At 37.1% G+C, this 72,089-nt stretch overlaps 2 protein-coding genes across 4 annotated transcripts; both read left to right on the top strand.

Annotated features, from left to right (window-relative positions):
• Positions 1–36,945: 36,945 nt before the first annotated feature.
• On the top strand, positions 36,946–50,417 carry LOC113291440 (chromatin modification-related protein EAF1 B-like). 3 transcript variants are annotated; one of them, XR_003331636.1, is made up of 23 exons: positions 36,946–37,240; positions 38,921–39,136; positions 39,224–39,278; positions 39,389–39,474; positions 39,571–40,990; positions 41,086–41,205; positions 41,424–41,699; positions 42,240–42,425; positions 42,899–42,979; positions 43,307–43,367; positions 43,448–44,013; positions 44,086–44,139; positions 44,722–44,776; positions 44,882–45,078; positions 45,643–45,696; positions 45,781–45,861; positions 46,028–46,165; positions 46,297–46,413; positions 46,881–46,981; positions 47,124–47,336; positions 47,431–47,806; positions 47,981–49,715; positions 49,923–50,417. XR_003331636.1 is itself a non-coding variant. In XM_026540979.1 (22 exons), the coding sequence occupies exons 2-22, from the start codon at positions 38,994–38,996 to the stop codon at positions 49,634–49,636; spliced, it is 6,024 nt and encodes a 2,007-aa protein (XP_026396764.1). In that variant the 5' UTR covers positions 36,946–37,240; positions 38,921–38,993; the 3' UTR covers positions 49,637–50,417. The 3 variants fall into 3 exon arrangements, 2 of the variants coding, with proteins under 2 accessions (XP_026396764.1, XP_026396761.1); XM_026540979.1 differs by having other exon boundaries at positions 46,893–46,981; positions 47,981–50,417; XM_026540976.1 differs by having other exon boundaries at positions 47,981–50,417.
• Positions 50,418–50,530: 113 nt separating this feature from the next.
• LOC113291453 lies at positions 50,531–54,301 on the top strand. Its single transcript, XM_026540989.1, has 7 exons — positions 50,531–51,068; positions 51,173–51,355; positions 51,747–51,818; positions 51,915–52,111; positions 52,463–52,878; positions 53,274–53,458; positions 53,769–54,301. Exons 1-7 carry the CDS (start codon positions 50,984–50,986, stop codon positions 54,140–54,142), a joined length of 1,512 nt encoding a protein of 503 aa, XP_026396774.1. The 5' UTR covers positions 50,531–50,983; the 3' UTR covers positions 54,143–54,301.
• Positions 54,302–72,089: the final 17,788 nt, after the last annotated feature.

Genomic DNA, 72,089 nt, shown 5'->3' with positions numbered 1-72,089 from the left:
ATAATGGTTACATGTTCTAAACCCTTATTTCAATCATTGAAACATTCTTGGAAGACGACAATAGCTGTCTCGCACAAACTATTAGCTTCAAAGCAATTTTCAAGTGATCGAATGATCAATACGAAACATTCCGAGTCTACATCAAATGACTGTCTCACACAAATCATGTAAGATGTTACAAGGCGATTTTCACATGATCATCTTTTGACTTTCGTCGATAATAAAAGATGAACTTGGTTAAAGTGAAAGCTTACCAACACATATTTCGAGAAATATATAAGCAAGATAAACTCGGCTCGAAATACCAAATGTGTATAATTGAAGTCTATATAGCAATACGACTTTTTGTCTCAAATAGGAGATAGAGTAGATAGAATTTTGAGTGATAGATGAGTTCAAGTCTCCACATATGTTTTGTTGATGAAGTTCCACAAGTTCCCTTGAGTAGTTCTTCGTCTTCATTCGATGAACGTTGTGAAGTCTAAAGCTCAACTACACTTACTATCATAATCTGAGACTTAGCAATAAGTATACTAGAAATCAAGACTTGTAGTTTTAGCAACTAAACTTGACAAACAAGCTTGAGATAGTAACGCTTGTGAGTTCGACCGAGCAGTGCTCTAACAATCTCCCCCTTTGTCAATTTTAGTGACAAAACTATCAATACATATGGATTACAAAATAAATAAACTTTGTAGCTTCTCATCCAAATGCTTGATCTCATTGGTTCTTCAACATTACTCGAATTATTCGTCACTTCCAAGTACTCCAATGATTCTAAATGTGTTCAATTCAGCATCATAGTTGTTGAAGATCCGTAGCTATAACAATGAGAAAACAATAGCTCTCAATCATTGTTATACATTGTCATAGTATTATTACACAACATCAAAGTTTAATTGTATCACAACTTTGACAACAATATTGTGGTGATATGTATCACTCTCCCTTAGTCAATACTTCATCTCACATGAAAACCACTCCCCCTTACATAATGATCCGTAAACCATGTATATTTGTAGTGTGAACTACACATTAATTCTCCCCCCTTTTGCCAATATAAATTGGCAAAGGTACGAAAACTAGTGGGATCCTAATAAAATTTCCATATAGATACTTCATGACCAAAAGAGAAAAACATATCAACTTTGTTTAGATGCAATCATATAGCCGAAGCTAAATGCATTCATCAAGGAGTTTATAAAGATACAAGATAAGCCCTATAATATTTCACATCCGCACTCCCCACAAAGATATGGCAATTAAGCACAAGTTCAAATAAGAACTCTCCCCCATAAAATGTCATTCCCGAAAGAACAACAAGAGCGACCTTACTTTCACAAGAAAAGAAGGATTTCTTTGGACATTAACAAATCACATGAAATATGAATTTGTATCCAAAATACTCAACTAAATTAACCACAAGGGAACCCATGATTAATTTAATCGGAAATGCACAACATAAGAAAACTTACGGAGCCGCACAGTATTTACACAAAGATGTGGATCAGGGAAGACCAATATTGTGGAATATTCAAAGATTCATTATATTTTTCATCAATATTTGCATAGAGACGTAATAGACTTAATCTTTGCAAACAAAAGTTCATCCTATCTCCATCAAAATTTGCATAATGACATAATAGGTTTAACTTTTGTTTGTCGAAAGTTCATTCAATCTTTTATCAATATTTGCATAATGACATATGAAATACTTAACTTTTGACCACGTATGGGACAATCACAAAGCCATTTTCCATAGGAAAACCTTAATTATAAGGATGACATCAAGCATCCAAAGATTGTTCCAAATTTTTATTTGTATATTACAAGTATTAATTTTTTGATGATTAACATCTCGTTAATTGTAAAGAGTCTTGATTGAGAAGTCAAAGACATTCTCGTTCTTATATGCATCAAAACAAACGTAAATATATTAGATTTTTCTTTACATAAGCATAGACCCCTACATAACGGTCTCACATGATTCGTTAAGTTATAAAATGCACCACCTAATTTTAAAATAAGGAAATTGTCCAATGACCTTTGTTTTGAGACGTGGTTTGAAGTTAGCTGTTAGATCTTTGGAAACCAATCAAATTAGTGTTAAATATAATAATCGTCTAACTCTAATGTTCTTTAAAAATTATGTTCCATATAATCCTAGACGAGAGATAAAATCAATGAAACCTAAATCTAAAAAATTCATTTTTTTTTGACTCCGCCTCTGTCAAATCCCCTCTGTCTCATATTTTCAAAAGATTTTTTCTAACTCGTTGTAATTCGAGTAAGTTGTTAAAGTTTTACTTCAATTATGTATTTTTCTATTATTTTAGGTTTGTTTCTTTCTATTGGTAACATTTAGCTGGTCGTAAAGAGTCTTGACTAAGAACTTAGAGCCCTTTGTTGGACTCCATTTTAGTTTATATTTTGTTGTTCCAATTATAAGGATTTTTTTGATGATTGGAACCATCTCATTAGATAAAAAATCTCTTAGTTTCGATATGTCTCAGCCGAGTTGTTTCTCCATTGAATATTTTACCTTAATATAGTAAGCAACATTTATTGCTCTTTCTGAAGTAGAGAGAGATAAAAGTTATCTTTTAATATAGTTATGAAGCCAAATATCAACATCGGAACCATTATTATTTCCTAAATCTCGTAGTTTCTTATGTTTTCAAAATCCTCAAAAATCTCTTACCATAACCAAGAGTCGGTAACTTTGGTTTTGAAATACGGATGAAGAATGTTTTTAGCTTGGCAATATTTCAACTTCAAAATATTTGTCGAAAAGGTATTCGAGAATATCATGTTTAGATTTGTAATTAACACTTTACTGTAATCTTTTGATCTTGACAATGACCAAATATACAATGATAATGTGTAGTGTGATAAACCAATATGTTAATTGTAGTTTTTTCCGTTGATCACGATTCGAGGTGTTAAAATACGCTCGTTCTTAATTTCTTGTTTTATTTTCCGTTGAAAGTGGTTTGAAATGTTACTTCTTTTTTTCTTTTCTTTTTTTAATAATTTTAGTCGTGTGTGTTATATTGATATTATTATATCCTCATAGAATTGTGTTATCTTGATTTCTTACTTGTTCTTGCATTTGAATTTTGCTTTTCATAATGAATATTTTGTTAATAAAAGTAACCGTTGAACTTTATATTTGTCCTTGTTGATGCGTAGGGCACTTTGATGATCAGATGGTTGATCATTCGAATTCAATTCTCCGATCTTGTACTCAAATAAGGTGATATACCTCTGTTTCTTAAGTTGCATCTATTTCTTTATTATCTGTCAGTTTAAGATTTTGGTCCATGAACAAACAATATGAAGTGGTAATTGTAAGAGTTGAATATTTTTTCCCATATTGCATTGATTGTTATTTGGTTATCTATCTAAGTTTGGGGTATTGCGAATTTATGTTAGTAGTGAAAGCAAAGAAGAACACCAAGGAGGTATAATTTTTAGTCATGATAAAGTATCTTGGACGTTAACAATGGATTGTATGTTTTGCATTTTCCCTTTTTTATTCCAGGAGTATTTTGTCCGTACTAGTTCATCATTCAGAGGATGATGCCGCTTCTGAAGGGTCATCATGTATTATGTTTTATTGATGTAGATGACTCAAGTCTCTATGATGTATTACTTTATCTACCAACTTAACTATTTATGTTTGTTCCCTTGCAAAGTATGCGAGATAAGCATGAATGCCATACCAATGGAAGTTTTTGATGATGATACGAAAGGTTTCGCATATATGTAGTGGAGACTGACGAGAAAGTTTCAACTTTGTGGTAGCGATGCAAAGTATAAGAGATTCTCTAAACTCACCAAGCATAAACTTGATATGCATTGACTATATAAGTAAACTTGTCTTCTCCTATGGTGTTTACATTAATAGTCATTGCTTTCAATTGTGTGCTTCAATAACAATCAATATATTAACGCGTCACTTTTAAACAAAAAAAATATTTACAATGTATATTATTTATTTAATAGTGTGATGCAATGGTAATCAAGATATTAACTTGTTGGTTTCTTTATCATGACTAATATATGCTATCAATTAAATTATTTCCTTGTCAATAATCAATGACCACAAATGTGATGCGGTGTATTTTAAATTTTATGTTACAGGGCCTACGGCTCATGGATGTGCAGTCCATCCAGTTACCCCTTTATATGTATATACTGTAACCTATGTAATTGTACTACTTATCTCTCTAATATGATGGTTCTTATTCTTGTCTATATATCTCCTTCCTTCACCCTTGATTCTCCTCAATCACGTTATCATGCACGAAGCTATGCCGCACGGCTAGATTGGATTGATTATTTTTTCTACACGGATTAACATCAAGTTAATGTTGCAATTTTTTATGGTTCAGCACCTTAACAAATATCAAAAGAACGAAACTAACAGGTGAATACAGATACGAGATGAGAAAAGGGAGCATTTAAGAGAGAGTTTAAGAGACAGAGAGTTGTAGAGAAGACTTAAAAGATTAATTATGATTGCTTAGTTTCAAAACTAACAGACTCAAGTATTTATAGCTGACATTACTTGGTAAGCAAGCCTGCGCAGCAGTTCTAATTGAATACCAACTTTAACTTAATAACTACCTTAACCAAACAAGCTAAATAAGGAAAGTCTAAATAAGGAAAACACTGTAATAGAGGTGTTGGTATCACAACATCCCACCCTGCTTGAAAAAATACTTGTCCTCAAGTCTGAAACTCTGGAAAACGAAGCAATATTTCATCAGCAACCTCCCATGTTGCTTCCTCAGTAGCACGACCTCTCCATTTGATGAGCCATTTTGTTCCAGCAACATTGCCCTTCTTATACATCTTTCGATCTAAGATTGATTCAGGCTCCCATTTTTCATAATCGACTGTAACAGGCAGTTCAGTCTGCATAATGTCAGATACACCAAGTTTGAGTTCAAGAGTGAAACATGAAACACATGATGAATTCTACTGGAGTGAGGTAACTCCAATCGATAAGCCACAGTTCCAATCTTTTCTAAGACCTTAAATGGTCCATAAAATTTAGGTGAAAGCTTTGAAAAAGATGAAGTTGTTGCAGTTGTCTGACGATATGGTTGGAGTCTGAGAAAAACCAAATCCCCAACTGAAATACTTTTTTCATTTCTATGTGCATCAACATAAACTTTCATTCTTGACTGAGCATCTTGTAAATTAGACTTCAGAATCATCAAAACTTGGTCACGAGCTTGTAAGACTACATCCACAGCATGGACAGTAGTAGAGTCAGAAATATACGTTGAAGCTGTTAGAGGAAGTTTGTTATACACAGCTTGGTAAGGACTCATTTTGATTGTTGTATGAAAGCTAGTATTACTCCACCACTCAGCCCAAGGTAGCCACTTCAGCCAATCACTAGGCTTAATCCCAGCAAAACAACGTAAGTAACAGTCTAATGTTTTATTTGTAACTTCAGTCAAGCCATCAGATTGAGGATGATACGCATAACTTCTACAAAGTTGAGTGTGCTGAAGTGAAAAGAAAGCTTCCCAAAATGACTCATGAAAGTTGAATCCCTTTCACTTGTGATACTCTTAGGCATTCCATGTAAGCGAACTATTTCACGAACAAAAACTTCAGCCACAGTATCAGCTGAATAAGGATGTATAAGAGCCACAAAATATGCATACCTGGACAAACGATCCACCACGAGTAGAATAGATGTTCTTCGATTAGATGGTGGAATACCATCTATGAAATCCATAGATATATCTAACCAAATATCAGTAGGTATGGATAAAGGATGCAGTAATCCTGGAGGAGAAATGGATTCAGCCTTGTTGCGTTGACAAGTATCACAAGAAGCTATATAATCCTTAATTGTCTTCTTCATGCCTGAACAATAAAATTTTTGTTGAAGGCGCTTATAAGTACGCATATACCCAACATGTCCACCAGTTGGAGTTGAATGAAATTCGTCCAGAAGCTTAGAGCACCATGAAGATGTGGATGCTACCACAATTCTGTTCTTATAACGAAGAACTCCATCTGTGTAAGTGTAATGTGGTAGACAATCTTGTTTCTCACGTAACTTTGCAATGATAAGACTCAAATTAGTGTCATTATGACATTCTTGGACAATGTCAATAATTCCAGAAAATATATGTGTAGTAATTGCCATTAGTTGACAATCATTAACACGAGATAATGCATCAACCGTCATATTTAAAGCTCCAGAGCGGTAAATGATTTCATAATCATAAACAAGTAGTTTGGACAACCACTTTTGTCGTTCCATTGAAGAGATACGTTGTTCCAAGAAGTATTTAAGGCTCATATGATCAGTGTATATCTTAAAATGTCGACCAAGCAGATAAGGTCGTTATTTATTGACTGCATTGAGTATAGCCAACATTTCCTTGTCATACACTGAAAGATTAAGATTCTTCCCTGAAAGTGATTTGTTGTAGTAAGCAATAGGCCTTTTATATTGTATTAACACTGCTCCAATACCATTACCAGATGCATCAAATTCCAAACTGAATTCTTTTGTGAAATCTGGTAGTGCTAGAAATGGTGTACTAGTTAAAGACTTTTTGAGTTTGTTAAAAGTTGTAGTCGCTTCAGGAGTCCATACAAAGGCATCCAACTTGAGTAATTGGGTAAGTGGAGCATTAATCTTACCATAATCCTTAACAAACTTACGATAATATCCATCCAATCCCAAAAATCCTCTCAAAGCTTTCACTGTAGTCGGAATAGGCCAATTTTTTATGCAAAATATCTTATCGGAGTCAACTGATACACCTTCAGAAGAAACCATATGACCCAAATAACTTATTGTCTCCTTAGAAAATTCACACTTTTGTTGTTTCAGAAATATTTGGTGTGCACGCAAAGCTTTAAACACCAACTTCACATGTTGAATATGTTCGGATTCAGATTTTGTTGTAGATAAGTATATCATCGAAAAATACCAATACAAACTTTCGAAGATAAGGACGAAGAATTTCATTCATCAAACTTTGAAAAGTTGCAGGAGCATTGGACAATCCAAATGGCATTACCAAAAATTCGTAATGGCCATCATGTGTGCGAAAAGCTGTCTTATGAATATCATCTGGATGCACACGAATCTGATGATAACCAGATCGCATATCAATTTTAGAAAATATTAACGCACCATGTAATTCACTAAGAAGTTCATCCATAATTGGAATTGGAAATCTATCTTTGATAGTAACCTTATTAAGTGCTCTGTAATCCACACACATACACCAAGAGCCATCTTTCTTGCGAACTAAGAGTACAAAGGATGAAAAGGGACTAGAACTAGTTCTAGTTAATCCTGCGTCTTTGAGTTATGAAACAATTTTTTCAATCTCCTCTTTCTGAAAATAAGGATATCTATATGGTCGAACATTCACTGGTGCTGAGTTAGGCAGTAAGGGAATACGATGATCATGCTCTCTTTGAGGTGGTAAATCAGTTGGTGAAGCAAACAAATCAGAAAAACGTAAGAGTAAATCTAAAACTTCAGTGTTTACCTGAGAGTTATCCTCTGAAGCAGTTGAGTGCGTGACTAATTGAAATAGAAATCCATGTTGAGTGTTTTGAAAGACCTTCTACATTGGAATACTATCAAGTAGGAAAATTGAAGCTGACTTGTTACCCACCAAGGTATATTCTTGATCATTGGAAGTAAACTTCATGTGTAATTTCTCAAAATCCCAAGAGATACTACCCAGAGTTCTTAACCATTCCACTCCAAGCACTGCCTCACAACCACTTAATTCTAATAAGAAAAACTCAGTAGTGAACTGATGATCTTGTAATTTCATAGAAATATCATAACAAAGTCCTTGAGTTTTTAGAATTCCTCCATTACCAACCAGAACATTCATAGTATCATTAACTGACTTAGTTGAAATGCCACATCTCCTAGCTATTGTAGGGTGTAAGAAATTGTGAGTTGAACCAGAATCAATAAAATTGTAAGTGGCTGACCTGCAATGTAACCTGTGACACGCATAGTGTTAGGGAATGAAGAGCCAGTAAGAGCATGAAGCGAAATTATGGGTTCATGATGCATATGATTTGCAGCTGCAGGAGTAATCATCTCTTCTGTGTCAGATGCTGTTGTTTCTTCTTTACCTTCAGAGTTGATTTCAAGAGCCATCTCTAGAATTAATAATCTAGAAGTTAATGGTTTTGCACAAATATGACCAGCCTTATACTGTTCATCACAATTGAAACAAAGACATTGTTCACGTCTGTGTCGTTGCTCTTCTAAAGATAGACGCTTAACTCCAGAGGGAATTGTAGTCTTCTTAAAAGGTGCATTCGTTGTATTTTCAGATGAAGTTCCAGATGAATGAGATGATTGTCTGTATGGATTTGATCTCGCAACAGATTTGTAAAAAGAAGAGTGTGAAAGTAACACATCTTCTTGTTTTATAGCTTTCATAAAAGCTGCAGCTAATGTTGGTGGTACAAATACCTCAACAACAGACCGAATTTCCTTTTTAAGAGATCTGATAAAGAGATCAATGATATAATCGTCTGGCAAGTCGGTAACAAAATTAAGAAGTTGTTCAAATTCTCGAATATGATCACGTACTGAACCTTGCTGAGAAATTGTTGACAGCGCCAAACGTGGATTAGAAAATTTCTTATCAGCAAAACGTTCACGAACAAGTGAACAAAAGTGTAGCCATGTAGGATTAGTTAGCTTGTTCTGAACCCATCTATACCAAGCATTGGCGTCTCCCTTGAAATAAGAAGTAGCAATATCAATCTTTAAGCCTTCAGTTGTATGCTGAAGACGAAAATACTGATCGGATTGGAATATCCAACCAGCTGGGTCTGTCCCTTCAAAAGTAGGAAACTTCAAATTATTAGGTATAAGATAACCTAAAATACCATTGCTGCCACCTGAACCACTACTTACAGGCATACTATTGTTACCATTGGTGCCATTACTGCCATTCGAACCACCAAATACAGGAGGTGTATTGAGAGGAAAACGCGCAAGGAGGAGTGATGCCATATCGCGAGTATTATTAGCAGCAATAGTGTTGATATTCTGCGTGTTCTGCTGCATCACAGCAGTCATCTCTTGCTTATGATTATCTAAGATAGTTTGCAAACTTGCGTTATGTAAAGTTTGCATTCTTTTCATCAGTGCATCTAAAACAACAGCTCTTGATTGATCTCATTGTCTGAAGTATCAATAACAGTTTGCATAAAGTTTGTAACTTTTGTGTTAAAAGTGTTAATCATAGCTGTAAGCTGGTAAACTTCTTCAGTGAGTGTCATGATCGCAAGCGGAAGCTGAAAAAAATTTAGGTTTTTTTTAGAATAATCTAACCTGCTATGATGACAGATGTTATGGTTCAGTACCTTAACAAATATCAAAAGAACGAAACTAACAGGTGAATACAGATATGAGATGAGAAAAGGGAGAATTTAAGAGAGATTTTGAGAGATTTTGAGAGACGGAGAGCTGTAGAGAAGACTTGAAAGAGTAATTATGATTCCTTAGTTTCAAAACTAACAGACTCAAGTATTTATAGCTGACATTACTTGGTAAACAAGCCTGCGCAGCAGTTATAATTGAATACTAACTTTAACTTAATAACTACCTTAACCAAACAGACTAAATAAGGAAAGTCTAAATAAGGAAAACACTGTAATAGAGGTGTTGGTATCACAACACAATTGCTGGAATCAAACCAGATAATATAAGTTGGTTCTGTTTTGTCATATATATTTTATTAATTTATTTTATTATAAAGTTTTCTTTTCTCCCCATCTTTTGATCTGGGCATACTAAAAAAATTGATTGAAATCTGTTCTATACCATGATTGAGGGAGTGATTATATTTTTGTTTATAGTTTATTCTATTCGTATTCCTATGCTATAAATGAAATTAAAATAATATATTCATATTCATATGTGTTTGGACATAAAGCTTGATTCGACCCTTCGGATCACAATTTCCTATGTGTCGGTTGATGATCTCCGTCCGTGTTATTCTCTGGGAAAGGATATGTGTCGGTTGATAATCCCCGTCCGTGTTATTCTCTGGGAAAGGAGCAGAAGAAGGAAAGCCAACCCCAACCAGGTCGGCTATGATAAACAGAGAAAGATGAAAATTAGGTCGGCTGTGAAAATCCATTCATGGGAAAAGTGAAACCGTCTGTAATCCAGAGAGGTGAAGAGGTGAAGTGAAATCCGGGTCCGTCCGTTCTGGTTCCTGCCCAATCCGGGTCCGTCCGTTCTGGTTCCTGCCTGATCCGTGTCCGTCCGTTCTGGTTCCTGCTGCTGTCATGGTCGACTGGTTCCTGTCCTGTTTTGTTCTGGATTCGGGCGGTGCGCGCCCAAGCATGTTCTGGTCCTGCCTATGTACAAGGGGAACCAAAACTCAAGGTATGTAACTACTGGGCTTAGTTATTTTTTTTCTTTTTAGAACATGTGTAGTTATGTTTTTTTTATTGTCTTAAGATAAGCCCATATCATATACACGATGAACTTAAAATATGAGAATTTTGGTCTTAGTGTTATTTTATTCTCTTTAGTATGATATCGGCTATAGTTCAATTGTGTCTTTTGTCCAATTGGTTGTACCAACTCAATTCAAATATATTTATTTGGGGTTTAGAAGTACTTGAACACCATTATTGCGTACTTGATATTTTCTTCCCAAAATTTGAATGTTCCGTAGAATTTAATCCACTTGCTCGACTATTAATCTGTCAGTAGTTTCAATACATACATTCAAATAAAATCACATGTATTCCAATTTTTGTGGAAGAACTCACAAAAGATGATATGAGTCAGAAAATTTATATGGGTTATTTGGTGTTTGATACTTACATTTTGTCCAGTATTAGTGTTTGGTCTAACATTTGACCAAGTTAGGGTTTGGTACCTAGAAATAACGTTGACTGTCTTTGACCGTTTATAGCCAAACTTTAATTATTTTTATGTTATATATATATATATATTACCGACTTTACAAATATACCCTCAAGTGGGCTTAAGATCAAACGGTATTGATGAAACCATTTAACTAACGGTGAGAGATCTAATGTTCATTAACCATTTATCCCTAATTCTCTTGGCTTCTCCCCCTCTGATGATGCGGACAGAGAACGAGAGTTGTAAGGTTTGGTTTTCTCAAACTCGAGTATGAATCAGAAAATACAGGGAAGAAATGGATACTTGCTGTGTGATTAAGTGAAGTGTTAGAGTTTTAGGTAGACTACTAAGTTGAAAAACAATTTATGAGCTGCTCCTACTGCCGTTGAAAGCTGGTGACGGATGCACCCATATCCTCAGATCCATAAAAATCTCTAATCTTTTATATTGTTCTTCAACATCAACAATCATAATCCCCTTCTCCACATTTTCTTTTAGATCTCAAAATCAATCAAATTTTTCCACCCAAAACTTCAGATCCTCAAATTTTTTGTGTGACAATATATGATATGATCCATATAAATCAGAGAGAAAAGGTTTAATTATCAAGGGAAATGAAAACTTATAAAGCAACAAGGAACAGGATAGAGGTATGTTCGAGTTGATACAAGGATTAGGATTGGGTTTGCATCTATGACCGAGAAATTAGTTGTGAAAGTGTTTACTGTCGTTGGTTTACGGTCATGAATAGTCTGGATTGAGAACTATCTCGGTGTTTTTATGATTGAGGAAACATAGGCTTGTTTTAGATTCTCAGAGAACTCACAATTTGGAGCAAGCCAGTCGACCAAATGGACAGAACAAGACCAACATTGGAGATACACATCAAGTGCTCGACAAAAATTCTCAACGAATTCGGCCCAAGCTTTATAAATGGTTCAAAATTATAGTTCAAGATTTTATCTTTTATAGTTCATCAGTTGATAAATTAGGTGTGGCAGTGGTGGTATGGGGTAACTGATGGGAGGACTTTATGTTCTAAGTGACGATGGTTCATGGTAATGGTGGTGACATGGGGTTGACGGTTGCCGTGGTAGTGGTGATGTAATGTTTAACTAATGAAGGGTAGAATGATAAATGGATAATTATATTTGATTTTAAATTAATTGAAATTTGACTAAACACAGTCAACAAAAGTCAACGTCATTTCCAAGTACCAACCCCTAAGTTGGACAAATATTAAACCAAACACTAACTCTGGACAAAATGTAAGTATCAAACACCAATTAACCCAATTTATATTTCTCTACTTCATCCATGATACTAACGAACAAGTATATGTTGAAGTATGACAACAAGAGAACAGTCTTTAGTAATATATTCAACCTAAAGTAAGTGGTTGACATGTGTAGTGAGATTCTCTTGGCCTGTTGAGATAAAGAAATTTCTCAAATTAAGCTAAATGTAGCAAAATTAAAAATGGAATGAACCCCGAAGTAATGAGGGTTCAACGTACCGACTCATATAAAACATGTGAAAAGGGACATATATATCATGAAAAAAAATGTATTTTTCTTCCCAGCAGTAATGACACCAAAGTATAGGTATCAATTGAACATGGGATCAGCTAAAATGTAAGTCTAGCCCCCATCATAAATGACAGAGTTGGAAATACATCTGGTCATAGATGTTGGTATATACAATGTAATGTGTGTATCATAGTAACAACCAATTTTTAGAGGAGGTCATACTTTAGACATCAACTTTAATGACAAGAACTTTGCTTGGCCAATTGACTATTTAATTGAACTAGATCAAATATCTGCGCTTATGGAATGAAAAGTACATCATTTCCAAGAGACATAAATTCTCTAAAGCACTTGATATACATCTGGATGAGACATAACATTTATTCACTCTAAAGGAATTGAGTTGAATCCGACTTTTGTTACGTAATAAGGCCACACCACTTATTAAATCTCTCAAGACTCAATGTCTAAGCTATGTATGTACTAAGGGATAATTACATGTTGTTAAGTGCAAAGGGTGTTCATGCGTGAACTATTACATACCTTTTTGGAAACTTACAGTGAGAATGAAGTTGATTGCATCTATAAATTATTTCTAATTAATGTGGAAGGAAGCATATTCTTAGAAAATTAATGTGTCAATCTAGTGAATTGTAAATCACTAGAACTTGAATTAATGAATCCATATTAACCCAACAACGAACTGACTGGAATTAATTCATAAAGACTTTGACATAACCATAAGGAACATTGGTTGTGAAACGATGTTCCGCTTTCAAAGTACTAACACGGGCATCACTGATCATTTAAGTGTACAAGACAATGAACTAATAGAATGTGAAGTTACAACATCTATCACAATCAGTGATTTCTAAAGTGACTAGATTTGCACTGCCTCTCCCCATTATGCTTTAGAGTAAGAAAACACGCCACTCATCTTACAAAGTCTTTCTTTATTAAAACATGATTGAGACCATCCTATTTTACTTAGATTCAAATGGTAAATAACTCATTCTTCAAAGAAATAAAATGTTGTTAGTAAATATATATCTATGCAGAATGCGGACCATTCAAGTGATTTATGGCTCTGGTGGATGATTCGACGCATTGAATCATTTATTGCTCACAACAAACGAAGCGTTTAATTTTTGTAGAATTCCTAGCACATATTACACAAAGCAAAGTGCAAAGGCTCACCACCGGAATAGGTTATGCGTACCAACCTACTTTTTATTACTTTGGGGATATGCAATATTACACGCATCTTTACTTAATTCGTTTTTTAACCCAATATTAGTCAACCTTTTATTCATACCAGTTGGTAATTGGATTTAAGCCTGACATTCGTGTTCTTACGCATTTTTGGTTGCACTATATATGTGCCATTACGACTCTGCATATCGTACTATGATGGGTCTTCAAAATTGTTAAGTAGTTATGTTGGAAATGAGTTCCCAACAATTATCCGCATTTTAAAACTTTTGGCAGGAGATCTCTTACCGCTAGATTTGCGGGTAATCACTTTAATGAGACAGTCTTCCCGTTGTAGATGGGGAAAAACGATTTGCTGGTTTTTAAGGAATTGAGGAGACGACCGTACGGAGGAGACTCCTCGAACCGAGCGAAATGTTAAACCTCACACAGAAGCACCGCTTCAAAGGGGGTGTTTTAGATTCGAGAGATCAATCTGTAGTACTCCGGCCTAAATCAAGACAATGACCGTTCCAGAGTAAATTCGGTCACAACAGAGGATGGGCTGATCTGTAGCAGGGAAGCTGGGAAATGTGTGGAATCAATGGTAATCAAAGATTGTAGGTGTGTGAATTCTGAATATGATAAGCTCTGAATGATTGAAATTGCTCAATTGAGAGTAGTTGCTCAATTGATGAGTTGATGATCTCGTGTTGTCGATGAGACGTGAGATTGATGATATTTTTGATGCCGATGATTCAATCATGATTCAGAGACTTATTTATATTGCTGGAATTTTAGACACCATGACTCCATGAAGTGTGACAGTTGATGGAATCAAGGAGTGGGGAAGTGGGGATCGTGTTTGAAACCAGTTGCTCAACGTGTGGAGACTTGGTCGATTTTCCACCCACTACCTCGTGAATTCCTTCAACTGATTGCACGACTTGCTCACATTCCATCGTGTGTTTGAACACATGTGCCATAGACCGCCAGACCAAAACCCTAAGTGATATCCCCCCAAAGTGACACGATTGACGTCTCGTGGTATGTTAGTCAATTGATGACTTCGTGGTTTGATGGGACGATGAGTCCATGTAATTGCTGAGTTGAACATGTCATGAGACAGCGGTATAGTTCTTACGATGAAGTGAGCAAGTATTGCTCATTCGATTGATCGTTGAATATTGATTGTTGAACCAATATTCCTTGGTTTGAGCAAATATTTATCATCTGAGCAAGTGTTGCTCATGTGATGAATTGTTGAATATTTGATCGTCTGAGCATGCGTTGCTCATCTGATGGATTATTGGCAGCGTACCAGAAATATTAATTAGAATACTGGTCGTTAAACCGAGCATAATTAATAGAATTAATGACCATTAGGTCGTCGTAAAATTATTAAGGTTGGAATCTGGAATGATGATCCTTGGATTCAGAAACCCTAATTTGATCAATTGATGATCAATTCATGGTTCGTCAGAATTTCAACCATGGGACGAAGGAGGGAGCGACTACATAGGACCGTGGATCAACCGTGTAGTGTCCATATGCTCACGTGAGCAAATACAAAAAACTCCTGAAGAGTTGACGTTTTTTTGGTGAAAGAATGATTAAATGCTGGTTTAATCATTTATTCGAAAATGCTCGTCTAAGCCTTAGGTGAGAAAACCTAATTAATTATGACGGAGTGAAGGACCGACCATGGGTCATGAAACCGACCCTGGGTAGTCACGTGACCGCCTGATGGTCACTTCATGAAAATCCAAAGTGTTTAGAAGAGTCTTGGGCCTAATACGTGCAATTGTGCAAATTAGGTAAAAAATGTGAAACTTGATGGGACCGGCTTCTGTAATCCAAAGAGACAATCTTGGTCGGTCAAGATAGCGTGATCGTGTCCCCAAGGCATTCGCGTCTCAGTCCTGAGAATTTTGATATTTTCTGGCATGCAATTGAGCATCCATTCGAGAAAATATGCCAAAATTAGGGTTTCGAAGAAACTGAGGAAAACACCATGAGATGATGGAAAATAATTATAAAATAAGGAATAAGGAGGCGTGGGACCGTCGAGGCCAAGGCATGGTCGGCCGGTCGTGGCCACGGTCCCGTGGTGCCTTTTCCTTAATTTTATAATATTTTGATGATTTTATGAAAAATTCATGAATTTTGAGAAATTTGATGAATTTAGGGAGTTTCCATGAATTGAAGGAGTTTTCATGATTTCAGGGAAGCAAAAAATATTAAAATAATAAAAACAAGGGCATGTAGGACCGTGGAGGTGCGGTCAGCCGGCTAGGGCCCGATCCCACTAGTTTTCATAATTTTAAATATTTTTTTAGGTATTTTTTCATGATTTGAGGGAATTTTTCCTAATTTGAGAGAAATACCATGAAATCAAGGAATTTGATGAATTCAAGGAAAATAAAAATAATAATAATAATAAAACAAAGGGACGTGTGGGACTGGTTAGGGCATGGACGGCTGGCCAGGGCCCGGTCCCACAAATTTTCATAATTTATTTTATTTTATTATTATTTGGTGATTTGTTCAAAATACCATGAAATCAAGGAGTTTTTTCATGAAATTAGAGAAATAATAATAATAATAAAATAATGAGGAACTATGAGGTGTGGGGCCGGCTGGGACCAAGGCGCGGCCGGTTGGCCCATGGTCACGCCCCACACTCCTTTCCTTAATTTTATATTATTTTTTATAGATTTATGACAATACCATGAAACCGAGGATTTTCCTCGAGACGAAGGAGATTTGATCAAATGAGAGAATTTTCATCAAATTATGGAAAATAATGTATTAAAAATATAAAACTGGCGTAGGACTGACCACGACACGGTCGGTTGGTCGTGTGTTCGTGTTCCCAGCACCTTGGTCAATATTTTTAATTATTTTTTATTTTCTTCTCTATTTTGCATAAGTTCATCGTTTCGTTGTATTTTGAAATACTCGTTCGTGCGGTGACTGTTAGTGCATCGTCGTTGAACACACTTTCACCATTTGGATCGGGGCTTACTTAGAGGTAGCTCAGACGCCCGGTTGTTGATTATTTATTACTAATTGTGGAATTCAGTGGAGAATAATTCACAAAACTGAGTAATAAGATGTTTATTATTAATTCATAGGATCAGCTGAGGATTCGACTACGAATTCAGAATAATAAAGTGAGCATTACCATTCCATGGGATCATAGATTCGACCACGGAGTAATTAAGATTTCTCTATTACCATTTATGAGACCAGTTGTGGATTCGATCATGAAATCGTAGTAATGAGATAATATAGTTGTTTCATTGTTATTCTATGAGATCAAGCCGTGGATTCGATCATAGAATCAGAACAATTGTTTATTGCCATTCCATGGGGCCAGTCGTGGATTCGACCATGGAATAGGAGCAATTGTTATTGCCATTCCATGGGACCAGTCGTGGATTCGACATGGAATAGGAGCAATAATAGATTATTCTGGGAATTCAGTAGTGAATGTCAAGGCAGAATTAATCTTAATTAGGAATAATTAACTTTGTGGATCTATACTAGCAGAGCAAGCTGTCCAGGAGCATTAATTATCCCGATATGAGCTTGTCGGTAAGTCATATCCTTTATATAGTCAGGGTAAACTCGTTGTTTGTTCCTGAAGACGTTATCGCTCTATACTAGCAGAGCAAGCTGTCTAGGAGCCGTCCATCTCGTGATAATATATAGAAAAAATAACTGAAAGTGTTCAGTATTCATGAGATATGCCGTTGGCCAGTCGTGAGACTACATATCTACATGTACTCCGAGAGAAAGTACTCTCCGTTGAGAATTCCATGAGAGACCCGTGTCTCAATACTCACGTCTGATTGATGGATCAGAGCTTCGTATAATTATGAGTTTACGATTTTAGCCCTTGTCGAAAATCCACCATCTACATTAAGTCCCCTGCTTACTGAGGAAAGCTGTGTTCCTCAGTCAGCATTAAATGGTGATTTTCCGGCCATAAATAACAATACAGTAATTGAATTTAGTCGTAAGTTGAGACGTTACCGGATTTAGAGAGCATGAGCAGACCACGAATTGATGAAGGATTCAATGTCATGATTGGAGTGTCGTTTGGTGAGCATAAATTGGTGTTGAACCGCTGGTTTGGACGACGAGTCCGTGGTTGGTCAGGATTCGCGGGACGGGCCCAATAAGGAAATCCTTGGAAAATTAGGTTTTGGAAATAAAAAATTGTATAAAAGGAATTAATCCTTTTTTTTTTAATTTCTCCACGTCCAGCTCTCCATCACCTCTCTCCATCACCTCTCCTCCTTCACGCCAGCAGGAGAAGCTTGAAGTTCCGCTGCCACCTGATCGCCGCCGGCCAACTTCCGGCCGAGCAGGTGCGCGCGTTTTTTTTTTTTTTGATGTTTGCTGATGTTGTGACCTTCTTGAGTTGTTCATGTTTTGCTCATGATGAAACCATATACATGTGTGTATATATTGGTATGAGTTTTATGAAAACCCTCGTTTTTTTTTGAAAACGTATGTTCGTTCGATCGTTAGTTTTGAAAACTAACTATAATCCCTGATTTAGGAGAGATTTTTTTTTAATATATGAACTTAGGTCCAGTGATAAAACTTAGTGTATGAGCTTTCATGTGTACCACGGTTTTATCATAAAAGGAGTAAATTTTCACGAAATCGAAATAATCCTTCGTTTTAAAGGCAAATTACGACGACTCGAAGGGAAATTCATATGATGAACTTGTGTCCAGTGATAAAATTTTTCTTATGAGATTTCACGTAAATACAAAACTTTATCATATGTATGAGATGTGACCTTTCACAATGTTTGGAAATAAACCTTCGTTTTAAAGACAAATAACGACGATACGAAGGAAAAATAGTTTTTTTATATATATATATGCATCCGTGACATATATTGTGCAAAATATGATGATATATTTTATTTTCATGAGTTTTTTTTCATTAAATAAAATCCTTGAGAGTTTATGTATGCAAGTTGCATTAATTGCTGCTTTTTTCGAAAAATCAAAGCGTGTGTTTTGAGGAACTTTCGAAGATAGACAATATATTTATAATGAAATATTTTATTATTATAAACTTCATAGATCAGTTGTGTGAATGTTCACATTATGAAAATTGTGTCCGTGATTTTATGAAAAATCAGTTTCGGAAATTAAATAAATTTTCGTTCGTTTTTGCAGTTTTCGAAGAGACGAACGATTTTGAGGTGTTAACTCTTACAGCATAACCACTACCATTAGTAGAATTGTAAATAGTTCAGAGTTACCTTTTTTGCTGATGTTGGTTTGTTTACATAGTAGTAATATTTGATCTTCCGGTTCCAAAAAATGTCGACCAACAACAACAGCAATTACGATTACTGGTATTCCTCTTCTTCATCTGGCTCTTCTGATGAGGATTCCGATGCTCCTGTAGCGAAATCAAAGTCTAGGGTTTCCCATGAAGGGGCGAAGCCTAATGTTCCCTTGGGTGAGAGAAGAGTCTCTTTTGCTGAACTCAAGAAAAGAGGAGCTGAATACAAAAAGGAGGATGCCCGTCAACGTGAGAAAGATCGCACCCAGCGTAAGAGACAGAGGGTTGAGGAGAAGCGTCGATTATTGGATGGAGTGCCTTCCGATTCTGATGATGATGCTTCTGAAGAAGAGATCACATGGGAACCATCCGAGCGTTACATTAAGCCTGATCGATATGAAAGAGAGCATCAGAGGATGATGAAAAAAATTGAAGCTGAAGCTGCAGCAGAAGATGACTCGGATTCAGATGATGATGATATTATCTTTCGTCCACCGGACTTCACCAATGATTCTGACAGTGACTCTGAAGAAGATGATTCCGAGAAGGATAGTGACGATGAATTTGACAATTCGGATGAGTCTGACGAGTAGTTTTACTTCCATCTTCTTTAAACGTTAGAGCATTCCCTTTTAGTCTTCACAGTGGATATCTTTCTTTTGACTGTTTAAATGACTTTACTTCAGTTAGACTTTTCTTCTGAATGATGAACATTTTTTTAACGTCGATTTCTTCTAATCCATGACATGGACCAATGTCCATACATCCAAATTCATCATGACTTGTCGATTTTCATGAGAAGTAACATAACACACGGCTGAGAATTCATGACGTGTACAAGGCCGCGTGGCCTATCCTTTGACCCGTGATGTTCAGTCCCCAGTGCGTTATTTTCCTACGCGTCTTCAGTATCGATCTTTGAATCCTAGGGTTTCAGTGAAACTCGTAACTGAGTTGACTATTCGCGAGTGATGACTATCGCATGATATATATATCTTCAAGACTCCAAATCTATGATCCACGCAAATATTTCTTCCATTCCTGAGTCAGTTTCATCGTGCAGAGAAGTTTTGATCCTATCTCATTGCCGTCATGTCGAGCAATAGCATTTCTTTTCAAGATGATCTTCAGTCGAAGCGTGAAATAGCAACGTCTATCTCAGTAAGTTGTACACTTCTTCTTCTTCTCCTTTCTTGTCTCTGTTCGATCGAGATTGTTGACCACAAGAGAATGATTTGTCGTAGGACTGTAAGAAAAATGCTACTCCTCATAATGCAAGGCCTAAGCGGACTTGTAGAGCTCCTGCCCGGTATGGATCGGCTCGTGCTGAAGCTGGATCGTCTATAGGTAAACCTATGACTCTTGAGATTGTACTGAGTCTCGGGATTAACACTCCTTCATTTCATCGTAGGCGGATGTCCGTGTCGTCGTCGATGCTAGACGAAGAAAGAGTGGAAAGTTCGTGACCGTGGTTGAGGTTGAGGAAAGCAGCAACCAGGCATGTGAAGATTCTGCAGGATCCGTGGAGACTGGAGACAATGTCCATGTTCGTGAATACCCAACCGCTGGACTCTTATTCGAAGCTCCATTGATTAATACCTTCCCAGACAATGAAGTGGTCGGTGGATTCGTGATTCCCAAATGTCATGCGCCTCTGTACACCAAGATTTGGAAGAGGTATGGTCACATTGCTACCACAGAAGTGTGGAAAGGTTTTCTTACAACTCTTTTAACCACGGTAGCGAGGCTATTGCCGATCATCGAGGAAATGAACCAGATGCATTTGCGAGACGTCAAAAATCATGAACTGCACAAATGGGATGAAATGATCTCGAATTGTGAGATATTGCGATTCAATGCAAGCTGGCTCCGTCGTTGTCTTGAGATAATCAAGGTTCATAAGGCGGCAGAGGCTGCCGATGCAATTTCCATGAATGTCGCTTTACTGGATGAGGAGAGGATACTGGCTCTGGAGTCAGCAAGGGTTGAGAAAGCGGTTGAAGACTTGAAGGCAAAGACCAAGATTTTTCAGAAGAAGCTTGACGAGGCTTCTTACAGGGATTATCCGTTGCTGGATGGTTTGCTCTGAGTGAGCATTTGTGGTTTTTGTTTTTTGAATAAATCTGAGTTTCTAGTTAGGTGAAACAGTTGATCATGGTATGAACGAATTTTGCTCATTTATGAAATGTTTAATGAACAAAGGATCATTCACATGCTCTTTGGAGGAATGAAATTACATTTTTGAAAATGCTTGAAATGATGAAGAGGTAGTTTTTTTCATGGATCAGGCATAATAAGCTTTGAGCCATTTGCCATTGATGATGTTTCCTTACTTTCCTACATTGATTGCTAAAATTTTGTAGTATCCGCTAGACACTGCTTTGATAACAACATACGGCCCTTCCCGTTTAGGAGAGAACTTAGGAGCAGACATGTCTTGTTGAATGTGCTTTGCCGTCTTTAATACCAAATCTCCTACTTGAAATGTTCGAGGTCTTACCACTTTGTTGTAGGCTCTGGAGATCCTCTGTTTGTAAGCTTCCACATATTTTTCCACCTTGGTTCTCCTTGATTCAAGCATATCTAGCTCAGCGATTCTTGATCTGGAGATTTCAGCCTCATCCCATTGTACACCACTGGATGCTGCAATCCTGGCTGAGGGAACTTTGATTTCTGCTGGAAGTATGGCGTCGGCTCCATAGACAAGGGAATATGGCGAAGTTCCGATCGAGCTCCTTGGTGCAGTTCTGTAAGCCCATAGAGCCATGGGTAATTGCTCATGCCATGATCGAGGATTGTCATGAATCGTCCGACTGATAATCCTGATCAAAGTCTTGTTGGTACTTTCTGCTTGACCATTTCCTTGTGGATAGTAAGGCGTGGGGAAGATTTGTTTGATCCCATATTTATTGAGAAGCTTCTCAACATCTTGATTGGCAAAAGGAGTTCCGTTATCTGTGATGATATTCTTAGGAACTCTGAATCTGCATATTATGTGCTCTTTGATGAAGGCGGCAATCGTAACTCCAGTGGTGCTTCGAAGAGGAATAGCTTCGACCCACTTGGTGAAGTACTCTGTCGCAGTGATGATGTATTCATGTTGTTTTGAAGATGCTGGATTGATCTTCCTAATGATATCTAGTCCCCAGCTGTAGAAAGGCCACAGACTATTCACAGAATTCAACGGGAGACAAGGAGTGTGGATGAGATTACCATGGGTTTGGCATTGGTGACACCTCTGAACGTGTGCGGCTGCATCATCTTCCATGGTTGGCCAATAATATTTCTCATGAATTTGAAGAAATAGTTTTCTCTTTCCTTGATGTTCTCCATCATGTACTTCCTTCAGGATTGTAGGGATTTCATGTTCGGTTAAGCACCTCAGTAAATTCCCACCAAAGCTTTTGCGGTATAAGATCCCATAGAGATAGACGAATCTCTTAGCTTTCTGAATGAGTTTGACTGCTTGCTTCTTTTCCAGTGTTAGTTCGTTATCCCGGAGGTATTTGATGTAAGGCTCCTTTCAGTCCCCAGTGTGGTGGACTGTCAAAACCTCCAGGTGATGAGGAGGTGTTTGGCAATCAGGACAAGATCCTTATAAAGCTCTTGACTGAGTTTCCATGGATGGCCAGTAGTATCCCATTCTTTGAAGCTTTCTGTAAAGTGGTACCACTAATGTTTGCCCGCAGATTTCTTCATGTATACGCTTGAGTTGTTCTTCCGCTTCATTTCTCCCAAGACATCGTGATAGAGATCCATCAGGGTTTCGATAGTATAGTCCTCCATGGAGCAAGAAGTAGTTCTTCAATTCTTTGAGGCTGACTTGGCCTTCTGAAACAGAGCTGCTCAATTCATGAATGATGGGTGCTCGCCAATCTTTTGCTGGAATGGATCTTCTATCTGAGTGAGCCAAGTTGAAGATACGGTACGCCTCTGTACAATGATTGTTTTCTCCGCTCCTTCAAATTGCAGCTTGGAGGCGAGAGTTGCTAGGAAATCAGCATGCCTATTGTTAGTCCGTCCAGTATGGACGATCGTTGCGTCAGCAAAATAGGTCAACAGTCGCTGAGCTTCGGTTCTGAATGGAGCAAGTGTGATTTCCTTGAGAGAATACGTTTCATTCATCTGGTTGACCAATAATTTTGAATCCCCCCTTATCTCAAGGTGTGTTGATCCTGCTTTCTTGGCCAAGGATAATCCTAATAGGAAGGCTTCATATTCTGTTGAGTTGTTGGTGCAGTGGAAATCTAACTTGAACGAATGTGAGAAAACTTCACCTGATGGAGACACCAGTACTATGCCCGCTCCTCCGGTGTCACTACTAGGGGTGGCAGATCCATCAAAGTATAGAAGCCACATTTCTTCCTTGATGACCAAGATGTCTGGGAATTCGCCAGGCACTTCTTCATGTAGTGTTGTTGTATCTTCCCCTGGAAAAGCAGCGAGCAAGTCTGCGACCGCTTGACCTTTGATGGCTTTAGGTGGCGTGCAAGATATGTCAAATTCTGACATCTGGAGTAGCCACTTTGCTGGTCTCCCTATCAAGGATGGCTTTGATAGCAAGAACTTTATGGGATCAGCTTTGGAGATGTGTACGACCCTGTTAGATAGTAACTAATGTCTGAACTTCTGGATTGCATGTACCAATGCCAGGCATGCGCTTTCGGCCTTTGGATATCGGAGTTGAGCATCTCTCATTGTGCGGCTGAAGTAGTAAATCGGTCGTTCGACGCCTTCGTCGTCTTCCTGAGCGAGGAGTGCGCCGATGGCGACGTCACTGGAGGCTGTGTAAAGAATCAGAGGTCGTCCCTGCACTGGATACCTCATGATGGCCGGTGACAATAATATTTGTTGTATTTTATGGAAAGCTTCTTGTTGAACAGCTGTCCAGGTGAAGCTTGCTCCTTTCTTCAGCAGAGGTGTGAACGAAGCAATGAGTTGAGCTAATACAGGAATGAAGCGTCGAATATAATTTACCTTGACCATAAAGCTCCGTAGTTCCTTCACGGTACGTGGTGGAGGCATGGTGGTAATAGCTTTTGCCTTGTCTGGGTCGACTTTGATCCCTTCAGCCGTGACCAGGAATCCTAAGAATTTTCCGGAAGAAACTCTGAATGCGCACTTTAAAGGATTCATTTTTAATTTGTATTCTCTGCATCTTTCAAACACCTGCCTTAGAACTTCGAGATGAGATGCTCGAGTCTTCGATTTTACCACCACATCATCAACATAGTATTCTACTTGCTTGTGCATCATGTCGTGGAATATGGCAGTCATGGCTCGTTGATAGGTGGCACCAGCATTCTTTAATCCAAAGGGCATCTCAGTGTAGTGAAAATTCCCAATAAGAGTACGGAACGCAGTCTTGTTGGCGTCATGTTCATACATCTTGATCTGGTTGTACCCACTATAGCCGTCCATGAATGAGAACATACCGTGACCACTTGTTGCGTCGACGAGCATGTCAATGTTAGGTAGAGGAAAATCATTATTTGGACAACATTTGTTCAAGTTCCTGAAGTCGACACAACATCTGATTTGACCATTTTTCTTCTTAACAGGTACCACATTTGCTAGCCATATTGGATGAAGAATAGGCTTGATGAACCCTGCTGCCAACAGTTTCTGGATTTCGACCTTGATTTGCTCCTCGACTTCGTGTCTAAATTGTCTGGGCAGTTGTTTGACAGCTTTGGAACCAGGGACGATGTGCAGGTGATGGGTGACGAGTTTGTCATCCAGACCCGGCATTTCTTCGTACGTCCAGGCGAAGACATCTTGATATTCTTTCAATAATTTTATCAGCTCGGTCCACTCCTCTGGTGATAGTGCTGAACTGATCAGGATTGGCCTTGGATCGTCTTCAGTCCCAATGTTGATTGTTTCAAGATCGTCAGTGGTAGAGTCAGTACCGTCATGTAGTTGTCGTGGGGCATCCTGGACTTCTTCTTCAAGTGATAGCTCACTCTGACACGATTCTTCATGGTGGGGAGACTTTTCATCGTTCTCCCCGATTAATTGCAAAACTTTCCGTCGGCGATAAATGACTCTCCCTTCTACGTCTCGATCGGTCGTGAAGTTTGACCCTGGAGTTGAGACTTGATCATTATGGCGTTTAGTCGGTGTAGTAGGTGACTTGATCATTTTAGCAGCTGAAGATGACGGATCGTTATCAGCCTTCTCGATAGTCTTCCAGCTTGGAAGTGGAGTACTGCGAATCCTGCTTAGAGGTTCCGGGACGCCTTTTTGAGATTCAAGGAACTCAGTATCATAGACGGGAGCATAAGGAGATGATGAAGCCGGAATGCGAACGATCTTGTTGTCGAGCAGAGCCTTCATGCATTGATGGTATATTGAAGGAACCACCTTGTTATCATGGAGCCATGGGCGTCCCAGTATTATGTGGTAGTCAGGTTCTTGCTCGATCACATGAAACTTTGCTTTCGATCGAATCGGCCCTATCCTCAAGTCTATGTATGCATATCCATATGTATGGCTTTGACTTCCTTCAAATCCTGTCATTAGGATGGGATAGCGAACGATTTTACCTTGTGGGAATATGGCTATCCTGAGAGTCTTCATAGTGACAATGTTGGTGGAAGCACCAGTGTCGACAAAAGCTCTTCTAAATTCGGTGCCTTTGATGAAACTAGTGACATACAATGCTCGGTTGTGTCCTTCATACGTCATGCGATCTTCTTCTCCAAAAGAGATGTTGTCGATCGAATGCCCAGGCACTAGGGATACTTCTTCAACTGATGGTGTTGCTGGCGTTATTTGCACGCTGCATGATATCTGGTTGAGTGCTGAAAATGTGTCTGTGCGCTGATCCCTGGAGAAATGAGGGAGTTCACATAGATTTTCAATCAAATGTGTGACCTCTTGTTCCACCGGCTTCTCGTATGTGGTGAAGCTGTTGATTTGAGGGTCAGATGACGCTTCAGTCCCCGGTGTTGAGGCTTCTGGAGCGGAGATACCGCCTAACTCGGATGTTAATCTGATGAGAAAGTCGAGGATGTGGTTTATCATCTCCTTCATCAGGTCCATGTTCCTGGCATGGACCTCTAGGATTTGAGCCAACTTTGCCAAAGTCGGGATCCCTCTGCCTTCTATGCCGCCAGGTGTAACATGAGGAATGTTGTCGTTTGAAATATTCTGATCAGAATTAGTTGAATTAGTCTTAAGACCAACCATCTTGTGAGATTGTTAGATTGCAACCGAGAGATTAATCTCCCACTGTGGTCGCCAATATGTAGATGGGGAAAAACGATTTGCTGATTTTTAAGGAATTGAGAAGACGACCGTATGGAGGAGACTCCTCGAACCGAGCGAAATGTTAAACCTCACACAGATGCACCGCGAAAAAGGGGGTGCTTTAGATTCGAGAGATTAATCTGTAGTACTCCGGCCTAAATCAAGACAATGACCGTTCTAGAGTAAATTCGGTCACAAGAGAGGATGGGTTGATCTGTAGCAGGGAAGCTGGGAAATGTGTGGAATCAATGGTAATCAAAGATTGTGGGTGTGTGAATTCTGAATATGATAAGCTCTGAATGATTGAAATTGCTCAATTGAGAGTAGTTGCTCAATTGATGAGTTGATGATCTCGTGTTGTCGATGAGACGTGAGATTGATGATACTGTTGATGCCGATGATTCAATCACGATTCAGAGACTTATTTATATTGCTGGAATTTTAGACACCATGACTCCATGAAGTGTGACAGTTGATGGAATCAAGGAGTGGGGAAGTGAGGATCGTGTTTGAAACCAGTTGCTCAACGTGTGGAGACTTGGTCGATTTTCCACCCACTACCTCGTGAATTCCTTCAACTGATTGCACGACTTGCTCACATTCCATCGTGTGTTTGAATACACGTGCCATAGACCGCCAGACCAAAACCCTAAGTGATATCCCCCCAAAGTGACACGATTGACGTCTCGTGGTATGTTAGTCAATTGATGACTTCGTGGTTTGATGGGACGATGAGTCCATGTAGTTGCTGAGTTGAACATGATGTTCTGAAACTCATGAGTTGAACATGTCATGAGACAGCGTTATAGTTATGACAATGAAGTGAGAAAGTATTGTTCATTCGATGGATCGTTGAATATTGATTGTTGAACCAATATTCCTTGGTTTGAGCAAATATTTATCATCTGAGCAAGTGTTGCTCATGTGATGAATTGTTGAATATTTGATCGTCTGAGCATGTGTTGCTCATCTGATGGATTATTGGCAGCGTATCAAAATATTAATTAGAATACTGGTCGTTGAACCGAGCATAATTAATAGAATTAATGACCATGAGGTCGTCGTAAAATTATTAAGGTTGGAATATGGAATTATGATCCTTGGATTCAGAAACCCTAATTTGATCAATTGATGATCAATTCATGGTTCGTCAGAATTTCAACCATGGGACGAAGGAGGGAGCGAATACATGGGACCGTGGATCAACCATGTAGTGTCCATATGCTCACGTGAGCAAATACAAAGAACTCCTGAAGAGTTGACGATTTGTTGGTGAAAGAATGATTAAATGCTGGTTTAATCATTTATTCGAAAATGCTAGTCTGAGCGTTAGGTGAGAAAACCTAATTAATTATGACGGAGTGAGGGACCGACCATGGGTCATGAAACCGACCCTGGGTAGTCACGTGACCGCCTGATGATCACTTCATGAAAATCCAAAGTGTTTAGAAGAGTCTTGGGCCTAATACGTGCAATTGTGCAAATTAGTTCAAAACTGTGAAACTTGATGGGTCTGTCTTCTGTAAGCCAAAGAGTCAATCTTGGTCCTGAGAATTTTGATATTTTCTGGCATGCAATTGAGCATCCATTCGAGAAAATATGTCAAAATTAGGGTTTCGACGAAACTGAGGAAAACACCATGAGATGATGGAAAATAATTATAAAATAAGGAATAAGGAGGCGTGGGACCGTCGAGGCCAAGGCATGGTTGGTCGGTCGTGGACACGGTCCCGTGGTGCCTTTTCCTTAATTTTATAATATTTTGATGATTTTATGAAAAATTCATGAATTTTGAGAAATTTGATGAATTTAGGGAGTTTCCATGAATTGAAGGAGTTTTCATGAGTTCAGGGAAGCAAAAAATATTAAAATAATAAAAACAAGGGCGTGTGGGACCGTGGAGGCGCGCCCGGCCGGCTAAGGCCCGGCCCCACGAGTTTTCATAATTTTTAATATTTTTTTAGGTATTTTTTCATGATTTGAGGGAATTTTTCCTAATTTGAGAGAAATACCATGAAATCAAGGATTTTGATGAATTCAAGGAAAATAAAAATAATAATAATAATAAAACAAAGGGGCGTGTGGGACTTGCTAGGGCATGGACGGCCGTCCAGGGCCCGATCCCACAAATTTTCATAATTTATTTTATTTTATTATTATTTGGTGATTTGTTCAAAATACCATGAAATCAAGGAGTTTTTTCATGAAATTAGAGAAATAATAATAATAATAAAATAATGAGAAACCGTGAGGTGTGGGGTCGGCTGGGTCCAAGGCGCGGCTGATTGGCCCATGGTCACGCCCCACACTCCTTTCCTTAATTTTATATTATTTTTTATGGATTTATGACAATACCATGAAACCGAGGATTTTCCTCGAGACGAAGGAGATTTGATCAAATGAGAGAATTTTTATCAAATCATGGAAAATAATGTATTAAAAATATAAAATTGGCGTAGGACTGACCACGACATGGTCGGTTGGTCGTGTGTCCGTGCTCCCAGCACCTTGGTCAATATTTTTAATTATTTATTATTTTCTTCCCTATTTTGCATAGGTTCATCGTTTCATTGTATTTTGAAATACTCGTTCGTGCGGTGACTGTTAGTGCATCGTCGTTGAACACACTTTCACCATTTGGATCGGGGCTTACTTAGAGGTAGCTCAGACGCCCAGTTGTTGATTATTTATTACTAATTATGGAATTCAGTGGAGAATAATTCACAAAACTGAGTAATAAGATGTTTATTATTAATTCATAGGATCAGCTGAGGATTCGACTACGAATTCAGAATAATAATGTGAGCATTACCATTCCATGGGATCGTAGATTCGACCACGAAGTAATTAAGATTTATCTATTACCATTTATGAGACCAGTTGTGGATTCGATCATGAAATCGGAGTAATGAGATAATATAGTTGTTTCATTGTTATTCTATGAGATCAAGCCGTGGATTCGATCATAGAATCAGAACAATTTTTTATTGCCATTCCATGGGACCAGTCGTGGATTCGACCATGGAATAAGAGCAATTTTTATTGCCATTCCACGGGACCAGTCGTGGATTCGACCATGGAATAAGAGAAATAATAGATTATTCTGGGAATTCAGTAGTGAATGTCACGGCAGAATTAATCTTAATTAGGAATAATTAACTTTGTGGCTCTATATTAGCAGAGCAAGCTGTCTAGGAGCATTAATTCTCTCGATATGAGCTTGTCGGTAAGTCGTATCCTTTATATAGTCAGGGTAAACTCGTTGTTTGTTCCTGAAGACGTTATCGCTCTATACTAGCAGAGCAAGCTGTCTAGGAGCCGTCTATCTCGTGATACTATATAGAAATAATCACTGAAAGTGTTCAGTATTCATGAGATATGTCGTTGTCCATTCGTGAGACTATATATCTACATGTACTCCGAGAGAAAGTACTCTCCATTGAGAATTCGATGAGAGACTCGTTTCTAAATACTCACGTCTGATTGCTGGATCAGAGCTTCGTATAATTATGAGTTTACGATTTTAGCCCTTGTCGAAAATCCACCATCTACACCCGTCGTTAGGGAGAGATAAGAAAAAGTATTTTCTAAAGGAACGACATGAATTGTGATGGTGTGTTCCCATTGTGTCTCATATTGATTCTTGTACTCCACAAATGTAAATGTGAAGTGATCAAGAATATTCGATTTTCAAAATGTACATTGATGTTGCTAAGGTGATGATATCACACATACCATCTGCAAACCTACCTGCAAGGTTATAAATCCTTAATAAAGGATATACACCATAGACTAAGGTGTTGCACCTACACTTGGTGGAAGTGTAGTTAAGGTCGTGGCTCCACAAAGGAAGATGGAGAGACCACCGGGTTCGATCAATAGTCACCTAGAAAGGAAGTAGATGAGTAAGGCACAACCTAATTTGTATCATTAATGAAATCATCTCATTTGATTGTCTCTGACTATGTCCATGAATCAATACTGGAGGACGCTCCGAAGTTTAATGATTCCAGAGAACAATGAAATCCTAAAGGATTATGAGAATACACACGAGTCAATGGAAAGATCGTGCACGCATATTAATGATTATTTTTATATATAGTTGCTCAAGGAAATAGAGCATGATGAGATCGAACCATGCTTCTTATAATTTCATTCAATAAATAGCATATTTGGCCTACACAATCCAGGTAGAACTTAGTTCTTTGGAAAATGGGTATTTGGTGTGGTAGTGCTAACCAACCAAGTGTAAAGCCTATTTGACATACATAATTAATTTGTCACAAAGCAAAAGGAGAAGAAAGTAGTCTTAAAGTACAAAGACTCACCTTGTGGCGCGAGGTTTCTCACAAAGCCATGGAATTGTTCTCTTGTAATGAACGTTATAGAATTTCGCTACTTAGTTAGCTTGGTAATTTCAAAAGGACTTGAAATGCAACATATGTATGTGGTTGTTACGTATCTTTGAAAGAATCAAGAGATAGAAGATATTTACAAAAGTACTTGATAGACTTTTGTTGCCCAAATCAAGTAACTCTAAAGCACAGAGTGCGTTTACAATTAGATAGAACGTTCACTTATAGATTGAAGCAATCAGGCGAAAGTGGTATACTCGTCTAAGTGGCTATTTGATTTGGAGGGGATAGACAAATAAGTTATTTCTTCTTGCGTATTCACAAGAAAGTTGTTAATTTGGAATTGTAGCTATTTATGTCGACGGTACAGACATGATGGGTACTCTTGATGTAATAAGAGACCTTAAAAGCTATTTAAAATCCGAATTTGAGATGAAAAATCTAGGGAAAGCTCGACTGAGTACTGAGCTTGTGGGATATTATTCCACCAGTTTGCATATGTCTAAAGTTGTCAGGCAATTTAACAAAGACATGCATCCTGATAGCACTCCCATGATTAGTTGAGGTTCAAATGTAAGTAAGTGACCATTTCGTCTAAAGGAAGATGACGAATATGTGTTGGGAGATGAAATTCCCATATCTAAGTACAATAGACGCGTTGTTGTACTTAGTATAATAATGTACTCGATTAAATTTTACATCCTCAGTGAACTTGTTAGCTAGATATAGCTCAGCGCCAACGCAATGTCATTGGAATGGTATAATGAATGTAATCATGTACTTAAAAGTAACCATTGACATAAATTTGTATTATCCCTACAAAGACATTAAAAGGAATGCTAATGAAAGTGCAATCCAAAAGTTGTTGATTATGAAGGAACAATAATTTCTTCTCCAACGAAAATAATCAGAGGGAGATATGGTAGATTATTTTCTAGGTTATTACCGATATTCAGTTTCGAATAGTACATGACCAAAGAAACTGTGTGGAACAACTCTGAAAGTAATCAGGGGAGATGCCAACATCAGGGGGAGGATCCAAGGATATGATGTCGACATATTTTACTTCGAAATTGAAGTTGTGTTGTACTCTTTTTCCCTTTGATCGAGAATAGTTTTTCCCAAAGAGTTTTGTTACTCGACAAGGTTTTTAGCGAGATAACACTAAAAACATCAAGTATGTTGAACGTTGAAGATATAAAGATCGTCGCTGATATTACTGAAAATATCTGGATCAAAGAAATGAAACGCGATATTCTGTTAAGCAACGTAACTTCCAGAATCAACAACATGGTCTTATAAAATTTCATGTCACCAAAGTAAAGTGTGATAAACTCCTTTTGACTGCATTAGACTAATGAAAATTGTCTGACATCAGGGGGAGCCTCTAATGGTGTGTTGAAATATTTTCCTTCACCGAGGTTACTTTTTCCCACAGGGTTTTGTTGCTCGACAAGGTTTTTAATTAGACAACAACAAACACCGGGAATTAACTTCCCAAGTAAGGCAATCGTCTTTTTCAGAAGGATTTTCTGCCTAAGAAGTTGTGAAGCAACTAATCAACTTCAACGAAGCAAAGTGATCATCTGCGACAGATCACCTTTACTTGCATCTGTCACGTTGTACTCTTTCCCCTTCGTCAAGGTTTTGTCCCACTGGGTTTCCTTGTCAAAGTTTTAATGAGACAACATACTCAAGTCCAACTATGTTCTAAGTTTGCTTAATATTGTACTCATTTTCTTTAGTACAAGTTTTATCCCTCTGGGTTTCCCTGACAAAGTTTTGACGAGGAAATTAACTTAGATTAGTCGGTCCTTGAAGATCGTATTGCATGTGATGAACTACATGTGAAGTGCTACATGTGAAGAGTTGTACCAAGGTTTTAACCCACCGGGTTTTTACTTGTCAAAACTTTAATGAGGCGCTTGATTTCGACACAAGCCATCAAGGAGAGGACGCCATTTGAAGAAATACATTCAAAACACTATATGTGAAGCACTATGTATAAAGTTTTATTATTGAATCGCACAAGGGGGAGTGTTACAGGGCCTACGGCCCATGGATGTGCGGTCCATCCAGTTACCCCTTTATATGTATATACTGTAACCTATGTAATTGTACTACTTATCTCTCTAATATGATGGTTCTTCTTCTTGTCTCTATATCTCCTTCCTTCACCCTTGATTCTCCTCAATCATTCTAATATTAATTAAATGTCTTTTTTTCATTATGCCTAAATGTATCTTTGTTTAATGATAATCAAAATGTTTACAACAATAAACATAAATGTCCTCAACTTAAGACCCTATTTACAAAGTTTTTCCCATTTTTTTCTTTTTTAAAAGTATGTTCCTCCATCCGTTACAACATTCATCAACAATTATACCGAGAAATTGATATTTAAAAATTCAAAATATCATAAAACAAGGAGAAATTTAAGGGTTATTTGACGTTCATACCCTTTGATGTCCTAATTGTCTAATTACGTACTGTTCGAGCAACAATTTTACCACTTTTTTTTTCTCTCCCTCTCTTTATAACTCTTATTTTCTCTGAAAAGATTCGAAAAACCCTAAAACACTAAGGTGTTTTTTTGACAAAGATTAAAACTAATGCACTGAATACACAAGCTATCTTGAGCATGGACATAACTTATGAGTTAAATGTTCTGGTATATATGTTGTAGTGATATACACTACAAATGAGTAATCAAGGATCCAATTATAGGATCTACACTATAAAGATAAAGAAAACCTCACAGAGGCAAACACTAGCAACTTGTAAATTAGATTCAAGAAAATACACACACAAAACTAAATAGAGAAAGGTCTACAAAACATGTGGAGACTACAAAATAATAACTATGGCCAAGGTAGCCTTTAACACGATGAGTGCCCTTAACTACTAAAAGAGACATGACACGTCTTCGGAAACAAGGTTCCGTAAACTAAAATCCTAACTCGATTTTTATGTATTATAAATTTTAATGTTGATAAATATATTTTTAAGGTTGTATTTTTATGGTTGACGGTTATGTGTTGTTCGTAATTGTTATAGTCTTTATTTATTGTTTCTTGTAGGAATTTAGTGAAGTATCCGCAAATGAACATTAGTGTAAAAGTTGATAGGTCTAGGGAGTGTCTTGTATACAAGAATTTAGATGCTAATAGAATTCATACTGATTCGAAAATTCATATTGATTCATGCTAATTACAGTTATGTGTTGATAAATTCTCAGAAGATTCATAGTGATTCAAAGCTAAATAAAATATCAAGTCGTTAATTTAGTATGGTGGGTGGATGAGAACAGGTCAAGTAATCTAATATATGACAAAGATTTTTTAAAATGTGGATGTCGCAGTTAGTTGATAATGACTTAATTTGGTATTGTATTGGATATTATGTGGGAATCCTCGTATTTTAGGATTGGTGCCTAAAAAAAAGTTCGTGAAACCTAAGAGTATAATCACATCTATTTCTTTCATCAACATATGAAAAATAATCTTGCTAAGTAGAACAAACCCGACTGCTGCGAGCAGTTTCACAAAACATCCTCCACCAAATCTCGGAGTACCGGAAAGGAGCACGATGATGATTAATTTTGGCAAGCACCTCAAACTGAAAAAAAATCGTTTGGATCGTAAAGGAGCAGGCGAATACCAGCTTCCAATTAACCTTCACAGATAACAGTCCTACCACCTTTCATAGGCTAGCTTCTCAATCATTGATGCTTTGCAATCCTTATGGAGAGCATACGAGACCTTGAAGCACGAACAAGATAAATATCAATGATGAAATTAAGATGTTGAGCCTCATAGTCAGGAGCGGCAGATATGAGAAGCGCATAAAAAGAAACTAAAGAAAAAATAAAATAAAAATCAACAACAAACAACAAAAACAGTGAAGAAAATGTGAAGATACAAACCTTGCTGAAGAAGAATGAGCTTATTGATAAGGCATTAATTAGGAGAATAAGGAAAAAAAACATAAGTCTAAATGGCGGCGAGGATGAAGGTACCTTTCTGCTAAATCAGATTTGTAGAACTGCTATTGAAAGGGAAGAAATTTTTTAAGAAGTGTTGGAATAGACAACTAACCGCATCACTTGTAGGGAAATCCAACTAGAATTAAGCCACAAGACACCAACTTTTTGGATACTAGAATGAAAGATAAACAATGCAAGCACATACGAAGCAATAAGTAAAGCACACAATATTACGTTGTTCGTCAATAAGCTTACATCCACAAAACGATTACGACGTCTTCTTTATTATGGAACCACTAAGTAGAGAATTACACACTTAATAATTGATGAATCAATCAACAAATATGATCCAACACTGTGTTGATAATAAACCCTAAAATAACTATCATGAAACAAACGCTCCATAAATCACATAATAATCTCAACCCAATAAGATAATACTTATCTCACATAACGAGATGATCTCCTTCTCAAATATGTCTCTTCCAACACCAATGATGATCTTCCACCATCAACAAACAAAGCGATCTTCTCTTCACTAAATGATGTCTTCCACATCTCCCTCAAAACCATAACGATGTACTTTCTCAACACCAACAATGTTTCTTATAACACCCGACTCTTCTCTAAACTCCACCCTAAGAGGTGGGATGGAATCCCTAGAAACCTTAGAGAGCTACATTGTGTATTCTCTAACTCTTTATAAAACTATTAAACTCAATGTCTAATTATCACCATATAGCCTCCTTATATAGTATTCATAACTTGATTCCCAAGTATTAGTCTAATTGGAAAAGGAAACCCTATAGGAAACCTAATGTGAACTACAAAACCCATCTTAATATATAAATCAACCTAAACTAGGTAACTTTATGTTTTCTTAAATAAAGATTTATAGTGTGTTATGGAACTTTCCAGAACCTCCCAAAACACCGACATTTACCAGCATGAAGAACCCATAGACGGAGAGCAAAAGTTGGAGAAGAAAAATATGATTGAAAATCCTAAGGAGGATCCACATAAAGGGAACAAAATGGGAGTAATAACTATGTGCTGACTAAAAGCGAAGACTCACAGACGTGGTAATGGTTTCAAGGTAACTTGTGAAGTTTTTTTCCCATCGAACCCTCGATAAAGTTGAAAATAAAAGTAGCAAATTGTGAGCGTAAAATATCCAACTTCCACATAGAGTAATCCTAAGACACCGAAGTAGCGAAATAACGACATTGAAAAACACGAATAAAATCAAGAAAGTTACTTTTTTCCAAATCGAGATACCTACCACCATCGTCAGATGAAAACACGTGGAAATCTCTTTAACAACATCAATGCCTAAGTTTGAACCAGGTGACAACACAATTAATTCAGGTATCAGGTATGCAAAAGATCGCTTTATTGGATGCAAATGGAAGATAAGGACGAAGCAGAGGCGAGCAAAGAACCCTGCCTGAATAGAAATAAATTAAGCATATACGAACGAGGTGGAGAAACCTGTATAAGATCGTACAAAAGAAATTTTTATACCAAAATAGACAAATATACGAGGAGGTAGCAAAAAGTGGTGTATATACTACGTTGTCTATAAATACTGAAGTAGAGCAAAACTAGAAGGCTAAGTAATTTCTGAGTAGATTCCTTTAAAGTTTGGAGAGTTCATCTTGTAAATTTGGAAACCTTGATTAATTAACTTATTATCTTTCTCCCGTTGACGTAAATAGTAACACCGAACCACGTTATCTTTGTGTCATTTATGATGTTCTTTAATTATTTACTTTGATCTTTTCATATATATTATGTTATAATATTCAAATTTCCGGATCTATATCGTATCATCATGTAGCAAGAAAATAACTACTACTATATTATATTCCCATGTCTAGTACGCATGAATAAAGATACAGTTCTTCTAAAATAAAAAGATTTAAAACTATGACAAATCCAGATATTTTTCTCCTCTAAAAAAGAAAAAAAAATATATTATTCTCTTCTCACTATCCATACATATCAGTATACCACAAAAGAGTTACCGTTGGAGTTGCAGAGTGTACAACTCGACTTTTTTTTATAGATTTTGTTTTCTCGTGCGGCATCACGACCACCATTTTACATATGCTTGGTTATGAAAATACATGCAAAAATATTTATTAAATTATTTTTTTTTCCAAATTAATAGATTGTTCAAATGGTTGGTTGTGATGTTGTTAGAAAAAAAATGCTTCAATAGTGCGTAAGCAAATCTTTTTGGTTTTTTTACTGGGATGTACGATCTAAATTATAAGATACCAAGCCCATACAAAGATTCTTGGGCTACTAATACTCCTTACAATCTGGGCTAGGGTCTAAACCAGCCTCTGAACATAGTCCTATCAACAAACTCCTCCTTCCCGTATCGAGCTAGGGCATCGAAGAGAACTTGTTAATTTTCCCCATTCCCCCCCTCGTTCTCTCTGGTGGTTTGTTTTTCCCGCATTGAATCTTCTTCACGAACCCTGAATCAATTACTTCCTTCAAACACCTACAACTTCTTATAATCTATTTCTCATGTAATAAAACATTTATTCAAACACCTCGTTCCCAATTTCTTCTCCACATTAATTTTTTTTTCTTTTCATTGTTTCGTTTATTCATTGTGATCACCAAATTTTCATCTTCTTCAACATAGAAAGCTCAATAAAGGTCAACCAAGGTCAGTTTTTCAAACACTAGATATTCATTTGCCTAACAAAAACTCTGCCCCTTCTCTTACTGCTCAAATATGAACCAAATTTTGATCACAACCAAACCCTAGAATTTGAAATTTGGGAATTTTCTCAAATTTTGCTTTGTTTTGATTTAATTCTGGTTGAATTTTACTTCCATGTGGTCTGCAAGGTTAATAATACATGTAGGGGCTTTTTTGTGTTAGGTTATTCGAGGCAATGCTGGAAATTTACAAATCATTTACCTAACCCTAGACCTAGTTTTCATTTTTCATTTTTAAAAAAAATTGGGGCGGGTATGTGGTAGTGAAGTAAGAGTGCATGAAACCCTAACTAAGTAAGCTACATTTAGTTCACGTGCTTAGTGTTATGTGTTGATAATAGCATTTCAGTTTAGGTCTTTTAACTATGTTTCAACACTTCATTCCAGGTTCTTTAGCTCTTAGACTGGGGAAAGTGTGAAGTTGCAACATGGGAACTAGAAATTCTACTTAGATTATGATTTGATACAATGAGTGATGAAAATTTTATTTTTCATCTTCTCTGTTTCAATTTTAACAAGTCGAAGTAAAGTTTTTAGATACGACTTTGACCTTCTCTATTTCTCTGTTTATAAGTAGTTTCTCTGTTTCTAACCTAGGTTGAACTTTGAAACGAATGATTCTTCTGGACTCTGGACTATTGTGTTCTTTAACTTAAGCTTTTTCGTACTCCAGCCATCATTATCTTTGTTGTAAGATATATTTTCTTTAGCTGCATGTACTGGTGGTTGGTTCTTCATGGGACCCTAGTTCCGTTTTAAGATCTGGATTGGTGTGGATCTTGAAATTTCTTCACCATTGAATTCAGGATAGGTGGCAGAACTAGGGCCTTCACCCTTTCTCAGTAGTTTCTGCAAGTATCTCCATTCTCATTTTTGTTTTCCCCTTTTAGCGACCATAGGTTAATCATGTAAAAGCTAGGATTGTCTGACGAAACCTGTTCTCATTTAGGGAGTTGCTTGGGAGTTGAAGTACTAGTTTTGATTTGAATAACAACAAGTATTGAATCAATGAATTGACGCAACCCTTTTTTAGTAAGATCAATGCATTTTCTATTTTTGTTTTTCAAACTTGGCTGCAAGTATTTCCTAATTCTGTTTAAGTGGAGTCTAGGGAGGTAATTTTATGAGTCACACCACATTTGACCAGATTTAAGGCTGCACAGCAGTTACATGCACATCTAGTGTCATATTCCTCAGACCTTCCTTTTCCATTAGAACGGCGTCAATCTCTTTTGTAATCTCTAAGTTCATCGAGCTTCTTATAGTTAATGCTTCCTTTTCCATTTTCAATTCATTTTTACTGTTTTATAATGCACAGTTGTGACAAAATGGCATCCAGTCCCTGGTCACATCATTCATTTGTGCCCCCTGAAGCTCATTTTTAGCTGTTTGTGCAAATTCTGAAACCTTTAATGTGTTTATACACACACATATAATATCGTTAAAGTTTATGGGCATGTGAGATTGAGTAACAGAACTACTTGTATCCCCATAATGTTCTTTCGACATAATATTACTTCAATCTCCCTTCATTTAAATCAAACCGAAAATGATTTTTCAAACTATTTCTTTTTCTTGCTTTCTGTGCTTCTCGATTCTCATGTAGTATTTCTTATGACTTTAGGAGCTTGATGAAACCCTGTAATCTATGGCATGGAAAGAACTACTTTAGAGATTGACTGGCTGGGTTAAAAGGAATGCATGGGGATAGCGTGGAATCTGCTCTTCTAGTAAATGCAGAGGTTGATTCCATGGGAGGAGTCATTGATGGTGGAGTTGGAATGGATACCAAAGCCTCTCCACGCCGAGCAGCAATTGGAAAGGCTCAGGCAGAATTGAGGTAAGCTGTTAATCTGGTGTCCTTCTATGCACTTTTTTGTGGTTGCTAAAAGCTAAACAAAATAATTTCTTACCTTTTTGGTTACAGGCAAGAATACGATGTTCGTGAAGAACGTAGAAGAGAGCTAGAGTTTCTTGAGAAAGTATGAAATTCTTTGCTCTGGTTATTTCACTTTATGACTGAACTGCTGTCAATTTCTCTTTTTTTTTTGTTCAATCAACCTGAAGGATTGATGTTATATTTGACTCGCAGGGGGGTAATCCTTTGGATTTTAAGCTTGGGCCTGCAGCTTCTATCAGCTTTCAGTCAACTTCTTTCACCGATCAGATTGTGACAAGGTATCACTGTTCATGCTCAATGTAGGTTGTGAGTTTAGGATATGTGTGAGTGTCATAATTTTATAGTTGTTTAATTGGCTTTTTTGGGTCTTTCAGTGAAGCAAAAGGGAGCTTTGCATTGACAGCCTCACCTCCGGGAGATTCTGTTGAAAGCAGTGGTAGACCTGGGGCTACCACTGGTCGTGAAACCAACACTGCTGACAATCTCTTGCTTTTTGATACTGAAAATGATATAGTTGAAGGAGACAGAAATTCCAAAAGGCCTAATAGAAGTGCCCTTCCTCCTTCAGAACAGTCTTCCCAACCGGACGGCACCCATAACGCCAAAGAGTCAGAAGACCTGGCTATCCGCCTTGCAGTAAAAGGTCAAGCTTATGCTCGGAGGAATAGGTCCAGAACTAGTCGCGATGGAGCTCGAGCGTCCACCACTGAATTAACTCTTGCCGGGGATGGCAAGGGTACTTCTGTTTTACCTTCTTCTCGCGACGGTTCAAGGAATGTGAAGGGGTCATTGTCTGAAGTGATCATTAAGAAAGAACACCCTGTAGCTTCTATTAGTAACTCAAAACATAGAATTCTCAATGGAGACGTGGTTCCAAAGAATGTTGGTTCTGGCAATCAAATGGATATGGAGTTGGATGCTCCACAGGCTCCTGGTAAAGATATCAGTTTCGAAAAAGATGGTACAGTTGAAGCCAAGTCTGATGCTACCACATCAAGAAATTTAAAAGAAATACAGGTTTATGAACCTAATCAAAATCCTATTCCTGACACTGATCCAGTACCTAATACTCTCAAAATTGTCTCACTTGAGATGGCTGGAGAGACAGCAGATATTCCATCAGGTCCTGATTTTAGTAAGAAGGAGAACCCGGGCACAGATAAAGAAGAAATGGTGAATGAAGGTCTAAATAAGATTACAGTCAGTGACAAGAATTACGTCGACTCTGAGTCATCTCTCATGCAGATCGGAGATACTTCTAATGCCCAGTGTCCGACCATAAGGAAAAGCAGCATTTGTTTGAACCCCAAAGAACCGGTATCGGTGATTGAAGAGTCCCCTCATATAGCAGTTGCCGGGGACAAAAAGAGCAGTGGGACAAAAGACGTTAGGCCAGTTGCCAGTGATAATTGCATTCCTGTTTATCAAAATCTCATTGGGACCCTCGTTAAAGTTAAGGAAGAAATCTTTGACAGTAGATCTGGTTTGAAAGATGAGATGGAACCTGCTGGTACTATGCAGCGGATGGAGAGTACTGTCGATTCAGTTCCAAAGGCAGAGAAAGAGTTAAGCAATTCTCTGGTTGGTGATTCAAGTACTGAAAGGATAGCTTCATGTCCTCAAGGTAGAGCTCTAAGTACTTTTGTTTCTTCCCAATGCGATAAACCAGATGCTAGGTTTTCTGGGAGGGGTCCAGAAGTTGCTCCTGAGCTCAAATCCTCTACAGGCAGCAATATCAAGATGACGAACAAAGCGCATGAAGATTCAGTTTTGGAGGAAGCACGGATTATAGAGGTAATCAATTTAATGATTTTTCTTTGTTGAATATGGAGGAATTTATGGTACACCACTTTGAATTGGACTCCGAACTTACATATTTTCACAAACAGGCTAAACGTAAGAGGATAGCGGAGCTCTCTGCGGGTACTTTTCCTTTGGATAGCAAGCGGAAATCACATTGGGATTTCGTTCTCGAGGAGATGGCATGGTTAGCAAATGATTTCATGCAGGTGTGTTTAAATAGTTGTCCCAGATAGTTTACAGCAATTCTTTTGATTGTCCAACTTTTTAACTCCTATTACTATGTGTATCTGATTCTATGTATTTCACCTCTAATATAGAGAGGACACTTTTCTGTTCTGGTTTGAGATTCAGCTCAACTCCGGTAAATTCTTTATCAAGAGTCATTTTAATTCTTTACTTCCAATTTTTCTGTGACTATTAACAGGAGCGTTTGTGGAAGACAACTGTTGCAGCCCAAATGTGTCATATGGTTGCATTTCAAGGTCGGTTAAGGTTTGAGAAGCAAAATCTCTGTCAATTGCAAAGGAAAGTAGCTCATACACTGGCAAATGCTATCAAGCAGTTTTGGCATACAGCTGAGGTTCTTGCTACTAGTGATGACCAGAGCAGTGGCCACAAAGATTCCAACTTAGCTGTAGTCGGATCAGCAATGGTTAACGTAGGTGAAGCTGCTGGGAACAAGACCGGGGAAGCAAATATGGTGCTTAATTCATTTTTCTTCAATGTTTCTTTTTATTGATACAAGTACAATATGATTTCCTTTTTACGATGATATTATTGTGTTTGGTTATGCAATGAGCATAGGTACACCTGTTTACATTTCGTGATCTTTTTGGTTCAATCTTATATAATCCATTTGACAGGCTTTGTCTAAATCAATTAGTTTCCAGATAGAAAGGTTGGGTTGGACACAGTCGATATGGCATTGATAGATCAAACTACTGTCATACATTTTCTATTTGAATGAATTCGGAAATTAATTATCATGTTATCTGTATGAGTGGTCGTAAAACATATACTTCCCCACGATATGTTATTTTATAATTTTTTTCTGAACTGTGAGATTGTTGTGTCCTTGCATGTTTTTAGCAAATGCTGCCAGGAAAAGATCTAAGTATTACATTTAGGTTTCTGTTTAAACTTACTGCTCTAACACAAAAAATCATCAAGTGATCTTGCCAGTTTTGCTTCTTGCTCAACACTTTCGACTTTGTTTAAGTATATTTGGTTTGTGATGCAGGAGACAAGCAAATCAGAGGGAGATAATTCTGTAAAAGGTGTTCAGCTTTCAGTTCAGGGATATGCAGTTCGATTCTTGAAGTACACTAAGATTGTGGTTGACCATCCTGCTCAAGCTGAAGCACCACCGACTCCGGACAGGATATCAGATTTGGGTATTACGGAATGGGAGGATCAGTTGTCTGAAGTACGGCTAAGTTGTCTCCATTTTAATTACTCAGTAATTTTTAATCATAGTTTGCTTATCTGCATTTTAGGGTTTATACTATCATGCATTTTTGGTTGTTTGGCGTGATCATCCTTTCCACATTTTTTTTTTTAGTTTTCCAATACTGAAACCAATGGATGTGTATTTCGTTTGTTCAAAAACATTAAGGTACAACTTGTATTTAAACAAATTATGGAGAATGTTGCGCTTCATCACTTGAACATCTGCACTTTTTGCTGTACTGGCATTTGGTTTTTATTGGTTTACTTGAAACCAATATATCTATATTTCGTTTGTCCAAATACATTTAGGTACACTTGTATTTAAACAAATTATTGAGAATGTTGTACTTCATTACTTGAACATCTGCACTTTTTGCTGTACTGACATTTGGTTTATATTTGATTTTGCCTGCATAAAAAGCTTAATGTACCAATATTTTTCCTTGGTAGGAGATACTCTTCTATACAGTTCCTGCCGGTGCAATGGAGGACTACAGGAAATCTGTTGAACTACACTGGTCACAATATCAGGTGACTGACAATTTCTGTTCTTCTGAACTTCGTAGTGGGGAAAGCTTTTTTCTTTTCATCATAATATTTTTTGGGCAGACAGATTTGTGGTTTTTGTTTTACTGACTGTATGCATGTAGTGGTTCAATAAGTTTTGGATCAAGATAGGGCCTTGTAATTTCATGTTAATGCCACCGGTCATGGATCACAGAGAAAGATCAGAAGATCTTGAATTTTCCATAGCAACTCAGCCTTTGTTTTTCAACATTTTCTGCTTGTTTTGTGCTCGACAATTACCCATGTTTCGTCATGTTAGTCTGCTAATTTTTTGAAATTCATTATTTTCAGAAATCTGCAAGCAACACGAACCAAGAAGAGGTGGACACATCCATGTTTGATGCAGTATCAGGTATTGTTGGCACTATCTTTGACTATTGACATGAACCCATTGGTTGAGTATGCCATATTTTTGACAAGGCTTACTTGCAGATTTTGGATCCGGAGAAAATGCATATGGGGAATATGAAGGAGAAACAGGAATGCACTACATTGCTGGACCGTTCGAGGGTAGTAAGTCGTCAAATTTTGCTCAGAAGAAAAAGAAAAACTCATCCAATTCATTCTCTGGGAGGTCATATGAAGTGGGTGGAGATCTTTCATATGGCCATTATGTGGAAAACAAATTGGGGCCTCATCCTTCCTTTTTAATGGAAAAAAGGCCTTCCAATAACTCAAATGTTGGTTCCATTCCCATAAGGCGTGTACGAACTGCTTCAAGGCAGCGATTTCCTATAAGCGCAGGAGCTGTTGGGGCCGTACAGATTTCGAACAAAACTGATGCTTCAAGTGGAGATACTAGTTCCTTTCAGGATGACCAGAGTACTGCGCAAGGTGGGAGAATAGGTATGGAGCTTGAGTCAACTGGGGAGTTTGGAAAACACTTGAGGCCTGATTGTACAGAAATATCAATGAAACCTAAAAAGAAGAAGATTAAACATTCACTTCATAGGAATCAATTGAACATGCCGAACACCGTGGGTTTCGTGATAGGAAAAGTATGAACTCCTTCTTGTTTGTTGTGTATGTGTCACCTACTGTCAAGTTGCTGAAACCTGTTTCTTTTGCAGGGCTCTGCATACGAACAGAGATGGTCGCTTGATTCCATGGGTCAACATGAACAGGTAAATTTTGTTGTGCACATTGAAGATAAGATGCCTGAAAGGGAAAGCATGTGTCTATACTTGCTATGCTGCTATGCATTGTTGTCTTTTACGTGAAGATGACATTGGTGGTCCACATGATAACTTTTCTCATGTGCGGCTGAAGAAAGATTGGAAGCATATAGTTATTAGTCTCATCTCTTCCCTCGTATAGTATTGTAGAGTGCGTCAAATATAAGTTCTTAAAGGAATTGAATTTGAATCCAGGAATATTGTTATTAGGAGGACACGTCCTGTGATGAATTGGGAACATCTTTTGCTTATAATATACATGTTTATTGATATACGGTTAACGTTAGGTCAATATTAAGCAGATTACTGGCTACAGGGTTGCATATAACAGTTAAAAAATATCAATGTGATAAAACATAGACTTAATGTGTTATTGGAAAACCAAATAAGTGACTTGGAAAGTGAGTGATGAGTATGTTCTGTAAACATAGATATACTTTAATTGTTCTTTAGCATTCAGAGATTGTATACCAGGTGTTGTTTTCTCTTATACTAATAGTCCTCATATTTTCCTTGTTTTTATTACCATAGAAGGATACCAAAAAGAGAATGGAAAGTCATGCTTTTGAAACTAACGGAAACAGTGGTAATGAATCTATATCATCTTCTTTCTTCGTGATAGTCAATTTAATGATGTGTTAAATCTGGTTGTCAATTCTCACTTGTATGAGTTTTGTTTGATGTTATATAGGTATTGGTGGCCAACATGTTTCGAAGAAGCCGAAGATGACAAAACATTATCCTGATACCTCTGTTGAAAATCTTAATCCTCTTATTGGGTCAATTCCTTCTCCAGTAGCTTCCCAAGTGAGTAATTTGACGAATCCAAATAAGCACCTCAAAATGCACTTAGCGCAGAATCGTGGAAGGAAGCCCAAGGGTGTGAAGGTATGCTATTCCGTAGTGATTGTCTCTCTGTACACAAGATACCTAATTGCTACCGGTGGTGGTTGGATAAGAAAATATAGACTTTTACTCAGTTTATTGTTATTGGTTTTTGACTGCATATGCAAAGGTTTTCTTTTAGGTCTATTCATATGAAGAATGTCTTTCATCTTGCTTCATCATAAAAGGGTTATAATTGTTTGGGTCACTGGACAAGGCATAAAGGATGGTAGCCATTTTGTTACTGACATTGACAACATTTTTGATTTCGTGGAGATTATTTTCTATTATTCACATTGACCAAGATTTTTTATGAATGTTATCTCCGACACACGTTTCCACACTATTGCATGCTAATTTTTCCTTTACTTATATGGATTCTGTATCACTGTATGTAGTATCTGTTCTTTTAAGCGTATTGTTTCCGGTCAGCTGGTTTTTCTGTCTGTAAATTTCAAAACTTTATCTTATAGTCTTTGCTGCTCAGGGTTTATATTAGCCTGTGATTGATTGTGACTGATAGTGTGCGAGATATAATATGGATTTGGACACTTATCATGTTTGCAGATGACATCCGGGCCATATGGATCAGGAAGTTCATGGACGCAATTTGAAGACCAGGTTAATACTCTTCTATATTATTATACCCTTTTGATTGTTATTGGGTCTGCGAAGAAGTCTGAATGTTATATTTTTGTAACTCAGGCCCTTGTTGTCCTCGTACACGATATGGGTCCAAACTGGGAGCTGGTCAGTGATGTTATCAACAGTACTCTGCAGTTTAAGGTGACTATATTGTGAACTTCTCTTTCTATGTTTTCATGTGAATTTTAAGTCGTCCAAGTTCTTTTGCAATATTGTATAACCAATTTGCAAACTTTTTTACTGCTAACCGTATTATGTTCAAAAGGTTTCCGATGCTAATGTGTGAATGATCCATTTGTACATCCAGTGCATTTTTCGTAAACCTAAAGATTGCAAGGAGCGCCACAAATTTTTAATGGACAAGAGTGCTGGTGATGGGGCTGATAGTGCTGATGATTCCGGATCTTCCCAACCCTATCCGTCGACTTTACCTGGAATCCCAAAGGTATGATGCTTTTCGCTCCTCGATAGTATGATTTTTTTACATTTTTTCTCCCCCCTTCAAATACTTTGTTCATGGAGTTACCATCATATTTTTACCAATGTTGTTTTTCTTGGTGCTTCTTTCTACACCAGGGTAGTGCAAGGCAGTTGTTTCAGCGTTTGAGGGGTCCAATGGAAGAGGATACCCTTAAGGCTCATTTTGAGAAAATCATTTCCATTGGGCACCACCAACATTCTCGTAAAATTCAGGTTTGTTACTTTTTTGCATCATGGAGTTTACTCTTTACTGTCGTTATCGAGTGTGTGCTGCGTCAAATGCTATGTTGGAAAGTACAAGCATAGGATAAACTTGGTCACTAAGCTGGTATAGTTTCTTTTATTCTCCGGAGTCACCAGCTGAAGCGTTTTAATTTCCAAGGGAAAATATCTTTTAGTCTTTAATACTCCACTAAACCATTTGGCTTAAGTTTCGGAGATGAATAGCTACTAATACTCTGCAACTTTGGCGTTTGAGCTCTCCTAGTTTATTGCGTTACACTTTTTATATTGGCCATATAAAATTAGTTTATCTTTCACGGAGTCTTTATTTTCGATATTTGGCGGCGTCTGCTAGTGCTCAAAGGAAGCCGCAAAGTTTAATGTTCCTTCGCATTTTTTTCTATATGAAGTTTAATAATATGATTGTTTCTTTTCTCCTTTAATTTGTTTTCATGAAGAATGATAATCAGGATCAGAAACAAACAGCGTCAGTCCACAACTCTCATGTTCTTGCTCTCTCCCAAGTCTGTCCAAATAACCTTACTGGGGGTCCTCTAACGTAAGTTCTGATCAACACATTTTAATAATTCAATAACTATTTGCATCATTTTTCTCATTGCGCTGCTTTTCTCCAATAATTGGAATGTGTGCTTGTATATCATAAATTTAGTACATTAAGTTGTCCCTGTTTGACAATGAAGGCCTCTTGATCTCTGCGATGCTGGAAGTCCTGATCTTTCCCATGGATATCAAGGATCTCATAGTAGTAGCTTAGGAATTGCAAATCAAGGTTCTGTTGCTCCAGCTCTTCCCACTTCTGGTTCTGGTTCTAATTCCATGCTACAAGGATCTTCTGGTATGGCTCTTGGTAATAGCTTGCCATCTCCATCTGCTGCACATAATGCCTCAACTAGGTTTGCACGATATACTTCTGATGTTTATTATGTTAGCTCATATTTAGCATGATTAAATGTATGACCGTGGATGGTTCTTCTGGGATGGTCACAGATATGGTGGTCAAAGACCAACTTTACCAATGGATGAACAGCAAAGAATGCATTATAATCACATGCTGTCTGGTAGAAATCTCCAGCACCCTGGTTTGTCGGTGCCTGGGTCTTTGGCTGGAGGTGATCGTGGAGTTCGTGTGGTACCTGGTTCAAATAGTATGGGAATGATGCCTGGGATGAACAGAGGCACACCAATGCCTCGCCCAGGGTTTCAGGGAGTTGGTCCACCATCAATGTTAAATATGGTTTCCTCTGGAAGTATGCATCCTGCCACTGCAGTGGGCGTGCCAAACTCTGTAAATATGCACAATGGATCTGTTTCTGGTCAGGGAACTTCTATGATGAGACCTCGTGATACGATGCATAAGATGCGGGTGAGCTTTTCTGAAACTTTTACTGCACTTTCTTCCATCATTCTTCTGGGTGTAGTAAATAATAAATAGTGTACCTGGAAAGTAAATATTATACGAGTATGCAGTAATTTTTTTTTCTGAAGCTCTTTTGTCGGTATTATTTCGTGACGGTGCTTCTTTTGTGCTGTGTCATAGCCTGGTCAAAATCCAGATGATCAAAGGCAAATGATGATGCAAGAGCTTCAGATGCAACAGGTGTCTCAAGGAAATAGTCAAGGTCATCCTGCTTTCAATGGGTTGAGCAGTGGTTTTTCAAATCAGACGGCCCCTCCACCTGGTCAAACATTTCCAGCCCAACACCTTCAACAGCAGCAGCAACAACAATCTCATGTCCCCTCCATCCACCCACAGCAACCTCATCACCCTCATATTCAAGGCAGCAACCCGTTTGTGCTCCGGATTCCTAAAGATAGGCAAGTTCAGCAGCAACGGTTCATGCATCAGCAGCAGCAACAACAATTTTCTCCCACCAATACCGCGCTGTCTCATGGCCAACCACAGTCCTCCCAGCATCCAATATCAACTTCACTACAAAACTCCTCTCAGGTTCACCAGCAGGCATCTTCACTGCCTTCACCAAACTCTCAGTTGCCCCTAACGTCATCTTCATCCATGAGCCCTGTAACTTCGCAGTCCCAATCTAAACATCACCTTCCTCCTCATGGTCTTGGTCGGAGCCATAGTACTGCTGGTACCTTACCTACTCAGATCCTAAAACAGCGGCAGCGCCAGCAGCAACAGAATTTTCAACCGACTGGTAGGCATCTTACTCCACAAAGGCAACAGTCTCAATCCCATCAACAACCTAAATACATTAAGGGAATGGGCAGAGGGAGCCCTTCAGTAATGCATCAGAACCACTCTGCTGATCCGTCCTCTCACATAAATGGGCTTGCTTCAACTCCAGGAAATCAAGTACATGAGAAGGGTGAGCAGGCCATGCATCATATGATGCAAAACCAGGGTTTATTTTCAGGTTCGAACTCAATTCAGTCAAACAATTCGCTGGTGCCTCCTCAATCAACAAATCAATCCTTGTCTCAGCAAAAGCTGTTTTCTCGTTCACCACCCTCCTCTTTGTCGAAGCAACTCCCACAGGTTTCGTCTCATTCTGATCTGATGAATAACCAAGGCCACCCCCCAGCAGTTACTTCTGGGCATAACACGCTTCCTCCAGTGGCAATGGGATCTGGTCAGCAGCAGCGGCAAAATATGCATAGAATGCTTCAACCACATAATCGTCAAATGAATTCTGATCCACATACGCAATCCACGGTCGAGCAGCAGCCTTCAAACAGCAGGCCGCATATAGGGGGTACTGAATCTTCCACCAATTGCATGCCCGTTCTTTCCTCAGCAAGTAATGCTGCTACTCAGTGGAAAGGAACATCGGAGTATAATTCAGGAATGACAAAGTCAATCAATCACTTGCCTGGCGTTGGAAATCCATCACCTCTGACTAGCACAACAGAAACTGAGCTTTCAACTCCCTCATCGTCTGGCCAAGATTTAATCCATGAGCAGTTCTCTGGAAGTACTACTACTCAGACCAACAGTGCTGGGACCCAGTGGCAGCCGCACTTGCAGCAGCAACAACGTCAACCATCAGGCCAACAGCCTACAGCACCATCGCCACCACAACCTCCATCACCACCACCACCACCACTACCTCCGCTGCTGCAAAAGCAACAACCACCTCAGCAACCTCAATCCCAACCACAGCCACAACAACAGCTGCAAGCTGGGCAGAGTGGACCGTATGCCAAACCAAGTAATTCTGGACCAGGGTGAATTTTATAAGCTGGTCTGCAGGTGTTGGAAAATGGGTCAGTCTGATTAGTCTTGCATGTGTTGTTGCAGCAGTGTACAGGTTAGTTGATGCACCGTAATTTATTCCGGCTAAGCATAACAATTCAAATCAAGTCAAAACAGATACAGGTGTAGGCATTGGACATGCCTTCCCATCTATACCTACTCCTCTGTGTCTTTTTGGGTGGTCAGATCTGTTATTATATTTTGAATTGACGGGGACAAACAAGATTTGATACTAATGGAAGGCAATGGGGGTTCCATGCAGATGATGGAAGCTTGTGACTCTGAGACTGCATTACCAGAAATGGGAAGTGGTTTGGAGTGTTTTGTGCAGATCCACTATAGTTGGTCACTGACCTATGGGGAAATAGTATCTTTTGTACCTTGTTGTTTCTCGTCCTCAATCAAATACCTATCTCCTACCCAAGTCATTTGGCAGTGAGAGATGCAGAGAGGAAAAGAGAGATATAATGGGTCCTTATTAGATTATTTTGTACAGGGGTTTGATCTCTTCTCCCCCTCCGCCTTTTGTTTTAAACTTTAGCGGGCTCCCTTCAAATGTTTTGTATAGGTAGACAGAAGGGAGAAAGGGTGTCTGTCTTTTGTTCATTCCCCTTTAATTTTTGTTCTTCTTTCATTCCACCCCCATAGATAGTCCAGTGTATTATTAAGTTATGGATTATGCTGATAATGTAAAAATGAAAAAAAAAAAAGCTTATCATTCTAATCTCCCAATTGTATTTGCTCCTTTTTGTCTTCTCTTACAGTTTTTTGTTATTGCTCTTTCACCCTCATCCATGTTTTTAGACCAATCTAACTGTCCAGAGAGATCCAAAACTTAGAACCCAAAATTGAGCAAATTCTGCACAAGTTGCTCATCCACTTCCCACTGCTATGTCGGTGCAAGCAACATCTTCAGAACCATGCACATTCTTGTCTAACTTGAGCCAGTGTGAACTTTCAAGATCTGAAAGCAACTTACTTTGCTGAGTTGTTGCTATTATAAAGTGCACTTATCGAGGGGTATTTTCGTCTAAAAATTCTGTGTCCATTCCTCAAGAACGCAAGCAAGAGAAAAGAGTGATTGAAATCTATAGACTTTTCTTAAATTCGTTTCATTCCGCTTCCGGGAGACGAATCGCGATCCTGTTTTCTTTACATTCTTCAATATTTATCAAGATCCCTCCCTAAGGTTTCATCTTGTGCGAACTCAATCCCAAAAATTCGACTCCTTTATCACAGTTTTGGGAAATACCAGTTCCTGGTTTCGTGATTCTCCAGATTATCTGAAATTCTTGATATGGGAAGTAGTGATATAGAGTAGTAATGGATAGTGAAGCCCATCGTTCTGTATCTCTACGGGCAACCCGTAGAGCAGACCGGAATAATACTCAATCACACTTTGATAAAGGTAAGCAATCATTGTTAACATTGAATTCATTTCAACTAGTTTATGTTTTTGCATCTCTGTCTCTCTCAAATGATTTGATTCTTTTTTGGTGGAACGGAATGCAGATGTTGAAAGTGGTCCATTTTCACCATTAGTGAGGACACCACAAGATTACCCATCCAAGATTGTATGGAAGAAGGGTTTTATTCGATTAGTTCTTGTTGCGGGCATCTTATGGATGTTAATAATTCTTACTGTCTTAATGTTTCATGTCTGGTCTTGCCAAACTTCTATCACTTTCCTTTCAGGTATTCTCATCCTTCTTCTGCACATCATATTTCTTATGTTTGATTGATTCCTGTATGTTTCCATTTATCATTACGCTTAAGTTCTCGACATCATTACGCTCAAGTTCTCGGCAATTGTTAGTATGTGCCCAAGGAGACCCAGATTGTTAATGGATCCCTACACTAGTTCTTATTGTTAAAGATGAAATTTTTAAACCCCAAGATCTATTACTTGTATGTTTACGTCACTTAACTAGCAAACTTCACATTTCTATGTTGTTTTAAGAGAATGCCTAACTTCCTAGAGGGTTCAGTGATTGACTCTTACATTTACTGAACACAATCGGGGGCTATCCGTGCCTCTTTCTTTTATATTTTGACTTAAGTTTATTTGTTGTTACCAATTGTGCAGCAATATGTAATAGAGAAGGAAAATTTATGTTAGTGTTGAACTCGTTGGGATTTAAACCGAAACCACTACACCGTAAGATTCCAGCACCTTGATTGGCTTTTTTTTGCTCAAGTTTTTGATTCTGGGTTTGGACTCTCTTTAAGTGTTTATATTTGATTACACATTCAGGTTGTACAATTCCTGTTGTGGATGACCCGGATTCTGTAGTCATACCAGAGAAAAGAACCCCAGACAAGTTCGTTGAGAATTTGTCATATATTTTGGAGGATGATGATCCTTCAAATAGTGGGTCTCAGCCGCTTTTTGGCGGACATGAGAGTTGGGAACAGCGAGAAGAAAGTTTTAAGTTAAATTCTACTAAAAAGGTAATAAACACCATAACGGTAGTTTAATTTTGGTCTTACCCCATTACAGATATAATTTCTTGGAATGTCCGTCCGCACCCAATAGTTTACCATTGGTTCAGCCATCTCTGCCCGTTGATTAGAAGCACTGGTACTAATAGGCATTCATAGTTGAAAGTTAGCAAAGAAAGTTCTGTCCTGTTGTGTTGGATTATTTTGTTAAACCATGTTTCAGTCCTGGTAGCTTTAGTGTTATGTTTTATTAATGTTACTCATTGGATGTGGGACATTCTAGCTTTAGTGTTATGTTTTATTAATGCTGTAGCTGAGAGACCCGAGTGACTGATGGAATCTGTATTTGGTGGTTTTCAGGTGCACTGTGGTTTCATACGAAATGGAGGTGCTGAAATGGAACCAGCAGATGTTAAGTATGTTAAGAAATGCAGGTTTGTAGTTGCATCAGGCATTTTCGATGGGTATGATACACCTCATCAACCTACAAATATAAGCAGGCGATCCCAAAAGCTCTTTTGCTTTCTCATGGCCGTAGACCAACAATCTCTTGACTTCATCAAGGAAAATGTTACAGTCAGAGATGATGGTCGCGGAGGGAAGTGGGTTGGTCTTTGGCGCCTTATACTTCTAAAAACTCCGCCCTATGATGAACCAAGAAGGAACGGAAAGGTTCCCAAGATATTGACCCACATGCTCTATCCCCAAGCAGAATACAGCATCTGGATTGATGGAAAAATGGAACTTATAGTTGACCCATTGCTTATGTTAGAAAGGTGGGTTTGATGAGATCTTTTGATTTGAGTAAAATTTATCAGGTTCTATAAGCTCTATATGTGATGCTCAGATATGTCCGTGTTTACCAAATGGTCAGTCCATTTATCATGACAATCTAATCACCTTGAGTTTTTAACTTGGAATTCTGCTTTGGTGTGGTTAGAAGTTTCAAGTCGTCAACATGGTGAAGAGAATCTCCTCTCACGCACCCATAAAATAGTATTAGAGCACTAGAAAATATCATGTCTGACCTATTCTGTAGTACATAATAGTTGAGCTTGCATTCAAAAATGTGTGTTCCCTGAGCTTATATTTCACTTAAATGGCATTTGGATCACCACTTGATCACTGTTTCTATTGTAACTTATGAACCAACCATCTATTGATTTTGCAGATATCTATGGCGTGATAAGAATACATTTGCCATTGCTCGTCATAAGCACCACCAGAGCATATATGAAGAAGCTGATGCAAATAAGCGTAGGAAGAGATATGCTCGACCTCTTATTGATCTCCACGTAAAAATATACTTCTACGAGGGAATGGAGCCATGGAGTGCGAAGAAAGACACAGTTAGTGGTAAGATAAAGCTCCTTGTAATACTAGGTTTTGATAATGCATAATTGTAGAAAGGAAATCTTTCCTGTACTAGCCGATGAACCGATGGGTTGTACATAGAAGTATAGAACATCTTCGTTTCCATTTCACCATCTTTTTGGCGGGTCTGTAAAGTCAGTTACCTATATCTAGGATAGTTATGTTTTTCTAGCTTGTGAAAATAGAAACACGACCATAGTTTACCTTGATGATGAAATGTGATGTATGTGTTGCGATATGTATGTGTTCTTGCACTAAAACTTACACTCTGAAAAATGATACAATAATGCAGATGTGCCGGAGGGAGCCATCATTATCCGCGAACACACTGCACTGAACAACTTGTTTAGCTGCCTTTGGTTCAACGAGGTCAACTTATTCACACCAAGGGACCAGCTGAGCTTCGGTTACGTTGTTTACAGATTAGGGTCAGTATTCAAGTTTTTTATGTTCCCTAACTGTGAGTATAACTCACTGTTTGTGTTGCATAGTCACACCAGGGAACATTCTTCTCCTGTAGAGTGGGTTAAATCTCTGGATGAGTTCAAACGTAATAGTACTGGACTGAAAGAGAGTAGAGGTGGATTAGGCTTGTGGATGCCTTATCCCGGGGACCTTGATTCGGTTTCCCTTCCACATGTAACAAGAACATCACAGGCAGGCTGAGCTTAGTTAGCAATTTAAACGGGTTTTCCTAATTCTTGGATTCTCTTATTTGTCAGTTTTCTACTATTTATGATCTGGCCGAAGAATGTAAGTACAGGGAAAAGGAAACACCACAATCATGTAACTTTTATTTATGTAGTAAAATCCTTGATTTTGTCATGTTTATTTCTTAATTTAGGGTGGTAAAATTGCTGCTTTTTAAGTTTTTAATACACCCGAAGTCTTGTAAATTTTACAGACTCCTGACCTTCTAGGCTATTTAAAAGAGGTCTATGTCAAAAATATTTATGCTGTATTTTAGTTCAGTTTCTTTAGACGTGTGTGATAGGGCTAGCCATGGCGAGAAAAAGGAAGAGTGTAACCTTGGAACAATTTATTCAGATGTGTATGGATCAAGCGCAGAAGAAGAAGAAGAAGCAAAAAGGAAAGGATGCTGCTGATTCTTCTTCGTATCTTCCCGAGGAATTGATCATCGAAAATATTGTCACCAGATTACCAGCTCGGGATCTAGCTCAATACTCTTGCGTCAGTAAGTTATGGTATGATTCAATTATCAATAATACACGATTTGCTGCGTTACATTTGTCTCATCAGAGACAAAAGAAGGAATTAAATCTATTCTTTAGTCTCACTAATGTAACCATAGGTGATGATCAGCTAAATTGCTTTTTCAGTTTACAAAAGAAAACTAGTAGCCATAACGAGAATATTCATTTTATTCAACTCCCACCTGAATGTTCTACTCTGACACCCCTGTGGATGAATGCAATTTTCAGAAGTGGGTCATCATCTTCTGGAGTTTAAAGGATATTCTTGTGTTGCACGTTCCGAAAAGATAATGATAAGCAACAGAGATCATAACCATCATAGTCGCCGTCATTGTAAACACCATAGTGGTTTTTGTTGTTATCGTTTTAAGGTTCATATGTACATATTGAAGGACAAGGTAAAACAAATATGGATCAAGGAGGAGAGTATGACTTGGTACCAGATCCCTTGTGTTGTTTCTTTGACACTGATGCATCTCCAACACGTATGTTTTGGCTTCTCCGATCAGGTGTTATTGTATTGGTTTGATGGGGAATGCCTTATCTTCTACAATTTGCAAATGAAACATCTTAAGGTGGTAAAATGCTCCGGCTCCCGCAATCGTGATATTTTTTTGGCTAAGATGAAACGGATTCTGCCGCAAGACCGCGTTATTTGTTGCCCATACAATGATTATCAGCTTCATGCTCAAGTGGAGAACATCATTTCCCTAAAAACCTTCCTTCCTAAAGGTGAAGTTTATGAATTTTACCGAGGCGCTGAATTACAACAACTTATGGACTGTAAAAAGGTCACATGGTTGACTAGATTACGAAAATTTCCAGCTTATCTTTCCACCCTTTGATTTCTTGTATTTTATTGTTCAAAATTTCGGGATGAACCGAGATTTTAAACCACGCCAAAACAACACCCTCACAGTGGGTGGGCCCAAAACCTGCACCCCAGTTTTCTCCCCCGACAGGGCCCACCCACTGTGAGGGTGTTGTTTTGCCCTTGTTCAAAATCTCGGTTCATTAAGAACCACCCTTTATTGTTTCAACTCAGGACTTCTATTCCGTAATGGTTGTTGGGATTTTTAAGTTTTATTGATGAGTTATTATATAAATTATTCATGTAAGATATTTGTTTACAATGAATAAGACAATAATATCCTTAAATAGGTTTTGAATCTGCTTGCTTTGATTATGAAAACAATTACAATGTTTTATTTTATGGATATCACAACATTGAATTCTTGATCTTTCCGCTGGAAGAATCATGTTTCACTTGGTTACTTATTCCTTGCTTTAAAATCTGTTTTGATTACTTATCAGTATTCGGATTAAGAAGTTGAACATTGACCTTTTCCAGGAAATTTTGACCATTGTCAAGGCGATTAGGTGTTCTCTAGAGCAGCCATGACTGCTACTTCTCCACCGAATCCAAGTATCACTTTTGAGAATAATTCTTTCCCCTCTCCTCCTACCTTCCGTGAATGTTTCTAACTCGATTTCTAAGAGTAATATCCAGATTTTTCATTCTAAAAATAGTTCACCCAAATATATCTGCTCATGTAGATGGCTGTGAGAAATTGGTTGTAGGAGGATTTGTTGGTCATAGATTTCCTTTAATGCTAGTGAAGAATACCATCGAAAGAGCTCGGAATATCAAGAGGTCCTTAACAATGACAATTATGAAGATAAGGCTTTTATATTGATTTTCTCTTTGGAAGAAGATCGATTGACTGCTCTAGAACATGGTATGTGTTTATATCAACAAGTCCTTTTTTTGTTAGAGATTGGGTACTTTTTGTCGAACAAGAGCTATATAGTATTCAATATGTTCCAGTTTGATTGAAGTTAAGGAACGTTTCCGATCATGCTTTCACCCCTGAAGGTTTGAGTATCATCTCTAGTGTTATATGGACATCTCTTGTCTTGGATAGTCCAACAGCTGCTAAAAAGAGAATGGTAGGTAGTGTATGGTTGATGTTGAATATGCTTGGAAACCCCCTCCGTACTCTTTGTGCTCAAAATTTTTTCAACGTGAGAGTAAGTGTTCGAAAAAGATCAAGATAATTCCGGTCCTGCAATGGACTATCACCAGAATCATGTTGATGATATTATGCATATCGGTTCTGGAGTCGAGAAGGAATGAACTCCTGTCACCCACAAGAAGAAAACAATGAAGACTAGTGCCAAGATGACTGTGATGGAGTCATAACATGGTTCTTAGACTACACCCACTTACCCCCTGACTTTGAGATATCGAGTGTGCAAAATACTATAAGACAAATAACTTCAGTAACTCCTATGGATAATGTATTTTCTCCTCAAGTTGAGGATGTTGTTGATGGCTCTGTGGAGGACCTGGATGAAGTAGGCTACTTTGTTGTTAAGGAAATGACAAACACTCATGTTGTTGAATCTTCGAGCACATACTTTCCTAGTGAAGCAGTTTGCAAAGTACCAAGTGATGGAGGCACTAAATCCTCAGCTAGTAAAGCCATCTTTGTTCAAATGGATTTAAGATAATCTGACCTTAAGAAGACAGGTCGGATAAGCCAGTCTCCTTCTAGACTTTCCATTTATGAATAATATATGTTGTTGGATACTGGAGGTCTCAATGACCCTCTGAAGGAAGTGGAGTTAAGGATTCTAATTAATATTAATAATATATGGCTTAGTTGAAACTCGCATGCAGGATTCTAATAAGGTTAAGATTAGGAATAATATTCAACCTTCTTTGAAGTATTCAGATAATTACTCTTTTCCTGCTTTGGTTAGAATTTGGTTGCTTCGGGACCTTGTGCTTGTTAAGGTTAATCATCTTTTTTAGCTCTGATAAGTATTTTTTGCCGGAGTGTCCATCCAGAATGGTCCTTGGTTTATTCTTACTATTCTTTAGGGCCATATCTCAGAAGATTTAAGAGGTGACCTTTGGAGTAAAATTTCTAGCTTTGCTTGTGATAATAATCTCCCATGGTGCCTCCTAGGGGATTCTAATACTTACTTGTTTTCTCATGAGAAGGAGGGAGGTACCCATGTCACTCCAGCTAATCTCTCTAGATTTCAAGTATGTGTGCAGAATGCTCAATTATTTGATTGTCCTTTTGTAGGGCGTTTTTATACTTGGTCTAATAAGCAAGATGTTGAAGATGAAATCACTTGCAAGTTATACAAAGTTCTTATTAACGTGGTATGGTTGATTCTTTTCCTAATTCAGTCACTGATTTCATGAGCAGTGGTATTTATGACCATTCTCTTACGGTCGCCATCATTTTTTCTGAAATAGGTAACGACCCTAAGTCGTACATATACTATAATACTTGGATTGCAGAAGATGATTTCCTTGGTATGGTTGCAGCTGCTTCGAACATTCATGTCTAAGAAAATCTTATATGTTTATTTTTGTTACCATGTTAAAGAATGTTAAGAACCATCTTATTACTTGGAAGAAGAAAAGATTCTTCAATTTTAGCGCTTAGGTGGGAGAGGTCAAAGCTCGTCTTGCTACTGTTCAGAAGGCTCTTCAATCAAATCCTTTATGTGATGTTACTGTAAACTCTCAAATGGAGGTTGTTAGAGATTTTTCCAAGAAAGCTAGGTATGAGGAATCTATGAAAAGACAACAATCCAGAGTGAAATAGATGCAACTAGGAGATAATAATACTCTTTTTTTATTCCATAGTCCTATATACGAGAGGAGAGATTGTCCTTTTTGATTCTGTTGGTAATAAGCTCACTTCTGATCAACCTATTGATGCTGAATGTATACCTCCTTTATACTGAGTTGTTTAGTCGGAATCCTGATATTCCTTTTGATGTTAAAGCTTGGGACAAGATTTATCTTCTCCACCATGTCTCTGATAAGAATGCAAATCTGCTGATTTCCAATCACCAATGATGAGATCATCTTTGCCTCTTCCTCCATAGACTCTAAAAAAGCTACTGGGCATGATGAGTTTTTGTCTCATTTTTTCAAAAATTATTGGAGAATCATTGTTCACGAATTCCTTAAAGTTGTGAAGAGCTTCTTCTTTAGTACCAAACTTTCGGGGGAGGTAAATGCAACTCTTTTTTCCCATGTTTCAAAGAATTCTGCTGCCTTTTCCTTAAATGCTTTCAGGTTAATTTTTTGTTTTAATATCATGTACAAGTCTATCACTAAGATCATGACTATTAGACTTAAGCACGTCGTGAAGAAGTTGGTTAGCCCTTGCCAATATGCCTCTATTTACGGGAGATCTATCCAAGAAAACATCATGCTATCTCATGAGGTTCTACTGATCATAGGAATAATGATGCCCCCAGGTACGCTCTTAAGATAGACTTAAAGAAAGATTATCTCTGAATTAGGTGGGATGTTAAATGGAGAGGGTACCAAGTATACCACCAAATTTTTCGTTCGGAGACCTGTATAGACAAAACCTAATACAATTGCAAGTAGACCAACTTAATGATCCTTGAAAATATGTATATAGAGTTTATATCTCTATCCTTTCTCAATCGGAAAGTCTAGACAATAGATTTTGTGAACCTGATTGTTAAGAAGACTACTTGGACTATCCCAAAAAACAATATCCAAGATCAATCTCGTCGTATCTGAATAATCCAATCAAGTATGAAGCTTGTTATCCATCTTTCAAGATACAAATTCTACAAGAACGAGTCTCTTAATCGATTACAATTAATCCGAAGGTATATACTAAGATTGAATACGTAATACTTGTGAAAATCCTATTATGAAGATAACAATATAATGCGTAAAGGGAAAACCACAAGACACCAGAATTTTTGTTAACGATGAAACCAAAATAGCATAAAAACTAGGATCAGAATGTAGTTGAGATCCAATCCACCCTCCAGGCGATCCAGTTAAACTTGCGCTCCTTATGTCTCTTGAACCTCACAAGGCTCTATGCAATTGATTCTCTTAGCTGACGTCCTTTACAAGCTAAGAATTGCTTCAACCTAAGTGACAACTTTTGATACCAATCTTCCTCTAACAGATTAGATCAAATATCAAAGCTTGGAAATCTGTTTGTAATAGACAAAACTAGCAAACCTCATAATCCGGAACACTTACACTCAGTTAGTCGAGAAGCCTGGATCTTTTACCACCTCTCAAGAACAATATTGAACTAATAAATTAAGAGAAGTTTTCAGATATCTATGTTGAGGAATCACAAAGTCCGAGACAAAGAGAACTTTGCGATTAATATCTATTTTCCTGAAAGAGTTTACGAAAACCTCGATAACAGAACATCAAGCTCATGATACACAGACTATTAATATAAAAGATAGTCCGACCTGACTTCAAGAATCCACTCTTTTAGTCGCAGACCTAATTATGCTTCTTAGAGGAACCTAGGTCAATAGAAGACGACTCTATATAAAATATAGGATATAAAGTGTTAAGGATTGAATTTCCCAGTTGAAAGACCATCTCTATTTATAGATGTTCAAGACTGAGGGTTTCTTAGAATTCAAGGTAAGATAACTTGAGATTCAAGTAAACACTTTCTCTGTTTAGATGAAACTCTAATTAGGGTTTCAATTAAGGATACGAGAATTAGTCTTGAAATTACATAGAAGATACACAATGGTACGGGTACATGAACAGAGTATGATGATAGTTCTTTAGAAAATATACCTTATGAACTAATAAGCAAATTGATGTTCATTTAGACACTTAAAAATTTAATCATGATGCACATGCAAGTGTTTTAGTGATCAATGATGTCTTAGAGGTGTTTATGTGAGTCATAGTAATACTAAACATATTTTTGAGAAAATAAGTTTTTAAGCATCTGCTTAAGTTTTACTGGGACCGTTGGTAAAATGGTTCGTGAACAATAAAGCATAGTTCACGAGTCAGGGTGCAATGGTTCGTGAACCATGTTCGTTAAACCTACCTGGCTCGAGAACTCAGATAGACAAGGTTCGTGAACCAGGTTCGCTAATTGTTATCCCTTTTCACCAATATTAAAAAATTCAAATCACAATGGTTTGTGAACCGGGTTCTTGAATTATCTCTTTCTGAACTTAAGGTTTACGAACTGGTTTGCCAACCTTCCTGTATTCCATAAACTAAGATATCCATGGTTTGCGAACCTACCCTGAGTCGAGATTGCAGAAGTTCTAAATTTATCTCTTTTGATATTTGAAACATTCCCAATTGAAAAAAATCACTGCTTGGGCAATTTTTTCTTGAACAATAAATTATTTCGAACTAATATTGTTAAGAATCTTTGAAGATCAAATGCTTGAATCATAGTTCGAGATGTTTAACAAGAAAAGCTTGACTCAAAATTTCTTTTTTACAATAAATATACTAGAAGTCATACACCATAGTCTCATAAATATGGAATGGTAAGATAATGAGTAAAATAGAATGCATCAGTCTTCACATACCTTATTGATGAAGTTATCCAAATGTATTCGCTGATCTTCAGTCTTCGAAGGTTATCTCTAATACTCAACTACCAAATTCTATACCTAGTACGAGACTTGACTTAACAGACTAGAAATCAAGATATATTTTTGTTCAACTAACACTGACAATAAGCTTCAGATAACAAAACTTGTGGGTTCAACCGAGCATTGCTACAAGATGATCTTTTCATCACCTTTAAGAAGCTCAAGATTCTTGAGAAATTTATCAATTGGATAAGCATGTGTGCTACTTATCCCAAGTTCTCCATCGTGGTTAACGACTCTGTGTATGGTTATATTGAAGGCAAAAGAGATATCTGGCAGTGGGGCCCTTCCCCTATATTTTTGTTCTTCTCATGTAGCTCTTCAACTCTTTGATGCTCAAGCAAGTTGATTTGTTTTTCTTTCTACACCCAAGGTGCAAGGATCCTGTTGTTACATTGATAGTTGTGTTAGAGCATTGCTCGGTTGAACTCGCATGCGTTGCTATCTCAAGCATGTTTGTCAAGTTTAGTTGTCAAAACTATATGTCTTGATTTCTAGACTACTTATGGCTAAGTCTCAGTTTATGACAGTTTATTGTAGTTGAGCTCCAGACTCCATGGAGATCATCGTACGAAGACGAAGAACTACTCAAGGAACCAGTGGAACTTCATCCTACCAAAAGGTATGTGGAGACTTGAAGTTATCTATCACTCAAAAGTCTATCTACTCTATCTCCTACTCTTGAGACAAAGTCGTATAAGTATGATAGTTTTCATACATCCGAGTTTACTCGCCTATCTTTTTCTCGAAATATGTGTTGGTAAGCTTTCGCTTTAACCACTTTTCATCTTAACCCGTGACGAAAGTCATGATGACGTTTCAATCTTGAAAAATCTTTGATGACGATAGTTGTGAATAACGACTGTTAGAACATTATAAAAGAATGTTTCAATGATTGAAATGAAGAGTTGAGATTACGTAACCAACTATGGATATAAGCATATATAGTGTGTTCGCACATTAGTGTATAAATCCATGTGCCGGAAACCAAGTGTGTGCATATGTGTGCATACAGTATTGGTGAAGGAGACAGGTTGGGTACGCGTACCAGCGGAAGTTTTCGAACCGAAAATTTCAGCTGAGTTTGTAAGTTTGCAAACTGTTAAACCAGTCACCTTAGGTACGCATACCCGTACGCGTACCCACAGAAGTTTTCGACCGAAAATTTCTGCTGAGTTTCCAAACTCAAATCCGGTAGCTATGGTACACGTACCTGTACGCGTACCCAAGCTGGTTATATTTCTCAAATCGGAAGTTCATGAACTTAAAACAATAAATCAATAAGGAATGCAATCTTTGAAAACCATGGCTATATTGTTCATGAATTGATTCAAGTGAATCAAATCGATTTTGTTTTAATTGTGTCTATTCATAAAGACCTAAGCAATTGAACAACTCTTCAACTAGTTCTTATGAGTCATTTGAACTAGTTATGTGAAGAAGATGAATACGGTTAATGTGGAAGTGATCATATGGCTAACCATTGGTTAACTATTTGTGAACCAACTAAGTGTACACGTTTAGGTACGGTTACTCAAAATTAAATGAAATAAATTTCATTTGTGTGTGAGAAACTAAGTTTCGATCTAACGGTTGAAAGATTTTAGCTTGGTTAAATCAGGTTTTTCATCTAATGGTGAATATTGAATGATTTGTTACCAAGGTAACTTGGATTGCAAACCCTGATTTGAAAAATATATAAAGGAGACATCTAGCAACTGAAAAAACTAATCCACACACCTCCTGTGTGATACTAGTTGGTTTTGCTAGAGTCGATTCTCCTTTAACCTTAGGTTTTTGTTTTCGAGACCCTGTAGGTTAACGACTGAAAGACTTCATTGGGATTGTGAAGCCAGACGAAACTACTTCTCTTGTAGTTGAGCGATCTGATCTTGCCATTTTCTATCGTACGAGTTCAATTGAATAATTGACTTGAGATTATATCTCCGATAGGGCAAGATAAAAATAAATCACAAACATCTTCGTCTCATCGTTTGTGATTCCTCAATATCTAGTTTCGCTACCATACGATTTAGATTATTGTGAGGTGATTGATAATTCTAGGCTGTTCTTCGGGTATATAAGTCATGGTTATCAATTGGTTTCTGTTCACCTTGATTTATCAAAAGACGAAAAAAAACTCTTAGGTTTATCTCTGGGAGACAGATTTATCTATCATCGTAGACTTTTCTGTGTGATACAGATTTGTTTATTGAAGTCTTCAACTTTGGGTCGTAGCAACTCTTGGTTGTGGGTGAGATCATCTAAGGGAATCAAGTGCGTAGTATCCTGATGGGATCAGAGACGTAAGGAGCGCAACTGTACCTTGAATCAGTTCGATATTGATTAAGGTTCAACTACAGTCCAGACCGAAGTTAGTTTGTAGTAGGCTAATGTCTGTAGCGTCTTAATACAGTGTGGTGTTCAATCTGGACTAGGTCCCGAGGTTTTTCTGCATTTGCGGTTTCCTCGTTAACAAAATTTCTGGTGTCTGTGTTATTTCTATTCCGCATTATATTTTGTTATATAATTGAAATATCACAGGTTGTGCGTTAGGATCAATCAATTAGAATATCCAACCTATGGTTGTTGATTTAAATTGATTGACACTTGGATATTGGTCTTTGGTACCATCCAAGTTTATCTCTCTAGTATTTGATAAAGACTCGCATATTTCCATTTGCTTGAGTATAGATCAAATCGAGAGATTGAGATATTAATTCTTTGATATACTTTTATCTAGATTGAGTCTGACTGTCTAGTTGATTCTCTAGAAAGTATATTGGAGTTAGTCCATACAGATTTCTAATCGAAATATTGGGTGAGGTTGTTAGACCCTCGCTTTTTCAAGTTGTCTAAATTACCTTGATTTATTATCAATTGATTATGCTTTCTTTGCTATTATTCTTGTAAATTGGTGTATATTACGATTTGTTTGTATTTTGCATGTATATTGGAGTCATGTGACGTGAAAAAAAGGAAATTAGAAGCTTAATGCATTGATTTGACAACCTTGGTTGTTGATTACTCAAAATGCAGCGAGGAACCGAGGCTTTGAAGCAGCTACACACAACAACTTGGGCAGCCAATTGTATTCTCAAGAAAAATTACTGAAGCATTAGGGCACCAGTACTCAGGGCTTCCAATGGAATCCTTTTGATAATTTCTAAGGACACACCTAATTATGCTAAGGGCAAGATGATTCTCTTTTATAACCAAAACTTCATACTAAGTTGAATGTTATACACATTTCAGATCAAGGTTCTTCTCGGTGAACCAAGAAGTCGTTGCTGCAAGCTCCTCCATGATGGCTAGCTGTAAGTGCAATGGTTCGTTGCCAAGGGTTAACACAAGTTCTAAATTTGGGTTCTTCTCTGGCTTGAGTTTTGATGCCGATAAAACATAACATGATAATGTTGTTGCTGCCACTGAGATGGTGATGAGCAAAATCAATTCGATGAATGATTGAGAGTCTGCTTAGCTTAGAAAACTTGGGTTCGAGCTGAATTTCCCTATGGCAACAAAATCCAATTTTGGTGGAGTTTTAGAACTTGAAATACTAGGAGAAGACAAGATGTTTGCTTCCGTTGATTTGTTAATCATGGCTGTGATTGATAACTAAGAGTCCTGTTAGTATTAATATGTATGATTTGCAGGGAAGGAGATGCAATGGGTTAAATATCAACAACAAAGGAATTTCTCTGGTTCACCCGTTTCTGGCACATAACCTAGATCTAACTTCACTCTTTTAGGTTCGGCTGACAAGTTATCAGCCGAACTTCACTCTGTAACTGACGAATTTAGGTTCGGATGATTCGAATAAAAAATTAAACAGCCGAACTAAATGTGTTTTTTAACAAAGTGAAGTTCAGCTATCATTTTCATGTTTAATTATCAGCCGAACTGTTCTTCTGAAACATGAAAAAAAAGAAGAACAAAGATTTGAGTTCCAATATGCGGATCTGATGCCAAATCTCTTTGCGCAACGCTTCACATGACTCATTTTAATCAATGATCAAAGATTTATGGATCAACAATCGCCGACGAAAAATAAAATCAAAACTGTTTGATTCATGATTAAATTAGGTTAGGAATGAAAATGATTTTTTATTTTTAAAATAATTTTGGATTTTAGTTAATTTAGGTGAATGGTATTTAAGTAATTTAAAATAATTAAGGATAACTTAGTAATATACTCACTTCTAGGACACCCCCTACAAACCCTCCCTAGATAGGAAAATGGTTTTGTATGCCTCAAAACAGGTTTCAAATTAAATGCTATTAGGATTTGCTAAAAAGCCGAGGCTTAATAACTTTTACCTATTACTTTATGATTTAGCCTAAGGATTTTTATCTCTATGGTACTCGTGCAGCTTATACTACACATTTTTTTTCCGATTACTTCAGTTTACTAAAAAAACAAGGTAAGAAGAAGATAACAACACTGAAGAAAAAGTCAAAAACTATTAACTTCTTCCAACTAGTTAGATTTTTATAACTTACTAGAAATAACTCGTGCCGTAACGGCACTGGTTTGATCGTATTTTTTTCGTGTTGAAAAAATATTTGTCGTGCAACCACCTAATAATGAGACCTTTACATTTTGTATCATGCATATATAATGTCCATATATACAACGCCTCTATATGGATGATAAAGCGAAAACCTGGTCCTTAACATATATATAAGATTGTGCGAAGTTATACAAATTACAATTGACCAAAGAGACTTAGGTGGAAAATCCCCGACAATACCAAGAACTATTGTATTTATTCCATGATCGGATTACTCCCAAATCAACCGGGAACTCACTTAAGACACAAACAACTGTAAAATATAATGCAATCGTGATAAATTAGCCCAATATATGCCATAAAAAATAGGCAAAGCTAATACAATGCAATTATTACAGACCCTAAGACGCATAACTCAATTACTACAGACCCTAAGACGCATAACAACACAAAGGGTTGATAGAGTCTGACGCATAACTCAAGTTTTCAGCAAATGGAGATGGATGCTAAAATGAAAAGAAACCAATGGAAATAAAATACACATAATTCATTTCTCAAAATGATAGGAGATTACTATCTAAAACTTTGTATCTTCATTTATATTTACTCTGTATATGATCCACATAGTAGACAGTGATATTCAAATCATATAAAATCAAATCTTGGTATTATTGATTGAGAAGATCAAAAAAAGAAGTTGGTCGTATTTCGATTTAATTAAGAACACACTTTCATTAATAATACTTAGAGAAAATGATTACCTAAGAAGCTATCAACAAAACTAATATGCTTCGAAAAAAGGAAAAAAGAATCACCAAATAAAAAAGAAGAAACTCCTTTTTGCAGTTCTTGTAATATAGTTTAATGCAAAGAGACTGGTAAACGAAAGTTACACCATTGTTTTTGGACCGTTCCACAAAAAGATTGTAATTTCTTGGAACCTGCAAAAATATAAGCAATCCAATCAAACTTAGCAGATTATACATATAGGAAGGAAATAAGAGAGCTTTAATTAACCAGAATAAATGGAAAATATACAGTATGAAGAAAAGCAAAAATGGTACATGAAACTGATTTCTCTCTTAATCAGGATTAAGTATTGCATTAGCCTTAAACATAAATACGTAATACCTTTTTTTTCAAAACCTTACTCCATAACACAACCTAAACAATAATCTTTACACAACTTGTGAGAAATGAATTATAAACAAGATACAATACGTCAAATGTCTCAGAAAGCTATCTACCCGGGTAAAAAAATCATTAAAGAAAGAAAAACATAAAAAATAACCCGCTAATAGAGAATTCTACCAAATACAATCATGAATGAAGAAACACAAATCACCATTTGCAATAGGCAACAAAACAATAGTTGTATCGCATGCTTCAAATCAATTCAAAATTATAATTACACATATAAACCCCTGACCCAATCAATAATGCCTGTCACTCTATTTTATTCATTATCAAAACCCGACGAAAAATCTTTACCGGATATTAATGGATTGGAATATTTATTGGGATAAGTGGATTAAGATTTCCATAGATTTTTAAAGGTAACTATATTGTGATCATAACAGCCAATCACTGAGAGCAAAAAAGTCACATATAAATATATACTATCAAATGAATCAATAGCACGAATCCCTCAAGTTGACTTCTATAAAACTTCAAATTGTCAAAAGCTTCCTGATTTGATGCATACGAATGGAAGATGTTCTCATAACATTTCGATGAAAGAGATGTATCTTGGATATTTATAGTAGATTTTCTCATTTATATTCGAAGACTCTTCATGATTTGCACCCAAAAAATACGTTTTGCTGGTTTTTGTCTTGTTGACCAAGCTATTAAAAATATAATTGTTTTTTATGCACAATTCTTTAATTTGTTGGAGTTTAATATTATTATAATTTTTTTTATATAATTATTGAAGTTTAATAGATAAAGTCTATGAGATTGATTTTTTTTTTTGCAGGATTTAAAAGTTTTTTTTTCTTCATTGATGAAGATTTTTTTTACAAATATATACATCATGCTTGTAACTCCGAATTCATAAAAACAGTGAATAGTCTTAAACTTTTTGTATCACTTTTTACCATTAATTTTTTGTAACACTTTTTACTCTTCTTCCAAGAGTAAAGCCTCCTAGGGGGTTTATAAGTATGAATCCCTAGGAGGCTTTACTTTTGGAAGAAGATCAAGTTCAAACAGCTTTGGATGCAATTTTTTGAGTCACCAGAACACTTCTCATCGGTCAAAACAGGTCCAAGTGAACTGCTCTCTTTTGCTTCTAAGCCCATATGAGACTCGGGTTATTGATTATGGTGACCATTAAACTCGGGAGCTGGCTGAGCTGCCCATCTAACTACCATATTCGATGGACTAACCGAGGTGAGTTTATCATTTCTCTCAGAATAGCTTGATCTCTATTATTATCACCACATATTTAATTAATCCCATTAATGAATTCCACCAATTGTGGATTGAGGCATTGGATTATTCAGGTTTGGTGATGTTGCGGTACCCTCACCAATTAAGAGAGTTTAGTTATTTTAGGAAGTAGTGTATGTTTCCTTATTTATTGTTTTCGGTTCCATTAATTTTCCCCATCAAAGTGAGAATATAATGATGCCGAGATATATTTCCCCATGTTTTCGGTTGATCATAACCACCACGACCTCATGAAGGTGTTGTAACTCTAAAAAAATAAAATAATAATAATTTGAAATTAAATCTTTGAAACTATTTTTTTAAATTAAATATTTCGTAGATCTAATTAAATAAACCAAAAATAACATATAAAATCACTGATAAAAGATCTAGAATAAAGATTGGATTCTTAACAAATACTAATCAAAAGTGATAAGAATTAGGGTTCAAGAAAGGGAACTACGTTGCTCCAGGAGCTGAAGGAACATGGCGTCCAGAAAGAAGGATTGAATTGTCATGAATATCTGTGATGATCTTCTGCTTATTTAATATTTTGTTTTTCTTCCTTCTGTAACTCTCCCGCTCTTTTGTTTCTCTAACTGTACTTTGAGTGCCTCTCTCCGCAACTCTCCCGCTCTTTCTTTCTCTAACTTTTTTTTTCGAGTTTTTGTTTCTAACAAGCCGGTGGAAAAACCTAGGTTAAAAGGAGAATCGACCCTAGTACGCAACTAGTATCACATAGAAGTGTGGGGATTAGTTTTTCCAGTTGCTAGAGTTCTCCCTTATATAGTCTTCAAATCAGGGTTTGATAGCTTAGAAACAAAGCAATCAATATTCGCTGTTAGATGAAAACCTGATTTAAGATTCAAGATAAGTTTGCTTAAAACCAAAGAAATATCTCTCCACCATTAGATGGTCTTAGTTTGTTACACACAAATGAAATATACCTTCATTTAGATATGGGTAACCGTACCTAAACATGTATATTGAGTTGGCTCAACAATAATTAACCGAAGTTAGCCATATGAACACTTTTGTATTAACCACATTCATCTAACACTTCTAGATCAAATTATAATCAAATGAATCTAATTGTGTTACTCATAAAGTTGTTCAATTGTTTATATTCTCATAGAAGTATACAAGACACTGAAGCAAAATCGGATTTGATTTATGATTGTACAAAGTACTTATTCAAGAATCAATTCATGAACATTAAGCCACGGCTTCCAACTATTGCATTCCTTAATTTATAAATGTATTTGTTCATGAGTATGGAATCATACTTAACCGAATTTAGAACTTTAACCAACTCAGTTTGCAAACGGGTACACAAACTTAAGTCCCGGACTTTGGTCATGTCCGACAGTTAGTAAACCGATATGCATACTGTCGTTCCGTACCTAACTCAGGTGGAACCGTTTGCATACTGGTATGCAAACTTGGTTCCCGGACCTAAATCATACCACAACAGTTTGCATACCGGTATGCATACTGTACTATATCCAAACCATGGTTAATTGTTTTAAACTCCCATTTCAATCACCAAAACATCCTTAGAAGACGACAATAGCCGTCTCACACAAACTATTAGCTTATAAGTAATTTTTAAGTGATCGAATGATCAATACAAAATATTCCGAGTCTACATCAAATGACTGTCTCACACAAATCATGTAAGATGTTTCAAGGCAATTTTCACATGATCATCTTTTGACTTATTATTTAGTTTCCAACAAATAAATTGTTTTCAACTAAACTCGTCAAGAATAATGATGAACGTAGTTAAAGCAAAAATCTTCCAACACATATTTCGAGAGAGATATAAGCGAGTTGAACTCAGCTCGAAATATCAAATGTGTATAATGTAAAATTCTATATAGCTATACGACTTAATATCAATAGGAGATAGAATAAAATAGACTTCCGAGTGATAGATAAGTTTTAGTCTCCACATACATTTTGTTGATGAAGTTCCTCCAAGCTCTCCTCAGTAGATCTTCATCTTCAATCGATGAACGCCGTGAAGTCTAAAGCTCAACTACACATTTTATCCCAATCTGATCCATAACTATAAGTAGACTAGAAAAGAATACTTATAGTTTTGATCACCTAAACTTGACAAACAAGCTTGAGATAGCAACGCTTGCGAGTTCGACCGAGCAGTGCTCTAACAATCTCCCCCTTTGTCAATTTTGGTGACAAAACTATCAATACATATGAATTACAAAATAAACTAACTTTGTATCTTTTCATCCAACATGGTTGATTTCCTTGGTTCTTCAACATTTCTTGAATTCTTCGTCGCTCCAAGTACTCCAGTGATTCTGAACGTGTTCAACTCTGCATCATTGTTGATGAAGATCCGTAGCCATAACAATAAGAAAACAGATGTTCTCAATTATTGTTATACAGTGTCATATTATTATTACACAACATCAAAGTTCAATTGTATCACAACTTTGACAATAATACGATGGTGACATGTTTCACTCCCCCTTAGTCAGTACTTCATCTCAAGATGAAACCACTCCCCCTTACATAATGATCCGTAAACCATATGTATGTAGTGTGAACTACAAAATAATTCTCCCCCTTTTTGTCAATATAAATTGGCAAAGGTACGACAACTAACGGGATCATAATGAAACTCTTAAAGAGATTATTCATGACTAAAAGAGAATATATCAACTTTGTTTCGATGATTTCACATAGTCGAAACTTAGTGTATTCATCAAGGAGTTAATAAAGATATAAGATAACTCCTATAATATTCCACAGCCGCACTCCCCACAAAGATTTGGAAATTAAGCACAAGTTCAATTAATAACTTTAAAAATGTCATTCCCTAAATAACAACAAGAGCGACCTTACTTTTACGATAAAAGAAGGATTTCTTTGAAAATTAACAAATTACAGGAAACATGAATTTGTATCCAGAAAACTCAAAATTAACCACAAGTAGACCTTAATGATTAATTTAATCGGAAATGCTCAACATAACAAAACTTACGGAGCCATACAGTACTTTCACAAAGAAGTGGATCAGGGAAAGATCAATACTATGGAATATTCAAAAGTTCATTCTATCTTTTATCAATATTTTCATAATGACACAATAAACTTAACTTTTGACATATATGAGATAATCATTGTTCACGGACGTAAACACACATATCCCATAAAATATTTTTGCAATATATAAAACCAATAAAGATTAATACTGCAAAATCATCTTCCAAATAACTTAGAGTTTAAATAAATAAATCTAAAACATTGCAAGATGAAAATCGTTGGCAATAGCTATGTGTAATCACAATATTTGCTACTCCAAACCCTAGTTATCCTTCTTAAAATATAAGAATAAATTCTCATAAGAAGTTTCCTAGACAACAAAACGAAGAGACAAACAAACTCGTAAAGAACATTCAAGATGATTTTCCCTTTGAAAACACGGGGGTACTACACCACACCCAACTTTTTCGTTCGGAAATCTGTATGGACGAAACCTTAATAATATTCAGAGAGTAAAAACTCAATCAAAGAATAATACTAAAGAGTTTATCTTTTTTTTTAACAATCACAAACTTAACCAGATATAGAAATTGAATCCGTAAGTCTGATTATATGAAGAGAAGCTTGGATAGTACCAAAGACCAATATCTAAGATCAATCAAAGTCTTATCCAACAAACAAGATTGGATTTATCAATGATGATTGATTAAAGCACAACTTGTGATATTTCAATTATAAAGATAAACAATATAATGTAGAAAAGAAATAACATAGACACCAGAAAATTTGTTAACGAGGAAACCACAAAATGCAGAAAATTCCCGGGACCTAGTCCAGAATAAACACACACTGATTATAAGCTATTAAACCAATTTCCTACTACCTATTTAGACTATATGTAATACCTACTTCAGCTATATTCAAGCACTTGCAAAACTCCTAGCATAACACCGATTCTCTTTAGGAATTCTTCTC

The sequence above is a fragment of the Papaver somniferum genome, chromosome 1, assembly GCF_003573695.1.
Source record: "Papaver somniferum cultivar HN1 chromosome 1, ASM357369v1, whole genome shotgun sequence".
Classification (NCBI taxonomy): domain Eukaryota; kingdom Viridiplantae; phylum Streptophyta; class Magnoliopsida; order Ranunculales; family Papaveraceae; genus Papaver; species Papaver somniferum.
Note: the sequence above shows the minus strand (reverse complement) of the source record. Positions and strands in the feature narration are given on the sequence as shown.

Excerpts from the sequence above, each read along its gene's own strand:
- LOC113291440 (XM_026540976.1), top strand. The coding sequence starts at position 38,994 with ATGCATGGGGATAGCGTGGAATCTGCTCTTCTAGTAAATGCAGAGGTT. Across the intron at positions 44,014-44,085 it reads TGGGTTTCGTGATAGGAAAA|GGCTCTGCATACGAACAGAG; the intron begins GTATGAACTCCT and ends TTTCTTTTGCAG. Across the intron at positions 44,140-44,721 it reads CCATGGGTCAACATGAACAG|AAGGATACCAAAAAGAGAAT; the intron begins GTAAATTTTGTT and ends TTATTACCATAG.
- LOC113291453 (XM_026540989.1), top strand. The coding sequence starts at position 50,984 with ATGGATAGTGAAGCCCATCGTTCTGTATCTCTACGGGCAACCCGTAGA. Across the intron at positions 52,879-53,273 it reads CCATTGCTTATGTTAGAAAG|ATATCTATGGCGTGATAAGA; the intron begins GTGGGTTTGATG and ends TTGATTTTGCAG. Across the intron at positions 53,459-53,768 it reads GAAGAAAGACACAGTTAGTG|ATGTGCCGGAGGGAGCCATC; the intron begins GTAAGATAAAGC and ends ACAATAATGCAG.